The 56,362-nt window shown below is 42.9% G+C and overlaps 3 protein-coding genes and 1 long non-coding RNA gene across 11 annotated transcripts; 2 read left to right on the plus strand and 2 right to left on the minus strand.

The window, feature by feature from the left end:
• Positions 1 to 8,454: 8,454 nt before the first annotated feature.
• On the plus strand, positions 8,455 to 19,341 carry LOC113029706 (uncharacterized). Of its 8 annotated transcripts, none has more exons than XR_013911515.1 (4): positions 8,493 to 8,924; positions 9,150 to 9,334; positions 10,945 to 16,991; positions 17,273 to 19,341. XR_013911515.1 is itself a non-coding variant. In XM_026180702.2 (4 exons), the coding sequence occupies exon 4, from the start codon at positions 10,980 to 10,982 to the stop codon at positions 12,012 to 12,014; it is 1,035 nt and encodes a 344-aa protein (XP_026036487.2). In that variant the 5' UTR covers positions 8,524 to 8,924; positions 9,150 to 9,334; positions 10,812 to 10,871; positions 10,945 to 10,979; the 3' UTR covers positions 12,015 to 12,343. The 8 variants fall into 8 exon arrangements, 6 of the variants coding, with proteins under 6 accessions (XP_080162874.1, XP_026036487.2, XP_080162872.1 ...); XR_013911516.1 differs by having other exon boundaries at positions 8,493 to 8,862; XM_026180702.2 differs by lacking the exon at positions 17,273 to 19,341 and adding an exon at positions 10,812 to 10,871 and having other exon boundaries at positions 8,524 to 8,924; positions 10,945 to 12,343.
• A 2,968-nt stretch (positions 19,342 to 22,309) lies between these two features.
• On the minus strand, positions 22,310 to 22,938 carry LOC145431179 (uncharacterized). Its single transcript, XR_013911523.1, has 3 exons — positions 22,800 to 22,938; positions 22,596 to 22,713; positions 22,310 to 22,464 (listed from the first exon to the last, which is right to left on the minus strand). It is a non-coding gene; the product is annotated as an uncharacterized LOC145431179 (long non-coding RNA).
• A 389-nt stretch (positions 22,939 to 23,327) lies between these two features.
• Positions 23,328 to 30,175, plus strand: LOC113029701 (uncharacterized). The gene is made up of 4 exons (XM_026180697.2): positions 23,328 to 23,438; positions 26,557 to 26,662; positions 28,000 to 28,848; positions 29,212 to 30,175. The coding sequence occupies exons 2-4, from the start codon at positions 26,645 to 26,647 to the stop codon at positions 29,788 to 29,790; spliced, it is 1,446 nt and encodes a 481-aa protein (XP_026036482.2). The 5' UTR covers positions 23,328 to 23,438; positions 26,557 to 26,644; the 3' UTR covers positions 29,791 to 30,175.
• Positions 30,176 to 41,463: 11,288 nt separating this feature from the next.
• Positions 41,464 to 49,305, minus strand: LOC113029708 (uncharacterized; the record flags this gene model as incomplete). Its single annotated transcript, XM_026180705.2, has 3 exons — positions 41,464 to 43,152; positions 44,569 to 45,667; positions 49,237 to 49,305. Coding segments are annotated over 2 exons (1,167 nt in total), but the record flags the coding sequence as incomplete, so codon positions are not given.
• Between the last annotated feature and the right edge of the window lie 7,057 nt (positions 49,306 to 56,362).

Consider the following 56,362-nt stretch of genomic DNA (forward strand, 5'->3'; position numbering starts at 1 on the left):
AAACACAGGGATTGGAAGGTGAAGATGGAATGACAGACTGCAGGGAGGAAATCTTGTTTACAAAGAACTTTAGAAAGTCATTACAGAGGGTGGCAGAAGGTGTGAGGAGTCTGAGGTTTATGGACACTACTGTGTGTAAGGATTTACAATGGAATTTAAAACACGAAACAGAGTCTGAGGTTTATGGACACTACTGCTAACCAGGTTTGATATGTAGGAGGACTTGGCCTCTTTAACGGCTTTCTGATAGGTTGAAAGAGAGTCTCTGAGGATATTAAAAGAAATGTGCAGCTTGTCCTTTTTCCATTTTCTCTCAGCACACCTACAGGTGCGCCTGAGAGCACGAACAGAGTCTGTAATCCAGGGTTCAGCGTGAGCTTTGGGACGGAGTGTTTTTAGGGGAGCGATGAGGTCCAAAATAGAAGTACATGTTGAGTTGAAAAGAGCAGTTAAATCTTCTGCACACAAGGAATCAATCCAGTCCACCGTGGAGAGCTCAGAGTTGCTAAAAGCAGCAGAAAACTGAGATGGTACATGGGTATTGATGATCCGGTGACGGCGTGAAGGAGGTTTAACTGCAGCATCAGAACAATGTGCAGTGGCAGAAAATAGAACAGGAAAATGATCGGAGATACACGCACTCTCACAAATTTCAGAGATGTGGATACCCAAGCCGTGAGACATGACAAGGTCCAAAGTGTGACCCTTCTCATGTGTGGAGCCAGACACACACTGAGTAAGGTTGAAGGAATCCAACAGTGAAACAAAGTCTCTAACCAGGGGCTTAGATGGACAGCACACATGAATATTCAGGTCCCCCCCCCCCCCCCCCGAACCTCGAGAAGCTGGGGAGGGGGACTAATGAATTCCTTTCATCACAGAGTTAAAACAATGTAAAGATGGTAAGCATAAAAATTACAACATTTAACAATTCACTTCAACAGTGGCATACTTGGAAAACTACACCAGATGGCAGAATATACGCATTGTGAGGATACCAGAGAATGCGGAGGGCCCACGACCAACGGAATTCATCACCAAACTACTCTTTGATGTGCTTGATGAGAACAACTTTGAGAGACCGCCATCGGTGGATAGAGCCCACAGGAGTTTGGCTTCTAAACCAGTAGATGGCGACAACAGATCACGTCCGTTCATTGTCAGACTCCACCACTTCCAAACCAGAGAGCTTATCCTACGCCTTGTCAGACAGAAGGGCCCACTCCTATTCAACGGATCGAGATTCCACATATTTCCTGACTACAGCCCAGAAGTCAACAAACGACGCGCGGCCTTCTCCGAGTCCAAAAGGAAGCTCCACGCTGCGAAGGTCAGGTTCGGTCTCTTCTACCCAGCCACTCTGCAGTTCACACACAACGGGAAACACTTGAGGTTTACCGACCCTGTAGAGGCGCTGACCTACATTAATAATAATATCACTATTGATAACGGACGCCCGGCCTCGCACCCTGCAGAGACTGGTGACCGAGGTAATGGTAACGATTGGGTTGATTACATTGAAGATCACTTCACAGAAGGTGGCATCATTAGACATGGCTACTCTGTCAAACTTTGAATATTTCTTTACTCTTAATGTGTGCTGTTATCATTGGTCATAGTGGCAATGAACATTTTATATTTGATGGTGAACATCTTCTTAAATGTTCAACTTTTTTTTTCTTTTCTTCTTTACTGATGTTATTGCCCTTTTTTTCTTTTTCAAATTATGAAAGGATGTTACAGTTTGTACCCTGTTGAAGGTTTTTTTTTTTTTTTGGGGGGGGGGGGGGGGGTAGCCTTTTTAAGGCCCGTTTATGTGTTATGTGTTGTTTTGGTGTGGCATTTGCTTTGTATTCACCGTGTGCACCTACTGTGCTTTTTATCGCTTAAATTGGGCAAACATCTATATTTTTGAATTACATGGTTCTGACAAAGAGTAAATTGGACCCTGTCACAGATAATGCTGACATAAAAATTATAAGTTGGAATGTGAAGGGTATGAACATGTTGGCCCCCCTGTGAGAGGGGCCAACATGTGAGGTTGTGGAATGTTCTTTGTCTGTGTGTCTGTATATAAGATGTAAGGACGGTGGCCACAATCCGGAGATGGTCCTGGTGTTTCACTGGGATGCTCTCTCCACATCGCAATGTGTTTATTAAACCCACTTCAAATCAAGCTCGCTGGGTGTGTTGCAGGTTATTGTTAAATTTTCCACGACAGTGCCCAGCTGTCTGACGAAGAGTGAGATATGGCTCTTACCAGGGTCCATTCGTCTTCTATATGTTCAAGACACTCCCTAATACAATTCAAAGTGTTACACAGGTTACATTTTTCAAAAGTTAAACTAGCAAAAATATTTCCGAACATAGACATAGACCCATCGTGTGATAGATGCAAACAGACTCCAGCTACTTCCCTTCATATGTATTGGTCCTGTTCGAAAATTGCTCCTTTCTGGTCATCATTTTTTGAAGTCATCTCTAAAGCCTATGCCTATAACATCTCGCCTCCCCCTTGGTGACAATTTTTGGTTGTTTCTCTGGTATTGTGACTTCTGTTCCCCCTGCCCATTTACAGAGGGTCATTGCGTTTTTGTCATTATTAGCGAGACGCCTGATTTTATTTAAATGGAAGTCTACTACTGCTCCATCACACCACCGCTGGATAACGGATGTTATGCAAAATGTCAAACTGGAAAAAATCAGATGTACTCTGAACGGATCCATCGGCAAATTCCACACAACGTGGAACCCTCTGTTAACATACGTCAACAATTTATCCGGTCTGGAACTGGAATCTTCAGTGTTTTTGTTTGCCCTAGAACAGTCCTGTAAAAACAATAGAGAGGTGCACCCCCCTCCCCCCTTTCTTTTTTTTTTTGCTGTTGTTGCTGTGCTTTTTGTTTGTTTGTTTTTTTGTTTGTTTGTTTAGTGTTTTTGTTCCCTTGTCCTGTCTTGGTATTATCTGTCTTTATGATCTGTGCACTGTAAAAACTGTGATTGGGGTTAATTAGAATCTAATAGGAGATTAATGGTAATTATTACTCAGTAAAAACGTGTATGAGTAGTTTTAATCAAATCTAAGCAAAATTCAACAATTTTGAGATGTTCAGTTATTTAAATTTACACAGTTTTGTTTGGGGTAAATTCAGCAATGGTTTGTTGAGTAGATTTTAAAAAAATGTTTGAGTACTAAAAAAATTTAAGAAATCTAATAGATTTAACTGATGAAAGCATTTTCATTTTAATCATTGTACACTTCCGCCCATAATCCTTTGTGCCACGTGCAGGACACACGCACTTCATGAGTGGACATCTCCATTTTGTCAGAGGTAAGACTTCTTAATTTGTTCAAATATAAGACACGGTTTAAACAATAACGTATATCGGTTTTGAGTAAAGGTTTTAAAGAGTATGATACGTCGAAATTTTATTAATAATCATCCCTGTAATGATAGTATCGTATTTTTACACAAATGGCAGTTAGTGGACTGCTAGCACAAGGTCACTTTCCAAGCCTTCACGACTGTGTTACTGAACAGCTTTAACTAACCACATGTTTTACCGTATTAAAAAATATCAACGGTATATTCCGATGAGTTTTAACGTCTTTCATCCACGTTTAAAAGTTCATGAAAAGGTTTTGCGGTCAGTTGTGAGTGATTTTGTCAGCCACGGTCAGTTTTTCGAACTCCAGTTTCCAATAATGTCGGCCGCTACTAAGTTTTAAAATTACTCTTAGTAATCTTTCTGGGTCACAAAATAAACTTTTAACATATTTTCAGGCGCGAAAGTAGCTGTGTAAACATCAAATATCTGCTCTGTTTATCAAGATATCGCATGTTTGCAAAAGTGCTTCGACGTTTTCGGAGCATCTGCTACCCACCAGCTTGATAGCAAGCCGGGAGCTCGAGGGTCACTGAAGCCGCTGAGAACAGCACAACTCCCGGCACATCATTTTCAGATCACCGCGGGGTTTCGCTACTCAGTTTAAACGTAATGTATAAGTCACTTAGACAACCTAAAAATGTTATTGTTTGGTTTTTTTCAGTGTTTTATTTGTTCGTGAGTAAATCGGTTTGGCTGAGATTAATGATAATGTTGCTTTCCTTTCAGGTAATGGAAGATCCCTCAACTTAAATTCACCTGATCAGCATGTAGACTGTGCATTATAAAGTAAGTTGTGATAACATGTTATATTAAATTAAACTAATGGTTTTGAAATTGAAGCGGCATGAAATTACCAAGTTGACCCCACTTAATCTAACTTATTTGTTTTTGTAAAAACAATAAGTAGAAAATAATTGCTTATTATTTGTAGGATTTTTTTCTTCTTCTCTATAATCTCAACATCAAATGTGTATAGATACCCATGCTCTTACATTTGTCATGAAAAACTATTTAGATTCTTAGATATATATTTTTCCATCACTTTAGGACCTGGCAAATGGGATGGCAGTGTAAGATATGCAAATCTTTTTCTACTACAAAGGGGAATCTTCTACGTCATTACAGATTACAACACGCAACATTTGGTCGTGGACAGCACCAGCCATGTCTGTATGGCAGTTGTCCTTGCACATTTAAAACACAAGGAGCCCTTCGCACACATTTGTCCAGATACCATACCGCTGAAGAGAGTCCAAGGCCTGGAGTGATCACTGCATTTAAGTGTTTGGCTTGCACTGCTTTTTGCTCTACTCAGAAGGACTATTTTCAGCATATAGGAAATCACTTGAAGAGACACGAAACTGTATTTTGCGTTTTTAATGGATGTGACTTTCACACAAATATATACAATACATTTCTAAAGCACAAAGGCAGGAGACATACATGTTGTTCCTTAACTGATTTTAAGAAAGAAGTCTTGGAAAGTCATCCTAGTCAGAACACTGACCATTCTGATGTCCCTGAACTCAACAGTGATGAATGCTCTAGTGATGTTGATCCAGAAAGTGCATCTCGTACTGTTCTTCAAGGACTTGGCTTACTTCTACTCAAGTTAGAAAGCACTTACAATGTTTCAGTGAGGTGCATTAATGCTTTGGTTGAAGATCTCTTCTATATTTCTTCTTCAGCATCTGTGGAGGCGGTTAAAAATATAATTGATTCAGCACTGAAATCTAACAAATGCACAGTTGACCACACTATCATAAAGGACTTGGCTGAACAGTTGTGCAGCTCTCATCCCATTAGCAGAGCTCTTGGAGCAGGCGGGCCACTTGGTTCAGCTTTCAAGAGAAATAAGTATTTTAAGGAGCATTTCCAGTTTGTGGATCCTATTGAATATATTCTTGATGCTGAACAAAAAAAGAGCTTTCAATATGTACCAGTTCTAAAGACTTTGCAAGAAGTACTGAAGAACAAAGATATTGCAGTGGAAGCCTTTTCGAGGTGCTCAAGTAGCACTGGGCATTTTGAGTCCATTTTTGATGGTACGTGTTTTAAGGACAATGACTTTTATGCTGTAGAAGAAACAAGACTCTCTATAATAATTTATGTTGATGAATTTGAGGTGTGTAACCCATTAGGAACCTCTCGAAAAAAACATAAAATAACTGCAGTTTATTGGGTTTTGGCCAATTTGCCATTGAGATTACAGTCTGCCTTAACATCAATACAACTAGCTTTACTTTGCAAATCTGTTGATGTGAAACAGTTTGAATACAAAGTAGTATTGGATCCACTTTTGAAAGATCTTGTCACTTTTGAACAGGAGGGGTTTTTTATTTCATGTTTAGGGAGAAATATTAAAGGCGCCCTACACTGTGTTGTAGCTGATAACCTTGGTGCTCATGCAATTAGTGGACTTGTTGAAAGTTTTAACGGGCCATATGTTTGTAGATTTTGCCTTGGACATTCTTCAGAGTACCAGACATATGAAGTACGGTCTGGGGTCTTCCCACTTCGAAAAAACGATGACTATGATTTACACGTACAAGCTGTCAAAGAAAATCCAAATTTAGTGCCTCATTTTGGCTTAAAGCGGTCATGTCCATTAACTGATCAACTTAATAATTTTCACTTTGTGTCTGGATACCCACCAGATGTCCTTCATGACCTTTTTGAGGGAATAGTGCCAAGAGAGTTAGCATTGTGTTTTCAAGTTTTTTTGAAGAAGCACTACTTCAGTTTGACTGAACTGAATAATATAATCACATGTTTTCCATATAAGGGCTCAGACAAATTGAACAGTCCACAAGCAATCCCTTCAAATTTTGCTGGTCGCAAAACTGTAGGAGGAAATGCTCATGAAAACTGGGCCCTAATACGTTTGTTGCCTCTCCTTGTTGGTTTACGTGTACCTGAAGATGATCCTGTTTGGCAACTTCTTCTGACTTTGAAGGACATTGTTGAGTTAGTGGTTGCCCCTGTTCACACAACACAAAGTATTGCCTACCTTGAATTTAAAATATCTGAACATCGTGTCAGATATTTGGAAGTTTTTCCTGATCAAAGGCTCACACCAAAACACCATTTTTTGGAGCACTACCCTGCTGTAATAGAAAAATATGGGCCATTGGTTGGAGTATGGACAATGCGCTTTGAGGCGAGACACAGATTTTTCAAGCAAGTTGTGAGACACACTAACAATTTCAAAAATGTGTTGCTGACCCTTTCTACAAGGCATCAAATGATGATGGCATACCACATGCAATCAAAAGAGGTGAAACCTGCCCTGCTTGTCACAAAAATATCCAGAATGCCTGTAGATGTGCTGCATCCAGACATACAGGCAGATTTAAGAGCAAGATCACCATCTCTGACTTGTGTGCAGTTTGCCACCACTGTCACCTACAGTGGAACAAGATACACTGCTGGGATGATCCTGTCTAATGGTTCAACATGTGGACTACCAGACTTTGCTGAGATAATACAGATAGTCGTTTTGGACAATTGTGTATATTTCATTGTGAAGTTACTTGCTGCATGGTATGTAGAGCATCTGAGATCTTTTCAACTGGAGGACACTGGCAAGATCAGTCTTTTGGAGCAGCAGAAACTTGGTGACATGTGGCCCTTGGCTTCTTACAATGTGGGAAGAAAACGCTTGGTAACCCTGAAACGTTACATCTGCTGTGAATAATAGGTAAAAAAAAAACAAAACGACAACAACAAAAACTTGATAACATGTACATCTCCCAAGTATTTGTTATTTGCAACATTTGGTGTGTTGAAGTGTGCTTTTTGTTTTATAGTTTTATATCTCAACTATTGTATAAATGAAAAGTAATAACTAATTTTATTTAATTGAAGGGAAATTTAACTCTGCCCATTTACATTTTATTCTAGGTTGAACAAGATGGAGGCAAAGCTTCGTGTAATTATTGATGACCAAATCGAGAAGTTGGTTCTTCCATCAGGGATCCCACCAACATTGGAGGAGCTGCAGAGTGTTGTGAAGGATACTTTTGGGATTTCAAATGACTTCAGTCTTCAGTATTTTGACCCAGAATTCCAGGACTACTTCACTCTTCACAGAGCTGACCAGATAAAAGACAAAGACACTGTGAAGGTTGTTGGCATCACCCCGGTCATGATAAACTTGACTCCGGTTGATGACAGTTTTGGCAGCCCCTCTGGCCAACTGTCTGACTATGACTCCTCATATGCTGAGTCAGTTGTATCCAATGCAGACTCTGCTGCAACTACTTCTTCTCAGGACACCATTATTCTCAAAAGGCAGAAGACCACAGAACGTTGTGAGCCCTGGCCGAAACAGTTTCCCATTCCACAGTTTGCATATGAAACTGAGATGTACCTGGAAAGAGCCACTGAGGAGTATAAAAAGAATGGAAGAATTACTTTTCAACTTTATTTGAAAAAATAGGACACACTACTTTTTTTTCTTTTTTTTAAAACAGTTCTTATGAACTCCTGTGTCAATGGAGGACTTAATGTGTTCGATTTTAACACTCTAAATAACACATTCAAAATAAATTGGTTAAAAATATAATTACAAATCCTACATCCATTTGGATACTATACCTATGTACATGTTTTCTAAGGAAGGTGTCCTTACTTATAATTTTAATATTGATAAAATCCCTATATAAATCTCTGCATTTCATCGCCAAGCTTTTTTAGCATGGACTCTTATTTACAAACATGGTCTACACAAACACCAAAACCACAACAGATGTGTGATTAACTTGTTAATCTTAATGGTTAAATTTCATATTCACAAATCCAAATGTTTAGGAAGACATCCCTCTTTTTATGTTTTTTTTCCCACGAGCTTGTGCAATACCTTTAATATAGTGCTGTTTAATTCTACTTTGTATAATGATGTTTAAATAAAGGTTTGTAAAAAAAAAAAAAAGAAAGAAGACGAAGAAGGAGGAGTGTGCGTACTGTGCTCTTTGCTGTGTCTTGCCGCCGTTTTAAAAATGGGCACTTTTTGAAGAACCCGCATCAAAGTATTGTGGAGAAGCGTCGTGTTAAATCTAATTGATGAACGGCTTTTTGTGAAGTATTGTAACAGCCACTATGGTGTGGTGTCCCTTTAAGACGCCCAAGTCGAGGGTTGATGGTGTCATCAGTTTGTGCCACTGCTCTCTCGCTCCGGGATTATGAGGTCACGTGCCTTCACGCTTGTGCTTAACGAAGGACGGATTTATGTTTTCTTCTCCAGACATTTTTTTTGTTGTTGTTTTATTTGCAACGCTTGGGTTGTATGAACGCTGGGCGTTATGTTGTTGAGCCGCAGCCGTTCAACCGGGCTTTTATATGGTTGTTGAAGAAGGCGTATTAAAGAACCACCGTGGATTACCGATACCAGCGTGGGTGTGTGTTCTTCCGACTAGCCTGCTAGGTGTTTTGCCGCCTCCTCTCAACCACGCAACACAACCCGACGTTACAGTATGTATTGCAGCTGCGAAGACGAACGTACGTTCTCCTGCTAGGTTACAGCTGGTAGGAAGGTGCGTTCAGTGTGTCTTTGTAATTTTAAGTTTCCATGTCAAACGAGATGAAACAGTTATTTCTGGATGCGCACTTATTTGCTGAGATTAACAATGTGTTTTTGTAAACCACGTGATGATTTAAGTCATTTAATCTTTACAGAACATGTGAGCGAGGCTAAAAGAGCAATATTTTTATGTTTAGTAAACTGACGTTTCTAAATGTAACTGCTTTTATTTTATCAGTTCTGACGAGGACAGCTGAGTGATGTTGTTGGTGAGCTTGGATTAAATCCTCTCTAAACAAAGAGCTTGTCCTCGTGGTGACTGACTTGGGGAGTGGAGGTCAGTGAGCTCATTGTCTCTGCTGGTCCGACTCCAACTACAAAGCCGGCCGCTCGCCCCCTCCTGAGTCTGAGAGGAGATCCAGAGTAAGTCAGTTATAACTACACTGGTTGCTTAACTTTATCATTTTCTACAGGGTCTCTCTCTCTTAGCCAGTGTTGGGGAGTAACGGAACACATGTACCGCCGTTACGTATTTAAAATACAAAATATGAGTAACTGTATTCCGTTACAGTTACCGTTTTAAAAGGTGGTATTCAGAATACAGTTACTTTGTTGAAATAAATGGATTACACTGCGGTACTTTCCTGTTTCATATTGTCGCGGGTCAGGACTGTTTGGGTTTTGTTTGACAGCTACGTTCTGTTGTTCCAGGAGGCAGCGTTACGGTTGCCATGGTTACAGGGCGACGCTCTCTCTCTGCGACTGTGTGTTTCCTGGGTGAGAGAGCGCCTTTTCGTTGTTGTTGTGCTAAGCTAACAGGCAGAATGCTACAAGCATAGCTCTAAAGAATGTAGCATCATGGGCAGTGTAGTCCGTGCTGCAGGGAGAATGGACTGCCATACACGTTATGGGTCTGTGAGCGCGAGGAGGGAGAAAAAGGGGAGTGGAAAGGTACGAGCTGTCATCGAGGAAAAATGGGAGCTGGAAGCATGTAAATATAATAATAACCACTTCAGCCAAGAAGAGTGCCTGACGAGCCCAGTTGTAAGTACGCTATTAAGACTCGACTGTACGCTGTGTTCGTGTTTTCCTCCGAAAACAATAAGTTCCGTTGGAGCAGTCTTTCAACGCCTCTCTCTGTCTCTCGCAAGCAAAGTTGACCCAGACAACAAAGTAAAGCTATTTTTCGGCTATGAGCCGACAGGGACCCCGCCGTTTTAGTCAGAGGTCCCTTTACTACGGTTCGGCGTCGCGGACCTTCAGTAACAGTAATAAATCACACAGCAATAGTACATTAACGTTGTTGTAAAAAGCATGATAATATATTAAGTAATCCAAAGTATTCAGAATACGTTACTGTCATTGAGTAACGTAACGGAACACGTTACAGAATACATTTTGGGGCATGTATTCTGTATTCTGTAATGGAATACATTTTAAAAGTAACCTTCCCAACACTGAGTGTAGTATTAAGTGGACATGGCCCTGAAAAATAAAGGCATTAGACTACGTGTCCTTGGGGGGTAGAAAGCTGTAGACTCTCGCCCACGCTTGCCTGTGAAAAACTAGATAACAGGGGACCATCTTCTAGTGGAGATGCATTATAACTCACCTGTGCATTATAATAAAAGGTGTTGATTGCAGCTGACAGTGTCTGCAGACTTTGATAACTGTGACACCCTCGTGGTTAATCAGAGGGAAATCTGAGTCAGTGTGGATTTGGTTGTACAGCTCTCACACATACAACCTGAACTGCACATTGTAAGTGTGATGTTCTTCAAATTTGAACAAAGTAAAAACTAAAAAACTTTGAAGTCATACGAGCCAATATTTTATTCACAATGTTGAACTTTTACTACTTTTATCCCCAAAATGAACTCACTTCAAATATTTACCACAGCATAGCGTCCCCAGGCACCTGAGACGTTTGGCAGATGGTGAAACTGTTTATCTTTGTGAGGTAAGAGGGGGCACTTGTGGATGAGCTGAAGATATAGACCTGATGTCACTGTTTGGGTTCTTTGTCATTACAGGAGAAAGAAGTGAAAGCAGGCCCAAACCTCAGCACATGGATGACATCAACCAAAAACATCCAGCACCAGCAAGTAAAGATGAGCCAGCGGCGATCCCTGTGGAAAAGACTTTTCCTGCTATGAAGCAGATCAGAAGACGCAAGCGCGCCAACAGGGAGGAGAGAAGCTTGAGCTGTGATCAGTGTGGAAAGACCTTTACTCTGATTGGTAGCTTAAAATCACATCAGCTGATCCACACCGGTGTGAAACCATTCAGCTGTGATCAGTGTGGAAAGACCTTTACTCTAAGATGCAACTTAAAATCACATCAGCTCGTCCACACGAAATTTAAAGCTTTCAACTGTGATCTGTGTGGGATGTCTTTTACTCACAGTAGCAACATAAAAAGACATCAGCTGATCCACACCGGTGTGAAACCATTCAGCTGTGATCAGTGTGGAAAGACCTTTACTCAGATTTTTCACTTCAAATCACATCAGCTGATCCACACCGGTGTGAAACCATTCAGCTGTGATCAGTGTGGGAAGTCTTTTACTCAGAAAGCTCACTTAAAAACACATCAGCTGATCCACACCGGTGTGAAACCATTCAGCTGTGATCAGTGTGAAAAGCGCTATACTCTGAAAGGTGACTTAAAGAAACATTATATGATCCATGTTGGAGTTAAATCATTTGTCTGTGATCAGTGTGGAAAGTCTTTTACTCAGAAGAGCAACTTAAACTCACATCAGCGCACCCACTCTGGAGTTAAATCATTTGTATGTGGTCCCTGTGGAAAGGCTTTTACTCGTATGACTGGCTTAAAATTACATCAGCGCACCCACTCTCGAGTTAAATCATTTGTATGTGGTGACTGTGGAAAGGCTTTCATCCATTACAAAAGTCTATTGAGGCATCAAAAGACCCACAAAGTGTCCTCCTGTGAGAAAAGTGGCAGACCAATGGGACATTACCCTGACAGGGTTCATTTGAACACAGTGGGAGAAACGGGGGTTCTGAACAAAAGTTCTTCTGGATGCTGCGTCAAACTTAAAAAGCTTGAGATCAGGCTTCACAGAATTCAGCTTTAATTTCCTGAGAAAGTCAGAGCTTCACTGTCTTTGTAGATCTAGTGAAAACATGAAAGGGTGCAAAAAGAGGCACTGTGGTACTGCATGATGAAGTCAGAAGTGACAGAGAAGTATGTGAGCGTGGTTCAGGACATGTTTGTGTGGTAGCAGTGACTACCACACATACTTGGGTTGAAGGTGGGGGGAGGATTACATCAATTCTGAGCCCCAGATGGAAATTAGCCCTTGGCTATAATCTGGTATGTTTACATTCATGTAATTTTTTTTTTTACATTTGTATTCATTAACATGCACTGTCCTAAATAAATAAATTCAAATTCAAATTCAAACCACTGTAGTTATGGCTAGACAGGTTACCCTGAATCTTCCCTTAGGTATGCTGCAATAGGTGGAGGCTGCTGGGAATTTCCCATGATGCATTGAGTATTTCTTCCTCAGTCACCTTTCTCTCTCACTACTTGTTAATAGCAGAGATGGATAGTAATGCATGCGTTACTGTAATCCGATTACTTTTTTCAAGTAACCAGTAAAGTAAGGGATTACTATTGCAAAAAAGGTAATTAGATTACTGTTACTTTCCCGTAGGAACGCTGCGTTACTGCGTTACTAAAACCGTCTTATTTTTTTTTTCAAGAATGTCTCATGACAGTGATGTAAGCGAGTGCGACGTTCGTGGCAACAGCTGTGTAACTCCCAAAATGACAACACAGGCACAGCTTCTTCAAGACGGGCGCTTCGCTGCATTTATTGAACACCGTGAAAACTATAAACATAAAACTCAAAGGCTTTAAGTGCTTCAGTCTATCAGAAATAACACTTGTGCTTTAACAACAAAAACTTACCTCGTGGCCGCCTGCCACTTCGGAGGTCCTAGAAGAATACCTTTACAGTCTTGCGGATTCTAAATTAAAACATAAAATAATTAGAACACCGTACATTACAAATTTTCACAATATTACAATAGAGTTATAGCAAATGACAAATACCTTGTACAGCTGGTAGACTAAACAGGGCTTTGCCAATAGCTCGCTGAACTCCTTAGTGTGATTATTAAACGTGGGCTCACAGCCTATATTATCACGCCCAAACCTCGCAATAATAGCGGTGTAACAAAACTTGTTCTTTGTGACAAGATAAACACACCTTTACAATATTGACCACAGAAATGTACAAGCAAGAACATTTTAACTGCTGGAACAATCTATTAAACTTCTGTATACATAAGCCATTTCTGTGACACTTACAAGCTGTGTGCAGATCAACAATGGATAATATATCGAGTGCAAGAGAGAGTATGAGCATCCAGCGTTTAAAGAGTGGTAGTGCTGACCTTACTTTGAGTTTGATTCCATGAAAAGTGACAAAAACATTAGCGTTCATTGTTCGTGGGAAGAAAACTTATTTTTACAGCGAAAAAAACCCTAAACTTCCAAGCAAGCACCAAGTGCGCTACCATGCAATGGGAAAAATCACAGAGAAATTTGCAGATTATTCCATTGACCGCTGCTTTACAGGTGAAAAGGGAGCAACAGGACCGCTAGTCTTTGATTTAATTTATTTTCTGCTGTGTTTTACTTGCATCTATTTGAAAGACTGGGCGTAAACACAAATTTTTTTTTATTTTATATGCTGGAATGTGCAGAAAATAGGTTTAAATGTTAAACAAATTTCTTCCAGTCAGAGAATGTTGCATATAATTTAATTTTTGTTTGATGCAAAAGTTAAAAGATTAAAACTAATAAAACAAGTTTTAAAAAGAGACTTTTCCATTTGATTACATTTTTGTATGATAGATTATGCAGAAATAGTAGAATTGGGCTGAAAAATCTATCGCTTTATCACCCGTTCAGGTTGTAAATTGTGTTTTTAAAAAGTAACTAAGTAATTAATTACTTTTGAAAATAAGTAATCAGATCCATCATTACAATATTGAGGGCTTTGTATAATAGTCTAACTGCAAAAATAAAGACCAACGGTGAACTTTCAGTTGCTTTTAAGCTTGAAAGGTCCGCAAGACAGGGATGCCCCCTGAGTCCACTCTCATTTGCCATTTCTATAGAGCTGCTGGCTCAAAGGATTAGGCAGAATGATAAAATAAAAGGGATTAATATTGTTGGAAGTGAGCAGAAATTGGCCTTGTTCGCAGATGATGTTTTGGTTCACTTATCAAAACCTACAGAAAGTTCTTAGTAACTTTTGAAAGCCACCCCCCCCCCCCCCCCCCCCCCGCAAAAAAATTGCTCAACAAATACAAACTAGGCTGGGACAAAAAAAAAAAAAAAAGAAATATTTGGGCATTAACTTATCAATGGATATTACCAGTTTGGAAGAAATCAACTACTCCCCATTTAAAAAATATATTATGGTAGATATTAACAGATGGTCATTAACCCCTTATCTAAGCATCTCTTCTAGAGTAGACACCATAAAATTGAGAATGCTTCCAAAGATATTATACTTATTCCAGTCTATTTCTGTTTTTTTTCTTTCTTCCCCCCCCCTTCTCACCGTCTCTTCTCCCCTTTGGTTTTCTTTCTCTCCCTCTCTTTCTTTCATTCTTTCTCCCTGTCCTATCCCCCAGTCATGTCTGTCCCGTTTGTAGCAACTGAAAATAAAATAAATTCATAATTATAATAAAGGTCAATCAAATGGACCTTAAGACAACAATTCTGATGGCTGAAGATCCAAACGGGATGAAAAAAAAAAAAAAAAAGGAGTGCAGTGTGGCAGGCAGGAGTAGGACCCAAAATGCAGGCGCTCAGACTCAAGGTGTTAACTCAAAGTCACAGCTTTATTGGCTGGCAGGGGGAAAAAAACATACAAACTAAAACTGGGAAACAACAAACTAAAACTCACAGGGAGCTCCACACAGCAAGAGCGACAACGCGACACTGACTCAGAGAAACACAGGGTTTAAATACACTGGGAAGTAACAAGGGGAATGAGACACAGAAGGAGGGCACAGCTGGGAGAAATCAGGACTGACGAGACAAGAAAAGCAGGACGCATTCACATAAGACACGGACCTTCAAAGTAAAACAGGAAGTATGATATAGAGACACGGTGGAGACAGCAACTAAGAAACACAGAGACAAACCATAAGGTAGAGGACTCTAAGAACCGAAAGACACAGAGGGAAACTCACACATGCAGACACAGACTTACACAGAACAGAGGGTACACAGAGAAACATGAAGGGCAAGGGATCGAAACTAGAAACCATAGAATAACTCACACAAGTACAATAATACAAAAATCACAAAGAACTAAACATGCTGGGTCATGGGACCCAGGACCCTGACAATTTCTATAGAAAACCCTGATAGATACTTTGCAGAATGGGATTGGATCCTCTCTAGATTTATATGGGCGAGTAAAAAGCCAAGAGTTAAGTTTAAAACACTTCAGCTTTCAAAGGATAAAGGAGGACTAGGCCTCCCTTGCCTACATGACTATTATAGGGCAACCCAAATAAGAAATCTGGTGGGCTGGTGTAAACCTGGATACTGTTCAAGATGGAAGGAAGTGGAACTTTCCTTGGGAGGTAACTTCCTTGTTGGGGTACTGATACAAGATCCCTCAGAGTTACGACACCTGGAAGACCCGGGTAACCCTTGGATAGTAAGCTCAATAAAAACATGGAAAAGAGTACTTAAAAAGTATCAATTAATCCAAAGGGCCGGATTCCTTAGGTGGTTTGCATATAGACCAGATTTTTTGCCTAGTAAGACCGACTCGACATTTAAAACATGGGCTAATAAAGGCCTCACCACATACAGTATCTTGTTGAAAGATGGAAAAGTGATGAGTTTCCAGGATCTCAAGAAAAAGTTTGGGTTGCAAAATCAAGATTATTTTTATAGATATTTGCAACTGAGGGACTTCCTGAATAAAAAAACTAAAACATCCCCAGTTATCAACTGGGAATGAAGAAATTATTTATATATTTGAGAATGCATATAGAGATGCACCCTATTGAAAGATTATTTCCAAATGATATTGTTCACTGACCAATCTAAGAGGTCATGATACAAGATATGTTAAAGCAAGATGGGAAACAGAGTAATCTATCCCTAACAGGAGAGGAATGGGATGGGATCTGTAGGCAGCAGTGGTCGGTAACAACCTCCCCCTCGTGGAGGGAATTCAGCTGGAAGAATGTAATTCATCATTTTAATACCCCGGCTCAAAAATCCAATTATTCTCATAAAATAACATGCTGGAGGCAGTGTGGACATGCAGCAGCAAATCATTTCCACATTTTTTGGGAATTTCCTCGTGTGGCTCAATCTTTGAAGGAAATACATAAGGTCCTGGAAACAATCTTTCAAAAGAAAATACAATTTCATTTTGCAGTATTGTACCTAGGTAACTTAGAGAGTCTTAATCTATGCAAACCGGATAAATATTTGTTGAGTGTGCTGTTGGTAGCTGCTAAAAAGGCCATTGGCTTAAAGAGGACACTCCTACTATAAATGAGTGGATTGATGTGATACTATTTTTGTTATGGAAAGAACAATTTTTAGGCTAAAGTGGCAGGCGGACTCATTTGAAGATTAGTGGTTGAAATGGTTGAAATATGTACAAAATGGGAGGCCCGATTCTGTATAATCTCATTGTATTTTCTGTTTTTTGTTTTGTTTTGTCCCCCCCCCCCCCCCCCCCACTGTGTTTATTTGATGTTGTATTGTAGAAAACAAATAAAACAATTTGAAGAAAAGAAAAGAAGTAATCAGTAACGTAACGTGATTGCTTTTTTGGTGAAGTAATCAGTAATTAGTTACTGATTACTTTTTTCATGTACTTTGACCAACACTGGTTTATAGACCTCTCTGCATTGAATCATACTTGTTATTAATCTCTGGCTCTCTTCCACAGCATGTCTTTTATCCTGTTTTCTTCTCTGAAGAAGTCACTCGGAACACTGAAAACGCCACGTCCAGATGAACAGAATCAACTTTTCGGGACAACATTTAGGTACAAACAATTCACCACAAAAAGACTAAATATCCAGGAAAATTGACAGGTGCTTTCAACTGTGCAGTAAACATGTTTGACAAACTTAACACAATGTAACTTAAATCATACTGCAAGACAGAGCTGGCTTTCATTTCAGTGGGAGATAGTTTCATGGACATTTGCAGCTAGAAGTTTAAACTTTGGGTGAAATGGGGTCAATGCAACTCTTAAGCATCCATGCAAATGTTCATTAGTCAGCTGTGAGTGATTTTTTTTTCCCATTCATCTTTAAATTGCAGATTTTCACTTCAGGAAGCACACAGCCCCACTCCACTGATGACTTGCTGTTGGCCAACACCCTCAATGACTTTTACAGCTGGTTTGATGAGCCATCAAGCAGCCTTGACATCCCCACCTCCCCACTCCCACCAGCACAAAGCCATCACCACCATCAAAGACCTCACCCACAGGAGCTCCCTCCTCACTCCACACCTGAGAGCATTTCACACCACCTTCTCCCACTACAACCCTTCATATTCATGAAGCAGATGTGAGGAAGCAGTTTAAGAGCCCGAATGCTCAGAAAGCTCCTGGCCCAGACGGTGTGTCTCCTGCCTCACTGTGCAAATGAGCTGGCCCCAGTGTTTTCTGGCATTTTCAATTCCTCCTGCCTGCTACAAGTCCTCCACCTTAGTCATCCACCAAATGTCCTCTGCTCTTGTCCCCGTACTCCAGGGTGGGCAACTCCAGGCCTCGAGGGCAGATGTCCTGCAGGTTTTACATATAACCCTGGGTCAACACACCTGAATCAAAGAATTAGTTTATTACCAGGCCTCTGGAGAACTACAAAAAATGTTGAGGAGGTCATTTAGCCATTTGAATCAGCTGTGTTGGATCAAGGACACATCTAAAATCTTCAGGACACTGGCCCTCGAGGCCTGGAGTTGTCCACCCCTGCTGTACACCAACTGCTGCACCTCCAACCACCAGTCGGTCAAGCTAATTAACTTTGAAGATGACACCACCATTATCGACTCATCTCGGACAGGGATGAGTCTGCCTACAGGATGGAGATTGAACGTCTGGTGTCCTGGTGCAGCTGCAACAACCTGGTGCTGAACAACCAGAAGACAGTGGAGATTATTGTGGACTTAAGGAAGCACACAGCCCCACTACCCCCATCATCCTGACTGACACCCTCATCGCCACTGTGGACTCATTCCGCTTCCTGACCTCACCCTGGAGTGAGTGGGTGCCCACCATCACCTTAATTATAAAGAAGGCCCAGCAGAGGATGTACTTCCTGAGGCAGCTGAAGAAATTCAACCTGCCAATACGGACGATGATGCAATTCTACACTGCAATCATCGAGTCCATCCTCACCTCCTCCATCACCGTGTGGTACGCTGGAGTCGCCACCACTTACAAACTTATAAACAGAGACTGCAGTGTGTTGTACGCTCTGCTGAGAAGGTGATTGGCTGCAGACTCCCATCTCTGCACCTCCAGGACACTGGGGCGTGCAGCTCGGATCTCAGCTGACCCTTCTCACCCTGGATACAGTCTGTTTGACCCGCTCCCCTCAGGCAGGAGGCTCCGGTCCATTCGCACCAGAACCTCTCGCCATAAGAACAGTTTCTTCCCCTCTGCTGTCGGACACATGAACAATAAACATAAGACTGTTCCAACCACAAACACATGACCTATACTGTGTTCTCTGCATCTGTCCCATTTTTGCACTTATCATCGCCTGCATTCATGTACATCCCAATCTGCTTCGCACTATTTAAAATGTTTATTTTTATTTATTTATTTTACAGGCTGCATCATGCCTGTTCAAGAGTTGCCCACAGCAGATGGCAGGAATAAAATCTCCAACTACATACTAAATGAAAAATTGTTTGGCTGTTCAGACAAAACCCTCTTGGGGTCCGGATTTGGACCGAAGTCATGGGATTGGGGATCCTGTTGTAGGGTCTACCTTACCATATAAAGTGATTTGAGGAGACTGTTGTTATGATTAAAGTAAAATCCAATTGAAAAAGAACACACTAACACTTTTATTTGTCACAGATTTAGCAGAGAGGAGTCGATCGCTGTGCACACAGAGCCGAGAAAAAAGACGCTCATGTCTGTTCATTTCTGCTCTGTTTGATGAAAAAAGTGTTACTGAGGAACAACAAGAGGGCTTGCCTCTGAACACTCAGCTTGAGGAGTTTTAAAACAGAGCCAAAGCTTGACAGTCACACATCAACATTCAGAAGATTGTTTCAGAGTCTGGTTTAGTGAAATTTGAGGTTAATGGTGTGCCACAGACTTTGTAATTCCCATGTGTATGACTTATTTAAACATTCTCCAAAATGCAAAACTCTTAAAAACAACTTTTACCTTTTAAGAGTAATTAAATCTGAAAGCTGTTCCATCCTAAAGGATTACAACACTGCGTAGTTTATCATTTTATAAAAGTTTCAGCAGCTTTTTGAATTTGTCACATGTGTGGAAAGTTAAGAGTGAGCCTTTGTATCTTACTGTGAGTGATGCTCGTCAGCACACAAACCCAGAGTTTCTCTACAGGAACACAGACAGAGTTATTCCCTGTACTGTAAGGACACATTCAGCATTGTGCAGTAAACCCAGATCATCCCAGTTAAATGATTACATGGATGTGAGTGTGATCGTCAGAGCAGCACTGATCAGAGTCAGGTTATAATGTCCAAGGTGTACACAAACACTAAGTTTGATATTAAAATGTGTGAAGCGAAAATTCAGCCAAAGCCTTTAACTGGGATGTGAAAAAATATAAAATCACAGTATTTAATATTGAGGTCGTGTCAGCTGTATAATATAATTCTGCATATTTCCTAGTAAGAAGGAAATGTGTTTGTTCTTCACAGGCCGTTAACTGAGCACGAAGTCATTTGGATGAGTTTTTCTTGTATTTGTTCATCTCACATCTCTTATTTTCTTCCATATGAGGCGTTCGTTCAGGAAATGTCTGTGAAGTGCAGCTGCATGTAACATGAGTAATACAGTCACTACAAGTGGATGAAATGCTAATTAAAGAAGGAGTGTAACAGCTGATATTTCTGTGGAGATTATACAAGCACTACATGGCGTAAGTTTTTGGACAGCTGGAAAAATACCCGGAGAACAACCCGGAAATATCGTGATGCATGCTCAATCATCCAGGTAAGTAAAACTCAAAAAGTTGATTCTGTTTACCTGGACGTACCGTTCCATATGAACAGAATCAACTTTTGGAGAACCTGGAAATACGGGAACATGCAAACTGCTCACAGGAAGAGACTGAGGTTGCACAAGCTCCTCCAGTCCTCCTGTCAGGCCTGAGCCACTATGCTGCCTATTTTTCAACACTGCAAACAAACGAGCTGAAAGCTGAACTCTGCAGCTTGTTGTGGTCTCCTGTGGCTTTAGGTGATGACAAGCCTTCCATCTGTTCTCCAGCATTTTCATTTACAGCCATAAAATATTTCCACATGATGCTCCTCTTTCTCTCTGCTTGGGATGTGTCGTTCGTGAACGAAACGGCTCTTAGAGCCGACTCTTTGAAGTGAACGACGCGAGCCGTGAGGTTTTTCTTTCTTTCTCTCACCCTCTCTCTCTCACCCTTTTTTCCGCTAAACTCCACACGCGCGGCCTGTACTTTGCGCTCAGAAGAGGGGGGGGGGGGGGGGCGTTAGTTACACTCGCAGTAGCACAGGAACAGAGCCAGAGAGAAAGAGAGCGAGGGACAACAACGTCACATTAGAAAGGTATAGTAATCATCCACTATTTTCAGTTGCAGATGATAAAGGATTCAGAAATCATGCAGGCCCATATGAGAGAGAATGTGCATCTTCTTTTTGTTTTAATATTTTAATTTATATTTAATTGTGTTGTGGTTTGCAGTGTTTTGTGTTGTTTCATGTTAAATTTGTTTAAAAAGAAAAAGCTGAAAATTTAAATAGTTAAAAGTTTACAATGTAAATAATTGTTTTTTGTATTATATGCTTTATTTATTACATTTTATGTGGAATGAATAAATAAAGTATATTTATGGTGGCCCTTAGAGAAAAAGCACGTACAAACTCCAAAACACATACAAACTCCTAAGCATGTACAAACCCTGAAGCACGTAAAAACTCCAAAACGCGTAAAAACTCCAAAACACGTAAAAACTCCAAAGCACGGAAAAACTCCAAAACGCGTAAAAACTCAGACGCACTTACAAACCCCGAAGCACGTACAAACTCCAAAACACGTAAAAACTCAGAAGCATGTGCAAACTCAGAATCACCTACAAAAGACAACAGAAGTGCTCCAGGATGCTAGGCGCAGTGTTGAGCTTTTGTTACCTAGTGGCTACACAAGCCAGGAAGTATCAACAACCAGATTTGGTGTGTGGTAGTAACAGGTAAATGAACTTTTTTTTTTATTATTTGAATAAATATGAGTGCTTGTTTATAAATACACAAACAATACACACATGCTTTCAATTGTGTAATTTAAGTGATCTGGGTAGCTCTGTTTTGGAAGTTCAGTTAACGCTAGAAATGTGTTTTGGAGTTTGTATATGCTTTAGAGTTTGTACGTGCTTTGTCTCTAGGGGCCATATATAAACATATATAAATAAAACCACTTTTTTTACATTAGTAATTCAAATTGCATAATTTTATATTATTGTTAAAGATAAATTAATTAAAGCAACAAAACAACCTGAAGAGCCGGTTCGGAGCCGAAAGAGCCGGCTCTCTAGAAAGAGCCGGAAATCCCATCACTACTCTCTGCAGCTCAAATGCGGTTTTTTGTGCGTAGCTGAGTCACGTGCCAGCACAGTAACAAATCCCAGCAGGGCAGAAAGAAGGGGGTGGAGCAAAGTGAGTCTGCAGCATAAGAAGCGGTGTTTGCACAGACAGAGCTAGTGATGGGCAGATGAAGCCCCATGAAGCACTGAAGCTTTTCATCCAATTGGTTCACCCCAACGCGAAGCTTCATGAAGCTTCATTTGCTCTAGCAGGACACCTACTGGACGTAAAAATAATAGCTGGCATGAATTTGAAGAGTGTGGCATTTTGCACACAGCCTGTAAATGTCAACAACAAAAGGAGTGTGTAAAACATGTATATTGTAGTGATGGCAGTATACTGTGTATATTTATAGTGGCAGTATGGGAAATGATTATTTGGAAATGCTTGAAATGGAAATGATCATTTACTGTGAGGTGAGGTGTGGTTGGGGTGTGGACAGTAGTTGTGCTTTTGTAACGTTGAGGTATGGACAGCTACACACTGAGGCCTCAGTCCTGCCTGTTCACATTTTATTCTGTAAAAACTACATTTTCACTGCTTTTACGACCTTTTTAGTGGGGAGAACATAGCTAGGATTTAATGATTTAACAAATCTTTTGAATCCTTTGTCCTCCACAATGCTAAATGGCTGTGAGTCCTCAATCACCATGCTGACCAGGTCTTCATCTATTTGAGATTGTTCTCTGAGGAAAGACAATAAAGACAAAGCACAAATATAAATATCACACACGTAACTTAGAACAGTTGTATAATATTGTTATATTATTTAGTAACATTACTGCATGCTATATTATCATTGCATTTGATGGCTCACCTGGTCTTGCTCCACAATCGGTGTTCCTCTTATTCTCATGCAAAGCTCTGTAGTGCCTAAGCATGGATGAGGTGTTGTTGTTATATCCCAGCTCCCTGGCACATAGCAAACACTTCACCTTGTACAAAAGTCAAGACAGCTCAACATAAATTGTATTGCACCATCAGTATCATGACAATACGTCTTCTGTAGAAATTTACATACCTTGTTGGGAGGAATAAAATCAAAATGTTCCCACACAGGGGAGGACATCCTCCTCTTCTTAGCTGGCTCCATTCTCTCCTGACTTTCTCTCCTCACTCTCATAAACCTCCAAACGGTCTCCAAACTCTCTCTAACCGCAACTCTCCATCAAACACCCACATTTTGAATGAAGTCTGAGGGGTTTATATCGCTGTCATATCTCGCGGCAAAGTTCGAACCACTTCATGAACCAGTCACGTGGTACAGCCGGGCAGCGAGGCTTCGGACGTCATCATTTTCAGCTCCTCCCATAAATGAAGCAAGCCTCGATACGCGCTTCGCGGAAACGCCCCCTCCATTACTCGACACACGCTCCGAAGCCTCGATACAGAACGTCCCATCACTAGACAGAGCTGCTTTTTCATCCAAAGAGAGTAAAGTTCTAAACTTAGACGAGTGAGACGAACGTAAAGTATCGATCATAAACCACTACCAACGTCCTGATCGATATCTGCATCGATCTGCCCACCCTTGTCTCCTGGATCGTAGCTGAGATCAGCGTGAACCACGTGGGTCTCTGCTCCCTGATCTGTTTCCTGTGTTTGGAAAGAGTTCCAGCTTCATCGCGGAGTTTCTCTCGGTTTGTGGGCTCATCTAAAGGTAAGCACCGAGCTAACTTTACTGTGAGTTCAGTTCATGTTGAGTTTAGCTCCTGAATGAGGTCTTCTGCTGCTCTCCTCGGTGTCTGTTCACAGTTTATTGTGAACACGTTGAGAGAAGAGTGAGAGAGTGTTTGGAGAAAAACACCAACTAACCATTAGCTCAGCATGCTGGGAGAAGTTGGAGCAGAAAAGTCTTTTCATTGTCCCTGCAGCTGTTTTTCTGCCTGCACCAAACCTCTACAGCCTCATTTCTATTTGAAGTGATAACAGGAAATGGATGAGAGCGATCTGCTGCAGTATCAGGGTCACAATAAACTTTATTGTCCAGCTGCTGTGGATGAACACATGAGAGGAAGTGAACTCCTACAAAGTCTCATTTTAATGAGTGTGGCTGCTGTAAAGTGATGCACAGGAAGATGTTAACAAAAACTAATGAAACAGAGATGAAAGTACCGTAAATGTCGGGCTATAAGCCGCTACTTTTTGCACAAGCTTTGAACCCTGCGGCTTTTAGTCAGGTGCGGCTTTTCTATGGATTGTCCGTGATTTTTGTCATATCGTAAGACGATTTGTTTTGTGTGTTCCGCTGTTGTACGGTGTTGTGCCAAAAAGTGATTGTCTGCCAAAAACTGATTTCCAGTGTTTCTGTGTATTTTTTATGTGTAATATCTTTACGTATGTTCGTAAATAGACTTCGGTGAACAGGGGATACAAAGGGGTTACATAAAGAATTAAAAAATTATCTGTTTTTTAAGTATCTTTACAACTTGTACTTACATTATAACCAATCCGGTCCTTTATCCCCACTTAAAATATTTTTACAGAACTATTGTAATATTTGCTGACATTTCTGCTGTCCTGTTGGGCAACTTACTCTTACAAAATACATTTTTAATGTTAATGAGATTTTTTTTACTGCATAAATAAAGGTTATATAAAAGTCGCTGCCAAAAACTGATTGCGGCTTGTATCTTGCTACACGAATGTTGTTTGTGGCTCAAGATGACTTTATGTCATCCATAAGGGATGCATTTGACATATGTTTAACATATTATAGCCCAACAAGTTACTTATAGCACTTTAAATATGAGCAATCGCTTTTTGGCAAATACCGGAAATCAGTTTTTGGCAGACAATCACTTTTTGGCACAACAACGGCACTACATTGCCTGGCGGAAGGATCGGGGTTCAAGAGTGGTATGTTAGTCACATGTCCGTCCGCCAGGCAACGTAGTGCCGTACGAAGTAGCGCGAAAAACAAACTTCAAAGTAGCGCTACGCGTTCAGCGGGAGGCGTGGATGACGAGCGGCGATAAACTTGCAAGTTATGCCCAAAAAGCAAGTTATGCCCAACTCCACCGGTGGATTCTGACAGCGTGGAAAAGTGTGAAAACATCCACGATCACCAACGGATTTTGAAGGGCTGGACTGCTGCATGATGGAGAGGAAGACACCGCCACGGCCCTTCTGAGGGTGTTCGACTCTGACACTGACAATGAGGATTTCTTTGGTTTTGAAAGTGACAACGAAGGAGAGAAGAAGAGTGGATGACGAAGCCATCATGAGCCTGTTTGTATCCGACACTGGAGAAGAGGACTTTGGTGGTTTTAGTGCATAGGAAGAAGAGAAAGATGTTGGTGAATGACTGACTTTTCTTCTTGTTAAAGCTGTGTCACTGCACCTGAGCCTAAAAGGTAGTCCGAATCTATTGTTCTGGTGTGCTGTAGGTTATTGTTATGTACTACATGTGCAAATATGTACCCATAACTTGTTTTTCAAAATATTAATAAAAGTGATGTCTCCAAACAGCCATCTCTTTCCTGACAATTCCCTTTGTGCATATTCTCTTACATATGATAAGTCAACATTGAAACACCTGCGGCTTTTGGTCAGGTGCGGCTAATGTATGTACAAAACAGGATTTTCCCCTGATTTTAGCTTGTGCGGCTAATATTTAGGTGCGCTTTGTAGTCCGGGAAATACGGTAAACAGTGTTCATATTTGGAAGCACAGAGAATAAAAATATATTGTGGTGGTTAATGTGCAGCTCTTGGTGATTTGGGAGAATCATGTTTTTAATCATGTTGTGGATTGAATGTTGGGTTTGATTTCATTTTATCTATACATATTTTGTCCACTTGTGATCCTTCTGATTGATTTTTTTTTTTTTGGTTGACTTGAACCATGTGAAGGTTTAAAGCTGCACTTCCCCCAAAAAGAATAAACTATAATATTGAAGAATGTAAAAATGTCTTCCTGTGTCAAACACAGCTGCAGTCAAAGGAGGAAGGAAAACTGGTTAAAACTGTTGAATGTGTAAGTTTAAAGGCCCCATCATTAAAGCACAGGTAGATCTGAGTATAATTACAATTCTTCTTTCTATGAAATGAATGTTCAGCATCGAGTGAATTCAGATGTTCTGTTCAGTTTTCTTTCCGTAGTGAAAGTTCACAGCAACAATCGTCTTAAACTGCTTCATATTGTGATCCACTGTATGGTTTATGATGGAGACCCTGAGTCTGGTTCAGCTGCTTTGTTGGGGTCTGTATGTTAAAGAGTCTGTTTGCATGGTGGAGGTGGTAGGACTGGGGGCCTGAAGGAGTTGAAAGTGTGGGGTGGGGGAGTAACAGGTCTGTCCCTGTTTGTGGAAACCACAGGAGGAGCTGTTCAGGCTGTTGCTGGGTGTGAATTGTTGATGGAGTCTTTAAACTTGTAGTTGCTGTTTTCCAGACTGAAGCAGAGTCGTTAGCTGAAAACTGGTTTTAGAGGTTCATTCAGGACACCTTCTCAGGCTCTTACAGCCTTACCTGTATCATAACAAAGTGTATAAACCCCAATCCACCTTTAACATGGTCCTTCTCCCAAACCTTCAAATAGGACTTTCTGGCCCTGTCATAGTAAAGGGCTGCTTAGAATATTAGAGCCAATGTCACAAAGTTCCTCCTGAAGTATAAGTGAGTGAGAGAGTTTCCTCACTTTGCAGCACAACACGTCTCACAAGATTTCTACAAGCAATCAGAGTGAAATTTGTACTTTGTGTTGTCAGATGAACATATGAGACACTTTGACTCTTCAGTGCAGTGTGGAGCCTAACAAAGATCTGTTTTGTGTCCCAGCTGATCAGCAGGAGGAGAAGAGTCTGACGGAGCAGCAGAGGAACATTTTCAGCCATCTGGACTCAGCTGAGTCACTACAGAGGAAACAATGAGCTCAACACAGGAGGTGAGGAAAATATCACAGTTTCACCAAATAATCAGTCACGTCTAAAACTCTCATCCTCCCAACCTGTTATATGACTGTGTTGTATTTTATTATGTACTATGTTTTTATTTTATATCTATTATGTTTACAAACATCAAGAAGTCACAAGCAAAGAGAAACCACACCACAGCACATGTTTAAATAAGGATATTCATCAAAATTATTTATTAATGAAATTTCAAAACCTTTTCAATCACACAGAAAATACATGTGCAAAGCAACACAACAGTAGCCTGATATCAGACAGAACTGTCACATGATACTAAACATAATGAAGCGCTTCATTATAATTTGTAGATTCAAGCTGCTCTTCATATTTTGACCAGCAGATGTCACCAAAGAGGACTGTTGAAAAGCTTCAAGTAATGACAGTTTGTTCCACGACTGCATTTCACTGGGTTTTGATTATCGATTAAAATTGATTGTAGCTTGGATAACATGATATCAATTCATTAAAATCCTGACTTGATTTTTAAATATAAATTAATTTTGCCCAAAACGCCAGAATCTCAGGTTAAACCTCAGAAAATTTCAACAACCACCAAACGGCTAAAACAGTAAATGAGAGCATGTGCACGGATTCTGCACAAAGACGTCCGTGCCGTCGGGGCTGAAAGCCGGCTGCTCACTGATTCTGATGCGTTCTCAGTTCCTTTATGTTTACATCTTTCTTGGCGCTAGGTTCTGAAGCTGCAGGTTTTGTCACTCTCCAAACAAAACTGACTGAACCAGCAGCAAAAGAAGACTGTTGTTTACAGCGCTGCCGGGTGCTGTTTCTTTTTTGTTATTGTTTTGCTTTTTGTTTCTCTTTTTTTTTTCACTCCCAGCAACAAAGCCTAATTTCTGCTGTTCAATACAGAACAAATGTAAAGTTTTTGAAATTATGCAAAATTTCAAAATGCTTAGCTGAGCTGTGTCTGTAATAAAACGTCTGTAACTTTGCTCTGCTTCACTTCAGCAGCATCAGGTAATGTTCATATGTTGATTAATGGTTTTCTTTCGTGTTTGATCCACTGCAGAATATTTTTAAACCCAGGCCAGAAAATTCTCCTTCATGTTTTTCTGTTTTATCCTCAGTTACTTTGACACAAAGGCATCTGCTGTGATGCTTACACCTCTGATGAAGTCTCACACATGTCAGCTTTCATTTTAGAAATATAAAATATGGATAAGTACATAGTGATCAGAATTCTAATATTTCTGATTGTCTGAGGCAAAATTTCCCCGAATCGAAATCAGTGATGATGCTCAACCCTACATTTCACTCACTGCCTGTGTTTGTATCTCTGTCACTGCAGGACCAACATGGAGCGAGAAGTCAGCGCTCTCAGGAGGCCGACAAACCTCACAGAAGAAAGGGGGAGAAGAAATACAGCTGTGACGAGTGTGGGAAAGATTTTACTAAGAAGGATTCACTAAAAACCCACCAACTCATCCACACTGGAGAGAGACCGTTCAGCTGTGACAAGTGTGGAAAGTCTTTTACCCACTCTGGAAGCTTAAAAACACACCAATTCCTCCACAGTGGCGTTAAACCATACAGCTGTGATGAGTGTGGAAAGGATTTTAGCCAACATGGACACCTAAAAACACACCAGCTCATCCATAGTGGAGTTAAAGTGTACATCTGTGATCAGTGTGGGAAGTGTTTTTCTCGGAAGGATAGCTTGGAATATCATAAACGCATCCACAGTGGAGTTAAACCATACAGCTGTGACGAGTGTGGAAAGAGTTTTTCCTGGAAGGGTAGTCTAAAAAAACACCAAGTCATCCACAGTGGAGTTAAAGCATACAGCTGTGATCAGTGTGGCAGAGCTTTTACTCAGCGTAGCAGCTTACAGAGTCATCTAGTTTCCCACTCTGGAATTAAGGCATACAGCTGTGACATTTGTGGAAAAACTTTCAGCCGGCTAGGGACCCGAAACAGACACCTACGCATTCACACCAGACATGATGTGTACTGTTGTGGTCAGTGTGGCAAAGAGTTTGCTACAAACACAAACTTACAAAACCATATTATTACCCACTCCGAGGAGAGACCTTATAAATGTGACCTGTGTGAGAAGACTTTTAAAACTCCATATTACCTGAAAGATCACCAACAGATCCACACCAGAAAGACACTCTCCAAGTGCAGTTACTGTGAGGTATGTATTTTTATTTTTATGTTGTGCTTTTAGTCAGACTCTCTGAAACATCTGTTAGCAACGTGTTAGCATTTCTGCTGCATTGAAAAGCAGCTCTGAGTGATTATTCAGATTTGAATTACAGTATTTTAGTGGTAGCAGTTGAGAATTATATTAGTGTTATTGTAGTATTGTTTCTATTATAGTTTTTGCAACACATTAAGCTGAGTATTATAATGCAAAAAGTAAATGGATGTTATTTTATGTCTTGTCTTAGTCCTGGATGTTGACACAGATGATGTTTTGTTTTTTGTCATTTTCAGGTGACGTTAGCAATAAAAATATTGAAGGACTGACTTACACTGTCTTTGTGTCTTTGTTTAGAAGCAGAGCGACACAGATGGATCCAGTTCTCAACCCTGTCATCGCTGTGGTGGTGGGAAAGACTTTCGTTGTGACCTTTGTGGGAAAAGTTTCAGACATCAAATCACCCTAAAAAGACATCAACGTAGACACACTGGAGACAAAATGAACTACTGTAAAGAATGTGGGAGAGGCTTCCCCACAACAAGTGAGTTAAAACAACACGAACTCTATCACAATGGGGTTAGAAAGCACGTCTGTGATCAGTGTGGGTCATCCTTCACCACTGCAACTCACCTTAAAAAACACAAATTAGTCCACACAGGAGAGAAACCATACAAGTGCAGACACTGTGACAAAAGCTTCTCACAATCAACTAATCGTAACTATCATGAACGTACACACATGGAAGTAAACTACAGCTGTGACCAGTGTGACAAGAGCTTCAGGAATTTCAGTTCATACTCCGAACACAAACGATCCCACGTTACTAATAAACTGTTTCACTGTTACCAATGTGCCAAAATATTCACCACATTGTCTGCTCTGTGCAAACATCAGCGTGATCATGCAGGACTGAAATCACTCCCATCTCTGTGAATCTGCAGAGACAGAAAGATCCTCGTCTGGTTTCAGGGTCAGACTTAAAACCCTTGAAATCAGGCTCCACAGAGTTCACAGTGAATCTCCTGTAAAGATCTGATGAGGCAGCTATGAATGAAAATGTGCCTCTCGTTACATTTTAAGCTTTCTAAACTGTTCTACTGTAGTGTTGGTGTTGAGTGGTTAGCTTTGTTCCAGCAGTTGAATCAAAAAATCTGTTTCCTCTTATGTTTTTATTGAATGTATTTTGATCCATGTGTTTTTGTTGGGTGTTTTTTTTTTTTTTTTTTTTTTGTGTGTGTTCAGGTTGTTTGTGTTATGAAATCCTTCAACAGTTAAAACAAATTTGAAATGTTAAATAAAGAAATGGTTTAATGACAAAGAGTTTGACCCATGATGTCATTTCCTGTATATCAAACCAAAAACTGACGTGACAAATGTTCTCAGTGACACAGATGGAGGTTTATCAGAGGAGACTTGGCTGTTCTGACACTAAACAGGGTTCCTGCAGCTTACTGAAAATCCTGACCTGAAATTTATGAAAAAATAAGATCATCTTTAAAATCTTTTAATTTTTTAACAAAGTTGCTGTTGGTATTAAACATTCTGATTTGTGTTTGTGTGTATAAAAAAGATTAATTTTGGAAAATAATCTGTTAGGGGTTCCGAAAGAGACTCAGGCGCAGGCCAGGGTTTCCCTTTAAGCGAAGAACAGTGCGTTTATTCACAGTGAACACAATCACCAAGTGGCTATGTACAATGTGCAGGGGAAACGGGTCCGGGTCGCCAGGGTCCGTGGGAAACAGGGTTAGGGGAAAAGGTGCTCCACACTTTCTGTACAAAAGCTCCTCCTCAGTCACTCCTCTCAGAATCCGGTTCCAAAAACGATCTAAACACAAAAGGTCGGGTTAGCGGGATAATAACAAAGGGCTTTCAAGATACAGGTTGGCAGATACACAAGTTTGACTGACGCTGATAGTTCAACGATCCAGCGAAGACTAGTGCAGACTCGCCATCTAAGTAGTGCAGTAATCAGCTGGGATCAGCGGCCGGTGTGGTGATGAGCAGGTGTGTGGGCCAGCAGCGGGAGCCCGCAGTGAGCATCGCCGTGGCGAGAGAGAGAGAGTGAGAGAGAGAGAGGGCGAGAGAGCAAACAAACCACAAACATATTGCCCAATAGAGGATTGACCAGCAGGGCACAGGGACCATGACAGTACCCCCCCCTCAACGGGAGCCCCCCGGCGACCCACCAGGCTTACCAGGATGAGACAGATGGAAGGCCCGCAGCATACGCTCGTCCAGGACAGCGGCCCGCGGAACCCAGGATCGCTCCTCAATGCCATAGCCCTCCCAGTCCACAAGGTACTGGAAGCCACGCCCGCGGCGGCGAGAGTCCATAATCCGCGTGATGGAATAGGCGGGCAAGCCGTCCACAAGCCGGGCGGGCGGAGGGGGCCCGGAAGGAGGGCACAGGGGGCTATTCTGTACAGGTTTGATTTGGGAGACGTGGAACACATTGTGAATCCTCATGTTGCGGGGCAGCCGGAGTTTCAGAGAGACGGGGTTGATCAGCGCCGAAACCTCAAAAGGACCAATGAAGTTTGGGTTGAGCTTCTTGGACTCAGTCCTGAGAGGAACAAAGCGCGTGGACAGCCATACCTTTTGTCCCACGCTGTATGCTGGAGCTGGTGTGCGGCGGCGATCTGCGGTCTGTTTGGTTCGGTCCTTCATGCGCAGCAACGCCGTCCGTGCGGCCCGCCAAGCTCGTCGGCACCTCCGTAGATGGGCCTGGACAGATGGCACAGAATGCTCACCCTCGACAGAGGGGAAGAGAGGCGGCTGGAAACCCAGTGAGACCTCGAAGGGAGACAGACCAGTGGCGGAGGAAGTCAGACTGTTGTGGGCGTACTCAATCCAGGGTAGTTCATCACTCCAGATGGACTGGTTGGAGGACGCTGTGCACCGCAACATTGCCTCGAGCTCCTGGTTAGCTCGCTCACACTGACCGTTGCTTTGGGGATGGTAACCGGAGGTCAGACTGACCTTTGCTCCTAATGAGGAGCAGAATTCCTTCCAGACGCCAGACGTGAACTGGGGGCCTCTGTCAGACACAATGTCTTCCGGGATCCCATGCAAACGAAACACATGACGGGTAAGCAGTCGTGCGGTCTCCATGGCCGTGGGAAGCTTGGGTAGAGCTATGAAGTGGGCAGCTTTAGAAAAACGGTCCACGATGGTAAGTATGACAGTGTTGCCTGCTGATTGCGGCAGTCCGGTTACAAAGTCCAAAGCTATATGGGACCACGGCCTGGACGGAGTCGGCAGGGGATTGAGCTGTCCAGCGGGCGGCTGATGAGATGGTTTATTCCGGGCACAGGTCGCGCAGGCGGAGACGTACTCCCGAGCGTCTTTAGTCAGAGAGGGCCACCAGAAGTAGCGCTGGAGGAAGTTGATAGTGCGGTGGACCCCTGGGTGGCACGTAAAGCGGGCAGTGTGGGCCCATTGAAGCACTTGAGAACGTACTGATTGAGGGACGTAGAGCCGTTGGGCTGGCCCGCCTCCCGGATCCGGTTCCAACACCTGAGCCTCCCGAATGGCTGCTTCGATCCCCCAGGAGATGGCGCCCACGACACAGGTGGCGGGGAGAACGGGAGCGGGCTCAGTGGTGTCCTCCGAGACTGAGAACTGACGGGACAGGGCATCTGGTTTGACATTCCGGGAACCGGGTCTGTAAGAGATGGAGAAGTGGAAACGGGTGAAAAACAGGGCCCACCTGGCCTGTCGAGCGTTGAGCCTCTTAGCTGATTGTAGGTATGCCAGGTTCTTGTGGTCTGTCCAGACGAGGAAAGGCTGAGCCGTGCCCTCCAACCAGTGCCGCCACTCCTCCAGGGCTAGTTTTATCGCCAGCAGTTCCCGATCCCCGACGTCATAGTTTCTCTCTGCAGGGGACAGACGGCGGGAGAAGAAGGCACAAGGGTGGAGCTTACCGTCCTTCCGTTGCGACAGAACCGCTCCAACCCCTGAGTCGGACGCGTCGACCTCGACCACAAATGGCTGCGTGAGGTCGGGTTGGATCAGGATGGGGGCTGAGGCGAATCGTTTCTTCAGTTCTTGGAAAGCTGCCTGAGCTTCTTTGTTCAACTGAAAAGGAAGCTTGGGAGAGGTTAGCTGGGTCAGCGGCAAGGCAACTCGGCTGAAGTCCCGAATGAACCGCCGGTAGAAGTTGGCAAATCCAAGGAAACATTGCAGTTGGTGCCTATTAGGAGGTTCCGGCCACTCAACAACGGCTTTTACCTTCACAGGGTCCGGGCGGAGGTTTCCTTGGTCGATTATGTACCCCAGGAATGCAACGGTGGAGACGTGGAACTCACACTTTTCTCCTTTGACGAACAATCGGTTTTCGAGGAGTCGTTGCAGGACCTGTCTGACATGGGTCTCGTGCTCGGATTGGTTTCTGGAAAAGATCAGGATGTCATCTAGATAGACAAAAACAAAACGGTTAATGAAGTCTCTGAGCACGTCGTTCACCAGGGCTTGGAACACCGCAGGGGCGTTAGTGAGACCAAAGGGCATGACAAGGTACTCGAAGTGGCCGAGGTGGGTGTTGAAGGTGGTCTTCCACTCATCGCCCTCACGGATGCGAACCAGATGGTATGCGTTTCGCAAATCCAGTTTGGTGAAAACAGTAACCCCCTGGAGGAGCTCGAAGGCAGAACTGAGGAGCGGCAGAGGGTATTTATTTTTTACTGTGATGTTGTTTAATCCGCGATAGTCAATGCATGGCCGGAGGGTTTTATCCTTCTTTTCGACAAAGAAGAAGCCTGCCGCGACTGGAGAGGTGGAGGCCCGAATGAGGCCGGCAGCCAGGGATTCCGTGATGTACTTGTCCATAGCGTCTCGTTCTGGAAGTGAGATGCTATATAGCCGACTGGTGGGTAAAGGAGCTCCCGGGAGCAGTTCGATAGCACAGTCATAGGGTCTATGCGGAGGGAGTGACTGGGCGCGGGCCTTTTGAAACACCTCAGCTAGGTCGTGATAAACAGAGGGCACATTAGTTAAATCAGCTGATTCCAATACCCCAGAAGAGGGCGTTTCAACGCTTGGAGGCGAGGCTGCTTTAAGGCAGGTCATGTGGCAGTCCTCCCCCCACCCAGTGACACGCCCCTTCAGCCAATCTATGTGAGGGTTGTGCTGTTGTAGCCAAGGATGGCCGAGAACTAGTGGAGTGCGAGTTGCTTTAAACACCAAAAAACAGATTTCTTCAGAATGATTGCCAGAGAGGGTGAGCTCGACAGGCTCCGTCACCAGAGTGATGTCTGGAAGGCGTTGACCTGACAATGCCGTAACACGTAATGCATGAGGCAGGGGCTCCAATAGTAACCCAAGTTGCCGGGCTAACTGACAGTCAATAAAGTTTTGTTCCGCCCCAGAGTCGATTAACACCGATAGGGAGCGGCTCTTAGAGTGAATGGAAAGCGTGGCCGGTAGTGTTAAATGGGGAGGAGCTTCTTCCTGGCTCAGCTCGCCCACCAGTACTCCTACCATCACTGGCGGGCGCGCCCTTTTGCCCGCGAAGGGCAGGTAGCCACAACATGTCCCCTGTGACCACAATAGAGGCACTCACCGGCGGTAATCCGGCGCTGACGCTCCGCCGCGGTGAGATGGGAGCCGCCCAGCTGCATGGGTTCCTCTCCGTCCCCGCTCTCGTGAGTCCGGGAGGGGCCGGCATCCGCCATGGCGCCGGTGCCAGAGATTCCCGCAGCCTCATGGAAGTTGTAGTTCCGCTGCGACCGGCGAGCCCGTAACCGCTCATCCACCTTAATGCACAGGGACATTAGCTCATTAAAGGAGGCAGGGAGATCACGCATGATTAGCTCGTCCCTTAATTCTTCTCTGACATTGTTCAGCAACGTGCTCCGTAGCGCCTCCTGATTCCACCCTGCCTCTTCTGCCAGAATCCAGAAGTCGATAGCGTAATCAGACATGCTTCTCCTACCTTGTTTGAAGTTGAGGAGACGGAGAGCAGCGGCCTCTGCCCCATTGCCTGGGTTAAACACATTCTTAAACTTGGAGAGAAAGTCAGCGTAGGTGATGACAGGATCAGAGTTTAACACAACCTGGGCCCACTTTAGTGCACGGCCCCTCAGAAGTTGAACGAAATAAGTGATCTTCGCCCCATCGTTGCCATGAAAACGCTGCAGCTCGCGAAACGTCAGAGACACCTGAGCCAAAAAGCCGGCGCATTTGTCAGACTCACCCGAGAATGGTTCCGGTGTGGGTAAAGGTCCGTCAGACGGCGTACCGACCCGCGGTGAGCTACCTGACGCTACGGCGGGCGGTGCCGCCTGGGGAGCCGGGCTGGGCGGCTGGGGATTCCCTGGTTGCGCATTTCCCTCCAGCGGTATTAACTGCGCCACTGCCAGGGTCAATGCGGCGACATCCTGCCGTAGCTGCCCGAGCATTTGTTCATGGCGGGCCAGCGCGGCTTCCTGGGCGGCCAGAGCCCGGCCCACGGGGTCCTGTCCTGCTGAGTCCATAATGGCTGGATCGTTCTGTTAGGGGTTCCGAAAGAGACTCAGGCGCAGGCCAGGGTTTCCCTTTAAGCGAAGAACAGTGCGTTTATTCACAGTGAACACAATCACCAAGTGGCTATGTACAGGGGAAACGGGTCCGGGTCGCCAGGGTCCGTGGGAAACAGGGTTAGGGGAAAAGGTGCTCCACACTTTCTGTACAAAAGCTCCTCCTCAGTCACTCCTCTCAGAATCCGGTTCCAAAAACGATCTAAACACAAAAGGTCGGGTTAGCGGGATAATAACAAAGGGCTTTCAAGATACAGGTTGGCAGATACACAAGTTTGACTGACGCTGATAGTTCAACGATCCAGCGAAGACTAGTGCAGACTCGCCATCTAAGTAGTGCAGTAATCAGCTGGGATCAGCGGCCGGTGTGGTGATGAGCAGGTGTGTGGGCCAGCAGCGGGAGCCCGCAGTGAGCATCGCCGTGGCGAGAGAGAGAGAGTGAGAGAGAGAGAGGGCGAGAGAGCAAACAAACCACAAACATATTGCCCAATAGAGGATTGACCAGCAGGGCACAGGGACCATGACATAATCTTTTAAAGTTGTGGTTTGAGTTGCTCAGTTTCAGAGTTTCCTTTGTTGGCACTGCCTCTCTTCAGAAGTTGTTGGTCTATATTGACATGACAGCTGATTTTTCGGCTGGACGTCATGATGTGAATCTTAGGGACCGAGTTTCAGAGGTGATCTCCCCCAGCCTCACTTGGTCGTTGAGACTGGAATGGGGAGGGTGAGGGTGAAGGGGGGAGAGATGGAAGGTGTGTTGGGGGTCAGTGTCTGAAGTAGTGTCCCTGGGGAGGGGAGGGTGAGGCGTGGGAGTCGGTCCGTCTCAAACCTGCAGTAGAATGTGTTTAACTCGTTGGCGAGGTCTTTGTTTTCTTCAACAGTGGGTGGGGGGCGTCTGTAGCTGGTGATTTCCTGCAGGCCCCTCCACACTGACGCTGGGTTGTTGGCTGAGAGCTGTTCTTCCATCTTCTGGGAGTATCCTGTGAAAGTGACACTCAAAAACTACTCCATGCATTTATTATTTCTAGACTGGACTACTGTAATTTGCTACTATCAGGATGTCCGAAAAACTCGCTGAGACACCTTCAGTTAATCTAAAATTGCTGCAGCAAGAATACTGACAGCGCTTACTTCTTGTTCCTTTAGTATTTAAAAGTAGAATGGGAGGTAGAGACGTCAGTTTTTTGGCCCCTCTGTCTCCCAGTTGGGATTGAGGCGGCAGACACTGTGTCTACTTTTAAGTTTAGGGTTAACTTTCCCTTTTACTAAAACATATAGTTATGGCTAGACAGGCTACCCTGAATCTTCCCTTAGGTATGCTGCAATAGGTGGTTGCTGCTGGGGGTTTCCCATGATGCATTGAATATTTCTTCCTCAGTCACCTTTCTCTCTCACTGAGGTTGTATCACAATTCAGGGTCTGCAGCCTTAAAGGCCGCATTTTAAGGCCGATTACATCACAGCGACGCGATGAAGGCTGTCCCAATTCAAAGGCTGCTCGAAATGCGGCCCTCAAATGCGTCCTTCACTTCCCTGAAATTTAAGGCTGTGGCGGTGTAGACTTCGTGGCCCAATATATCCCACAATTCATAGCATGGCAGTCGGTGTGGATAATTTTGCCGCAGACGGCAGAAGCGGAGCGGCCAAGGAGTAAACTGATAAAAGTAAGTACTGAATAATATATCACTTATTTATGTGCAAATGTTTAATAATGAAGAACATTAAAACATTACTGTTGGCCACATGTCGGCAAAGTTATGTGGCATTAGTCATGTTTGTACTTTCAGCATTTACTTGGTTTTAAAGCCTTTACTTTAAAATATACGCCGTTCAATAGCTGACCTTAATCTTACAGAGAATCTGATGATTTTGTGGATAATTAAAGTCAGTCATATATCCACAAACACAACAAGCTGAAAGTCAGTGATGCTGCTCGGTTTGCAGTCATGAATATCACGGCACAAGCAGGATTCACTGCACTGTTAATGTTAGCTATGTTATATTGCTGCCTCTGTTCGGTGGTGTCGAGCCAAACGGACTTTAACGTGTGTTTGAACGAGCTGACGGTTCACTCGTTAAGCTGAAAGAAAGATGCTTTAATCACAGGAGTCACACATGTGTCCACTGTACCATCTGGGAACTCTTCTTGTTTACACTCGTAATAACACAAACACTAAATCCTCCTGTTTTGTAGTAGTGTGTACACCTGAGACTGTCACCTGTCTGTCTGTCCTGCACTCTCTCTCCGTTTCTCTCTGATTGTGGAATAAAAGTATGAACATGTGTTTATAAGTTACACTTGTGTTTGAATCCTGCAGCTTATCACACATTTGATTTCCATGTGTGACGACTGCAAGTGTCCAAAGTGAGGACAGACTGAGGGACCCACTGCTGCACATCATCTGTGAGGCTTTGCACCCCTGATGATCCACCAGGACAAACTCAGCAGTGTGTGAGGAAGAGGAGGAGGAAGAGCCAGCAGCAGCTGACAGATGGAGAGAATAGACAGACTGTTCCCTGTTTGTGAAGGACTGCTAGGAAAGTTTAACATAACTGTCTGTCCTGAATCAGTCTTATTAGGTAATGTTCAAATAATTTTATCATTCCAGTGTTTTCAGTGTGGGAGAAAGTACTCAGGGCCTTCAAGTTACACACTATGAAAGGCAGCAACAAGTTTAATGTTCAGAAACCTAAAGTCTGTATCAGCAGCAGAATGGAGCTAAAAATAAATGTTTGTTTCAGTTCTATGAAGCTTTGAGTATTTTGGATCAGTAGCACTGCTGTGTTTGTTGCATCATATTGCTGTAATTGTTTATATGTGATCTATAGTGTAACATCATATTCTATAAGGATGTTATGTGTTTGTATACTTTCTTCTCCCTCTCTCGCTCTCTCGCTCCCCCTCTCTCTCCCCAACAGTGAGATGATTTCAGTCTCATGAACAACGTGATCTAATTGTTATTACTAACTAATCTTAAATGACAGTTCAGCACAGAAATGAAGCCCAACAATCATGTTTTACAGTCCCGTGGTCTCAGCCTCAGATACTCAACTAATCAGAGTGATGTCATGACTAAAACGAATGACTAACAAAACATTTTTCTCCTTCATTTCTGTCAAACAAAGCTGTATGTAACGTTTCTCGTGGTTAGTATCATGGTTGCTAGCGCGATGAAGGCTAGAACGTCCCATTTCACAAGCCTCTCACTTCCGCACTTCTCGTACTTATAGTACGCACCGTACGTAGTGCGCGTACTTCAAGCGAGCGGTCTCTTGATTGGGACACAGCTGAAGTTTTCCAGAGGCCTGGTAATGAGCTAATCATGTGATACAGGTGTGTTGACCCAGGGTGCGATCTAAAACCTGCAGGGACACTGGACTGAGATTGGGGACCCCTGCAGTAGATGCTATGCAGATGACACTGAGCTTTGTCTATCCATAAAACCAGGTAACACACACCAATTAATTAAATTGCTGAAATGTTTTAAAGATATAAAGACCTGGGTGATGTCTAACTTTCTGCTGCTGATTGTACGTGGCCCTGGAATTCCTAGAAATATAATATCTAACCAGATACTTGCTCTGGATGGAATTACCGTGGCCTCCAGTAGCACTGTCAGAATCTTGGAGTAATATTTGACCAGGACATTATACAAATGTGTAGAGCTGCTTTATTTCATATGCGCAATATCTCTAAACATCTCAAAATATCCCGTCTCAGAGTGATGCTGTTCATTAATTTATTACTTCTAGACTGGATTACTATTACTACTACTACTACTAGTGTGCATAACACAGGATAAATGGACTCAAATATGGAAACAACAATGGAAATGCACTACCTCACAAAGATGGAGGGAATTTGGATGGAAAATTTTGATTAGGTTCTTTATCACCTCTTACCAAAAGACTCATTATGATGGGAATCCCCCGTATGCTGGAGAAAATATGGACACAGACGAGTACACCTCTGACATTTGCAGGCAGAATTTTAAACCTTGGGTGTAGGGATGGGTATCGTTTAGGTTTTATCCGATACCGGTGCCAAACCGGTACTTTTGAAACGGTGCCGGTGCTTGAACGGTGCTCAAACCGGTGCTTAAAGAATGGAGAAGACAAAATTGGTCCAAAAACCTCTCATGTTCAGCTGTTTTTTTGAAAAAAAAATTCTGCCTTTTCTGCAGCTAGAGGGCATATATGGTATCATTCTTGGCTGGAAGCAGTGCTTAAACAATGGGAGAAACACCAATTTTGTCCAAAAACCTCTCATGTTTGACTGTTTTCCATTTTTTTCTTTGGTCATTTTAGTCTTTTTGGCCAGGGTGAAGGGAGTATCTGCCATCAAACAAGAAGACAGCTGCATGTAACAACAACGGTGTTTGCTAGTTCACCTTACATGCATTAATTTAATAACGTGGCTAGAGTACTCAACGTAAATTATACACGAACAACATTAAGCTACTCACGCAGAGAAGAACGGCTGCTGCTGCCATCGTCATCCTCTTTTAAAAAAAATGCTATGTGTCGCCAGGTGTTTCATCGGATTTGAGGTGTTACCTCCTTTGACAGTATCACAGTATCAGCTTAAAGCACTTGTTGCAGGCTGCTGAATTTGCATACTTTGCTGTGAAGTACAGCCAGACTTTAGACTGCTTTGCCTTGGGCATTTTTAATCTGTAGCTCTGCTCTAAAAGAACGTACGTACCTGGACCCGCCTACTGTCCTCTGAAACATAAAATGATTGGCTAGAATTCAAAGTATATGACATCTCAGGGGAAAAAAAGCACCGAAATGTGCGCTGCTTTTCGGTCTGGTTACTACCGTTTATGACAGAACTGGTGCCATCATGGCACCGGATACCGGTACCCATCCCTACTTGGGTGAAATGAGGTCAATGCAGTTCTTAAGCATGCATGCAAATGTTCATTAGTCAGCTGTGAGCGAGTTTTTCCTATTTATGTTTAAATGCCAGATTTTCACTTCAGGAAGCACACAGCCCCACTCCACTGACGACTTGCTGTTGGCCAACACCCTCAACGACTTTTACTGTCGGTTTGATGATCCATCAAGCGGCTTTCACACCTCAATAGAGACTTCCCCAACAATAGATACACTTTGGTCCATCATCCTCCCACCTTCCCTGCTCCCCCCACAACAGAGCCATCTACACTATCAAAGACTTCACCCACAGGAGCCCCCTCCTCACTTCACACCTATGAGGATTTCAAACCACCTTCTCCCACTACAGCCCTTCATATTCATGAAGCAGATGTGAGGACGCAGTTTAACCCCTCTAGACCTACTAAGGAACCAAGTCAATTCAATTTTTATCTATATAGCGCCAAATCACAACAAAAGTTGCCTCAAGGTGCTTTATATTGTACAGTAGATACAGAGAAAAGCCCAACAATCATATGAACCCCTATGAGCAAGCACTTTGGCGACAGTGGGAAGGAAAAACTCCCTTTTAACAGGAAGAACCCTCCGGCAGAACCAGGCTCAGGGAGGGGCGGGGCCATCTGCTGCGACCGGTTGGGGTGAGAGAAGGAAGACAGGATAAAGACAAACCAGACTGTACTGCCATGTTTGTTGTTTACAATTGTGTTTTGTTTAGTTACTCCTCGTGTGTCATAGTGGTCTGATCAGACTTTATATATACCCTTCTGTGTCAGTTCATGTTTAGGTCAGTTATATTTCTTTGTGCAGTCATTTGGTTTGTTAAGTTTGCAGTTCTTTGCCTGAGTTCAGTTTTGTTTCTTTGACCTTTTTTATGAGCTCAACATTAATTACTTTTGTAAATATAATTTTTGGGTTAAATGAATGAAAACCCTGTTTTTATAATAATTCCTGTTACTCCTGCTTTTTCCAACTCGGCCGATCACACAGCCCTAAATGCCTCAGCTTCTCCTTTATACCCCCCCCCCCCCCCACACACACACACACACACAACTCTCTGCATCAGGAAGGTCCTGGCACTGGTCATTAGCAGATAACATAGTGAAGCAGCGCCAAGCAGTTTTCACAAGGTCATGCTGACACATAATTTGACTATGACTTTAAATATTGGTAACTTCAGGTGTTGCTCTGATATACAGGAAATGACATCACGGCTCAAACTCTTTGTCAGTAAACCATTTCTTTATTTAACATATAAAATTTTGGTTTAACTGTTGCAGGATTTCATAACAAACAAGCTGAAAAAAAACTGCAGAAAACATGGATCGATGCATTCATTAAAAACATGATAACAGGAAACAGATTTTTTGATTCAACTGCTGGAACAAAGCTAACCACTCAACATGAACACTACAGTAGAACAGTTTAGAAAGCTTAAAATGTAACGAGGCACATTTTCATTCATAGCTGCCTCATCAGATCAGGAGACTCTACCTGAACTCTGGAGCCTGATCTCAAGGGTTTAAGTCTGACCCTGAAACCAGAAGAGGATCTTTCTGTCTCTTCAGATTCACTGTGATCCAGAGATGGCAATGATTTCAGTCCTGCATGATTAGGCTGATGTTTGCACAGAGGAGATAATTTAGTAAATGTTTTTGAACATTGTAACAGTAAAACAAGTTCCTTCATAATCATTATGCAAATTTTTACTCTGTGAATGGTACTCATGGCCATTGACCAATGGTCATAAGAATTTGCTTATTAACGATCAAGAAATTGACCTCACAGCCCATTGTTCATTCATTGGACTGGTTTCAGTCGTTATGCAAATGTACTGTTTACAAGATTTACTTAAAAGCAGGAATCAAGACTGTCAACATTTGTTCAAACACAAGTAAGAGAAATGAGACAACTGCAGACCGACTCAGAGTGTAATTAGAAAACGTGCGCACGGGTGAATGTCTCTGAGAAGACACCCACACGGGTGAATGTCTCTGAGAAGACAAAACACACCGAGCACAGGCTTGCTTGCTTTATTTATAAGGCAAAAATGGGTTACATAGTACTTCCTCTTTTAACTGTCAGGGAAGAGGTTAAACATTAAATCAGCTTATCTGATCTTTCACACACTGGGATAAGAATACAGAAGTATATCATGCTTTATCTGACATCACAGACACTGAAGTGAAGAATGCATCATTATATCATGCTGTCAAACATCTCAGACACTGAGGTAAGGAATGCATCAGTTTTCCTTTAACAATAGACTTGGTTAGGTGATTCTTCAACAATAGGCTTGGTTATGTGAAAATATATGAACACACAAAATATAAGGCATACTTGGTTAAAATATAAGGCTTACTTGATTATATTGTTTTATAGAGATTTGGTTATAATGTATAATGTAGAAAATCTCTAACAAAGACGTAACAGGTTATTCGTAACATGGAATCGCTTGTGAGTGGAGTATGAACTGAGATTACTCAAACTCTCTTACAGATGAAGTTCTTTCATGCGTCTGCGTTCATGCTTAGTGTGATCACATGATTGTGAAAGGGTTTTGTCACAGTGTCTGCACTTGTATGGTTTTTCTCATGTGTGGACTCGCTTTTGAAGCTGATGTGCACTGATGAAGGATGACCCACACTGATCGTAGACGTGCTTTTTAACTCCACTGTGAAGGAGTTCATATTGTTTGAAGTCCGTTGAAGTGGTGAAGCCTCTCCCACATTCTTTACAGTAGTTCATTTTGTCTCCAGTGTGTCTACGTTGATGTATTTTTAGGGTCTTTTGATGACTGAAAGTTTTTCCACAAAGGTCACAAAAAACTCTTTCCCACAGTGATGACAGGGTTGAGAACTGGATCCATCTGTGTCGCTCTGCTTCTAAACAAAGACACAAACACAGTGTAAGTCAGTCCTTCAACATTTTCATCCTGAACATTGCCTGAAATAATGAGCATCTCTGCCAAGTCCAATTGCATTTTACTGTTTACATTATCACACTCAGCTCAATTTAATGTGCTATAAAAACGATAAGAGTAAAAACATTAAATTAATACTAGTTTAATTCTACAATAACTAGGGATGGGTACCGGTGTCCGGTGCCATGATGGCACCGGTTCTGACATAAACGGTAGTAACCAGACCGAAAAGCAGCGCACATTTCGGTGCTTTATTTCGGTGCTTTTTTTTCCTGAGCTGTGATACACTTCTAGCCAATCATTTTACGTTTCCGAGGATAGTAGGCGGGGCCAGGTACGTACGTTCTTTTATGCAGAGCTACTGATTAAAAATGCCCAAGGCGAAGCGGTCAAAAGTCTGGCTGTACTTCACAGCAAAAGATGCAAACTCAGCAGCCTGCAACAAGTGCTTTAAGCTGATACTGTGATACTGTCAAAGGAGATAACACCTCGAATCCGATGAAACACCTGGCGACGCATAGCGTTGTTTTTTTTTTTCAAAAACCAAGAAATGCGCTGTATTTGATAGCTTGCTGCGAGACCTCACACCGAGCGCATCTACTGCGGTGGTGCCTTTTATCAGACCCGGAGTTAGCAACATACCCAAAAACACAAAGAGGAGAGTCCTGGCCCCTAGCCCTGTCAGTGTAGCAGAAATGATGATGATGGCAGCAGCAGCCGTTCTTCTCTGCGTGAGTAGCTTAATGTTGTTCGTGTAATTTACGTTGAGTAGGCTAACCACGTTATTACATTAATGCATGTAAGGTGAACTAGCAAACATCATCATAGCTACATGCGGCTGTCTTCTTGTTTGATGGCAGATACTCCCTTCACCCTGGACAAAAAGGCTAAAATAACCAAAGAAAAAGAGGGAAACAGCTGAACATGAGAGGTTTTTGGACAAAGTTTGTGTTTTTTCCATTGTTTAAGTACTGCTTCCAGCCAAGAGTGATACCATATATGCCCCATAGCTGCATAAAAGGCTAACATTGTTATCTTTTTACAAAAAAAAACAGCTGAACATGAGAGGTTTTTGGACCAATTTTGTGTTCTCCATTCTTTAAGCACCGGTTTGAGCACCGTTTAAGCACCGGCACCGTTTCAAAAGTACCGATTTGGCACCGGTATCGGATAAAACCTAAACGATACCCATCCCTAACAATAACAGTGATACAATCCTCAAACACGATCACTAAAAACCTGTGATTAGAGTCTGAATAATCATTCAGAGGTGTTTTTCCATGCAGTAAAATTGCTAACATGCTAACACAATTTGATGAGCAGAGTTGTTTCAAACAGTCGGCTGACAAGATAAAAATATAAACATATATAAGCATACCTCACAGTAACTGCACTTGTAGAGACTTTCTTGTGTGGATCTTTTGGTGTGCTTTCAGGTAATGTGGAGATTTAAAAGTCTTCGCACACAAGTCACATTTATAAGGTTGTTCCTCAGAGTGGGTAAACATGTGACGTTGTAACTCTGTGTTTGTAGCAAACTGTTTACCACACTGTTCACAGCTGTACACATCATGTCTGGTGTGAATGCGTAGGTGTTTATTTCGGTTCTGTTTCAGGCTGAAAGTTTTTCCACAAATGTCACAGCTGTATGCCTTAATTCCAGAGTGGGTAACTAGATGACTCTGTAAGCTGCTACTGAGAGTAAAACCTTTCCCACAATCATCACAGCTGTACGCTTTAACTCCACTGTGGATGAGCTGGTGTGTTTTTAAGTATGAAGCTGAGGGAAAAGACCTTCCACAAATATCACACTTGAATGGTCTCTCTCCAGTGTGGATGAGTTGGTGTCGTTTTAAGTGTGAAACCTGCATAAAAGACTTTCCACACTCATCACAGCTGAATGGTCTCTCTCCAGTGTGGATGAGTTTGTGTGTTTTTAAGTGGCCAGACTCTGTAAAAGACTTTTCACAGTCTCCACAGCTGAACGGTCTCTCTCCACTGTGGATGAGTTGGTGTCGTTTTAAGTGTGAAGCCCGCATAAAAGACTTTCCACACTCGTCACAGCTGAATGGTCTCTCTCCAGTGTGGATGAGTTTGTGTGTTTTTAAGTGTCCAGACTCGGTAAAAGACTTTCCACAGTCTCCACAGCTGAACGGTCTCTCTCCACTGTGGATGAGTTGGTGTCGTTTTAAGTGTGAAGCCTGCATAAAAGACTTTCCACACTCGTCACAGCTGAATGGTCTCTCTCCAGTGTGGATTACCTGATGCCTTTTTAGGGAAGCTTTTACGGTAAAATCCTTCCCACACTCGTCACAGCTGAATGGTCTCTCTCCAGTGTGGATTACCTGATGCATTTTTAGGGAAGCTTTTACGGTAAAATCCTTCCCACACTCGTCACAGCTGTGTTTTTTCTCTCTCTTTCTTCTGTGAGGTTTGTCGGCCTCCTGAGAGCGCTGACTTCTCGCTCCACGTTGGTCCTGCAGTGACAGAGATACAAACAGAGGCAGTGAGTTGTGGGAAACACATTCTTCTAACCGGGCTTTTATTAGTGGTACTTTGTGCAAAGCTTGTGTTAAATAAGTAGTTATACATGTACTCATTTTCATACACACATTGCAAATGTGCTCATGAGAGATGGCATTGAGTCTTTTGAGGGTCAAACACGCTTCCAGACAAAGATAAATATTCGACTTGTTTCTAGGGCAAAGATTAGAGACATTTGGCCTGCAAAGTGCCCGTACACCTGTTCAGTGAGATGAGTACAGGATGTTTCAGAGACATGTATGAGGAGAAAATAACGGCAGGAAACACACAGAGTGTGAGACGGTGAAGAGGGTTTTTAATTGTTATAGAAGTCAAGAGAGTTAAAAAAGGAAATGTGTCTAACTGTAACTGGTGTATATTACGATATCTGCTAACGTATTGTGAGGCTGGACCTTAATATACAAAAATAGTGTGATGTCTGCTTCCTTGTTGAGATCTCTGTAAGTGAGTGGCACTGCAGATCTCTCCCGCGTACGTGTAATCAATAAATCATTGTTTGACTGGACTTCTAACAATGATTTGAGAGAGACGTAAAGCTAGTGTATAAGTTCATCTTTGATGGTTTGTAAAGCATTCCCACGTTAAGCTTAATAACCGATATATGGAGCGACTGCCTCTCTCTCTCCCTCTGCTGTTGCTACTTCAATCATGAAACTGCTTAATGATCAGCTTTTCTGTCGCGAGTCCGTCTCTCTTCTTTATGTTTGGCCCACTTTGCGCCAGAAAGAGGAAACCAGCGGCTGAACAACTTCGCACTCTCCCTGTAATAGATGCTCCCGTGTGTTTCAATCAATCAGTCTTTATTTATAAAGCACTTTTCATACAAAAAAAAAAAAAAAAAGGTAGCACAAAGTGCTTTACATAGTTAAAAGCAGCCCACCCCACCCTCCAACTCACTCCCCACACTCTCATTAACATAAATGATGTGAATACCCCCCCCCCCCCCCCCACACACACACACACCCGTGCACACTTAAAGAGTAAAATTGGGCTGGGCACACATGAGCCCGGTGAGGAAACACTATCACAGGGAGCCGTCTGCACCGGGAGCCGGTCACAGACCGCAGCCTCCAGGCTGGGCACACAGCAGGAGGGAGGCAAAGAAGCCCCCCAGCCAGGCTGAGAGGACCCCCAGAGCCCCAGCAGCCACGGTTGATCACAGCCCCAGTGCAGAGAGCGCCCTCCGAGGAAACACTGGAGATATGACACAATAGGATATATACAGGGTAAAATGATAAAATAAATAAGAACGGGATACAATATAAATATAAATATAAATAGAGTAAGAAGATTAAAAATGAATAAGAATAAAATCAATAAATATTAGGTAAAGCCTAAATTAATAATAGAATAACAGGATAGAATAAATAAGCATAAAATAAATAAACGTTAGGTAAAAGCTAAATTAACCCTTTAAGACCTACCATAGAACCAAGTTCGCCAGAGCTTATATTATATTTTTACATGCTGTGGAGCCATTTTTGGGAGCATTTCAAGTTGCTATACATCAATACAACCATTATAGCCCAAACTTTAATAATATGTCTGCATTAGGTGCATAGTAATTACATAAATTGCAAAAAAAGTGCAATAAACTACAAAAAAATTGAAAATCGTTTTAGTTTTTTTAACATATATTTCTAGTTAGAGAAATTTAAGAGGCTTATCCCTCAAAACTGTAAATACAAAAAAGTTACACAAACTAGTTTCCCACCACAGGAAATTTATTTTGAGTGTCTTCATAGTTTTATTTTTGAAATACACCAATTTTTATATACTGCAGGAAAAACGAAAATAAATATTATAGTGCAAATTTGCAAAATAACAGCATATGCATCAAAATAAACTATTTCCAGCAGTGCAATATGAGTCTTAAGCATCCCAGAAACGACACAGAAAGTCATAAAGTCAAACATAACTTTTTAAAACACATAACAAGTAAAACACAAGCTCATAAGGCCCCGATCGTAAAAAACTACATTTCCGCAAAATGACGTCACTTCCGGTTTCGGGCAGGTCATGTGGTCATGTGATAGTTCGTGCTGATGGACGTAGGAAGTGTTACAAACAGCTGATGGATCGGCGAAGCGTGTTTCTGGAATATCATGTTTTTGTTGCTGCAAGTGATTTTTATGCAGTTTTTGCAAAGCTATATGTGGAAGGAAACTGTGACCTAGGACAAGCTGATGGCATAAGATGTAAGTACAACTCCTCCAGTTTCATATGCAAAAAAAATTATTGCGCTAGCTTACTTGGTTGCAGAGCTACCGGGATTTAAAAATAGTTACGCAAAACAGAGCGTGCCCGCTCCGATCGGCTGTAAAGGGTTAAAAAGGTGGTCTTGAGCCTGTTCTTAAAAACATGTACGTTCTCTGCGGCCCTGAGCTCCTCCGGCAGGCTGTTCCACAGACGAGGACCATACCACTGAAAAGCTGCCTCTCCGTGAGTATGTGTCCTGACTTTAGGAACGATCAAAAGGCCAGCACCAGAGGACCTCAGGGTCCGCGAGGGCTCATATGGTAAAAGCAGATCTGAGAGATAAGAAGGCCCAAGACCATTAAGACATTTAAAAACCAGTAAAAGAACTTTAAAATCGATCCTGAAACACACGGGGAGCCAGTGCAGCGATTCTAAAACCGGTGTAATGTGGGCCCTCCCTCTGGTCTTCGTCAGCACACGAGCTGCAGAGTTTTGCAAAAGTTGTAAAGTTGAAATATTCTTTTTGGGGAGACCAGAGAGCAGGGCATTACAGTAATCAATGCGACTGGTAATAAAAGCATGCGTCAGCATCTCCGTGTTGGCCCGAGAGAGAATAGGGCGGACTCTGGCTATATTTTTTAGATGATAAAATCCAATTTTGGTTACATGTTTAATATGTGGGATAAAACCAAGCTCAGAGTCAAAAATAACACCCAGGTTTTTCACTTGTAGTGAAGGACATAGTGAAAATGCCTCTAATTTAGACAAGAGTTTCTCTCTCTGAGCCTCGGGACCGACGATTAAAACTTCAGTTTTGTCCTGGTTAAGCTGTAAAAAGTTTTCTGCCATCCAAGATCTTATATCTAAAATACAGTTAAAAAGGGCATCCTTTGGTCTGGTGTCATCAGGAGACACGGAGATGTACAGCTTACAGTTTGCGTACTAGTGTGCTCTCAACTAATGTGTGGTAGAGGTAGCACTTTTATTTTTCATATTCTAAATAAATGAGTACTTTTGGAAAGTCAGAAACTGTTGCTCATTCGCTATCCACCCGCACACCTCCGCGGCTGGCTTCATCTCCACCGCACGTTGAAAGCAAATGTGCCAGGCCTCAAAGACAATGGGTGGTTTGCGCAACAAAAGCAGGAGAATCGAGCATATGACTTGTAAAAATCTCAGCAGGGGTGATTAACACCTCGGGACTTGCACCAGAAAATAAACGCAGTGATTTTAGTAGGTGTTGGGTTCAAGGGATTTTGAGAAGGGTTAGTAAATCTAGTGTTGAGGTTAGCTCGGTGCTTACCTTTAGATGAGCCCACAAACCGAGAGAAACTCCGCGATGAAGCTGGAACTCTTTCCAAACACAGGAAACAGATCAGGGAGCAGAGACCCACGTGGTTCACGCTGATCTCAGCTACGATCCAGGAGACAAGGGTGGGCAGATCGATGCAGATATCGATCCAAACGTTGGTAGTGGTTTACGATCGATGCTCCTCCGAGTTCACTATTTTACTCGCTGCGGATGAAGAAGCAGCTGTCTGTGCGAACACCTCTTCTTATGCGGGAGACTCACTTTGCTCCGCCCCCTTCTTCTGCCCTGCTGGGATTTGATACTGTGCCGTCACGTGACTCGGCTACACACAGAAAACCCATTTGGACTGCAAAGAGAGAGAAACAGGAGCAACATGTGGAGATATTTTACGGCTGTAAATGAAAATGCTGGAGAACAGCTGGAAGGCTTGTCAGCACCTAAAGCCACAGGAGACCACACAAGCTGTAGAGTTCAGCTTATTTTTTCACACTCCAGTTAAATACTTTGACTGAATTCTCACTGCACACACTCAAACTGGCCCAGCGTTCATATCAGGCCCGCGAGATCATTTCATATAGATTTTTTTAAATTACTGTTATGCATGGCCCGACGATATGAGGTGCTATTAACACACAAACAACAGATCCTGTAACGCAGCGCTGCGGCCTCTTTCCCAGACGTTAGGCTACCTGGCAACATTCCCGCGTCAATCAAGTCAAACTTCTGTTATTGCGAAGCTAGTCCCTCACAATGGCAAAGAAAAAAGTTATTTCTGAAAATGGAGCCTTTCAGCACCAGTGGGAGACTGAATGTATGTTTACAGACATTGCTGGTAAACCAGCAGTTTACATTGGTAGTAAACTGGTAAATCACATGGTGAAGCTGTTGTGAAAGCAAATTTTATTGTAGCAGAGGAGACAGTCAAATCAGCCCGGTACCACTCTGATGAAGCTGTGCGATGCTATCCAGACAAAACGCAGATTTTGGCAAATGTGAGCCTGAGGAGAAATATGATTGCTGATCGGGTTTGTGAGATGGCCACTGATTTAGGAACACAGTTTTGTGAAAGAAGCAAACACGTTATTGCATACTGTGTATGAAAGTATAGACATGATGGACATTGCACAGCTGGCCATCTTCATCAGTGGAGAGGAAATATTGAACATTAAATCGATGCAAGGGACAACGACAGGAAAAGACATTTTTAAAAACGTATGTCAAAGTATAACCGACATGAAACTGCCCTGGGACAAACTTGTTGGACTTACAACAGATGGAGCGCCATGTCATGTAAATCGTATAGTATACATGTATAGTCATGTAAATGAGAATTACAAAGTTGGTGGCTGCAGTATAAACAAATTGGTGTATCTCAAAAATAAAACTATGAAGACACTCAAAATTAATTTCGTCTGGTTGGAAACTGTTTTATGCAACTTTTTTACATTTACAATTTTGAGGGATGAACCTCTGAAATTTCTTTAACTAGAAATGTGTGTAAAAATACCACTTTTGCAATTTATGTAGTTACTGTTGACTTAATGCATACATATGATTAAAATGTGGGATATAAGGGTTGTATTGATGTATAGCAACTTGAAATGCTCCCAGAAATGGAAGTACAACATGTAAAAATATAAAGATAAGCTCAGGCAGACTTGGTTCTGTGGTAGGTCTAACACTAGCATCCCCAGGCTTCTACCTTTCTACCTATAAAACCCGAGAGCAGTCAAATGGTGGAAGTGGAAGCTAAATTGGCTAGTCATTCATCTGTATATTAGGTCGTTACCTAGGAATTCTGGAGGGAGGGGAGTGGGGGTGAGTGATTGAGGGGGTGGGGGAGTGGAGTGTTTCAGTTTGCCATCTTAGGGAGAAATCAACACATGTCCTTTGTATGTCCTTTGTTGCTGACATTTATTGATGAAAACAGTACAAAAAACCAACCATTTGTACACATATTTACAAATAATGATAAAAAGTGAGTGAGTACATTTCAACATTTTCAGCAATCACTCACAATCCTGGCACTGCCACGGTATCTGTCGTCTGCATTTACCACATGTGTACCTGTAGCAGTGAACACATCGCACAGTGGCCTGATTTTTTTTGCATCTGTGTACTTGGATTTTAGGTCGCAAGCCACCCAAAACTTGCTCCATGCACCACTCAGCAGGCCATTTGTAAATATGTGTACAAATGGTTGGTTTTTTGTACTGTTTTTATCAAATGTCAGCAACAAAGGACATACAAAGGACATGTGTTGATTTCTCCCTAAGATGGCAAACTGAAACACTGAAACACTCCACTCCCCCACCCCCTCAATCACTCAGTGAGTGATTGAGGGGGTGGGGGAGCTGCTAAAAGCGGTGAGCTTCCTTTTGTGTTTCATCTTGATGCATTCTCAATCATCCAGGGAAACAAATCTCCAAAAGTCACCAACTTGGAGTGTTTCAGTTTGCCATCTTAGGGAGAAATCAACACACATGGGTGTATGTCCTTTGTTGCTGACATTTATTGATAAAAACAGTACAAAAAACCAACCATTTGTACACATATTTACAAATGGCCTGCTGAGTGGTGCATGGAGCAAGTTTTGGGTGGCTTGCGACCTAAAATCCAAGTACACAGATGCAAAAAAAATCAGGCCACTGTGCGATGTGTTCACTGCTACAGGTACACATGTGGTAAATGCAGACGACAGATACCGTGGCAGTGCCAGGATTGTGAGTGATTGCTGAAAATGTTGAAATGTACTCACTCACTTTTTATCATTATTTGTAAATATGTGTACAAATGGTTGGTTTTTTGTACTGTTTTCATCAATAAATGTCAGCAACAAAGGACATACAAAGGACATGTGTTGATTTCTCCCTAAGATGGCAAACTGAAACACTCCACTCCCCCACCCCCTCAATCACTCACCCCCACTCCCCTCCCTCCAGAATTCCTAGGTAACGACCTAATATACATATGAATGACTCCAGCATTTGACTGACTGCTCTCCGGCTTTTAAAGGTAGAAACGCAAAATGATGACTCCGCAGGGGTCTAAGGTAGAAAACCAAAATGACTGCTCTCCGGGGGTCTAAGCTAAAGGGTTAAACTGCTTCCTCACATCTGCTTCATGAATATGAAGGGTTGTAGTGGGAGATGGTGGTGTGAAATCCTCATAGCTGTGGAGTGAGGAGGGGGCTCCTGTGGGTGAAGTCTTTGATGGTGGTGATGGCTCTGTGCTGGTGGGAGTGGGGAGGTGGGGGGATGATGTCTCTATTGTTGGGGAAGGTGGAGATGTCAAGGCTGCTTGATGTCTCATCAAACCGGCAGTAAAAGTCGTTGAGGGCTTTGGCCAACAGCAAGTCGTCAGTGGAGTGGGGCTGTGTGCTTATATCCTTACTCTCATTTCCCTTAGCGTATCTGTAACATGCAACTTCTGTCGGTGCTGTGCTACTGGAAACTGAATTTCCCGGAGGAACCAAACCCGAGGGATTAATAAAGTTCCATCCATCCATCGGACATTTGCACATATGCTTAAGAATTGCATTGACCCCATTTCCTCCAAAGTAAAATTCTAGCTGCACATGCCCATGAAAATTTCTCCCACTGAAATAAGAGCCAGCACTGTTTTGCAGTATGTTTTAGATTACAATGTTTTGAGTTTGTCATACATATTTACTGCCCAGTTTAAAGCATTTCTGAATATTGAGTCTTTTTTGTGGTGAATTGTTTGTACCAAAATAATTGATTCTGTTCATCTGGACATGGCGTTTTCAGTGTTGCAAGTGACTTCTTCAATCTCAGCTGACTGCAGGTTTCCCAAACCTAGTAAACAGTACATTTGCATAATGATGAAAACAGCCCACTGAATGAACAATGAGCTGTAAGATAAGTTTCTTCATCATTAATATGCAAATCATGACCATTGATCAACAGCCACAGATCAAATTCCATGAGTACCATTCACAGAGAGTTGGGGAATGGCTGCAACCCCAGCTTTGTAAGATGGTGAAAGATGTACCCTCAGGGTTAGTGGCTCCAGATTGGATCATGGAGGTAGTGGACCCCCTGCCCTGCAATAACACATACAAAACGCTTGAGCTCTCAGCGAAGGCGGTCGCACTTTCTCCTCTCCTCCTCACCCTTATCTTCCCTGCTTCGCCTCTATGTCCTTGTCTTGTCTTGTGTGAATTTACTTTCCCTGGAACAGTCTCTCACTGTCGTTCTCTAAACCTAAAAGAGAATTATGGATTTGATCAACTGGTCTCTGAGTGCTATTGACACCCTTTTCTCAACGAGAAGTCGGGGCTCGGGAGAGCCTGAGTGCCCTGGAGGGACTTTCCCTGCCGGTTACACGATGGACGGGTGGCAGAACTGGAGGACCGTGTGCCTGGCGGGACTGTCGATCAAGGACGCTGAAGATATCTACCTATTCGGAACCATGATAACAGGGTTCATGCTGATCGGCGTTGGCTTAGCCCTGGTTTATCAGAGAAATAAGAAGCGGAACCGGCTGTTCAAACCCCCACAAGGCTGCCCGCTGGATTCGAAGCGACGGGACGAGGTGCGACCTCTCACAACGAACGTAATATGGTCAACACCTTGGAGACGCTTACAGCTGCTGTGAAGGCTCAAAACAACACCATTGAGCGTATGAGGGGAAACATCAGAGAGAGGCCTGCTCAAAATGAGACCCTTGAGCGACAGTTGGAAAACATCGCGGAACGGATCACTGCAGTTGTGAGGTCTCAGAATCAAAAGACTGACAACACCACGGAACAGAAGTTTGATACCATCATGGGGAGGCTCGCAGCTCTTCAACGGGAGATCGAGAGACCAGCCTCGGAGTGCTAGAATTCGAGCTGCTCACAAAGGAGAAATCAACAATATTCAACATTTGGACACCACGGCTCCAGCTGCAGGCCCAAGGCTGGAGCCCACCAAAACAACTCCCTGATAACAACTGTGTGATGACTATTCTTCCCGCCCCATGAAGGACACCTGGATTGGCTGGAGGACTGTTTACTTAGCCTGATAGGCTGAAGGACACTGTCTCAGCTAAACTATGGACACGCACACACACACTTACACTGATAAGCACTCACTCATCCCCCTCCCTTTCCAACGCCTTCGATGCTTGTGCCCTACCGGGGATGATAGCAGTCAACTGGACCAGCACAGATGCTGCAGGACCGGATGCGCTGTCTACGCCGGCTCTCTCTTACCCTTTACCCGCCCTGTTGCTTGTCTCGTGTTTCTATGGTGTATTGATAGTCATGTGCTTTTGTGCTGAGGTGTTTTTTCTGTTATCAAACTGTTCTCCCACTAGGAGCTCAGTCTGAGTGGAGTTTTTTTTCTCCTCCTCTTACCTCATGTAGTGTATTTTCGTTGTTTTTTTCCTATCAGCCTACCTTCTGACATGTCTGCCCAATGTGATGTTTGTGTAAAGTTGGTCAGAAGGTTCCTTTGTGAGTGCGCATGCGCCATTAGCGTGCTGCCTGCTGTAACCCCTAATTTCCCTCGGGATGAATAAAGTATTCTGATTCTGATTCTGAAAACCCAACAATCCCTTTGGTGACAGTGGGAAGGAAAATCTCCCTTTTAATAGGAAGAAACCTCCGGCAGAACCAGGCTCAGGGAGGGGCGGCCATCTGCCACAGGCGGTTGGGGTGAGAGAAGGAAAACAGGAGAAAAGACATGCTGTGGAAGACAGAGATTAATAACCACTAGCATCCCCAGGCTTCTACCTTTCTACCTATAAAACCCGAGAGCAGTCAAATGGTGGAAGTGGAAGCTAAATTGGCTAGTCATCCATATGTATATTAGGTCGTTACCTAGGAATTCTGGAGGGAGGGGAGTGGGGGTGAGTGATTGAGGGGGTGGGGGAGTGGAGTGTTTCAGTTTGCCATCTTAGGGAGAAATCAACACATGTCCTTTGTATGTCCTTTGTTGCTGACATTTATTGATGTAAACAGTACAAAAAACCAACCATTTGTACACATATTTACAAATAATGATAAAAAGTGAGTGAGTACATTTCAACATTTTCAGCAATCACTCACAATCCTGGCACTGCCACGGTATCTGTCGTCTGCATTTACCACATGTGTACCTGTAGCAGTGAACACATCGCACAGTGGCCTGATTTTTTTTGCATCTGTGTACTTGGATTTTAGGTCGCAAGCCACCCAAAACTTGCTCCATGCACCACTCAGCAGGCCATTTGTAAATATGTGTACAAATGGTTGGTTTTTTGTACTGTTTTTATCAATAAATGTCAGCAACAAAGGACACACATGGAGAAAGGGAGAAATCAACACACATGGGTGTATGTCCTTTGTTGCTATAACTATATATTTTAGTAAAAGGGAAAGTTTGAAGCCTAATCTTAAAAGTAGAGATCGTGTCTGCCTCACCAATCCCAACTGGAAGCTGGTTCCACAGAAGAGGGACCTGAAAACTCACAGCTCTGCCTCTCACTCTACTTTTAAATATTCTAGGAACAACAACTAATCCCTGTCAGTACTCTTGCTGCAGCATTTTGGATTACCTGCAGGCTTCTCTGGGAGTTTTTAGGACATCCCGATAATAGCAAATTACAGTAGTCCAGTCTAGAAATAATAAATGCATGGAGTAGTTTTTGAGTGTCACTCTGACAGGATATACTCTCCCCTCCTCCCAAACATCTCCCAGTGTCACAGTGGATCAGGTCAGGAGACAACTGAGGAAGCTTTGCCCCAGAAAGGCAGCAGGCCCAGACAAGGTGTGTCCTAGGATGCTAAAGGCGTGTGCTGCTGAACTTGGGGAGCCGCTACAACGAGTCTTCAACCTCAGTCTGCGACTGGGGAGAGTGCCCGCCCTATGGAAGACATCCTGCATCGTCCCGGTCCCCAAAAAGAACCGGCCCAATGAGCTGAATGACTTCCGACCGGTGGCACTGACGTCACATCTTATGAAGACTCTAGAGCGGCTCTTCCTCAACCTCCTCCGACCACAGGTACAACATGCCCAGGACCCACTACAGTTTGCATACAAGGCGGGTGTCGGAGTGGAGGATGCCATCCTGTACCTCCTACACAGAGCCCACTCACACCTGGATGGGGGAAAAGGCACGGTCAGGATCC

This window comes from Astatotilapia calliptera, chromosome 9 (genome assembly GCF_964374335.1).
Source record: "Astatotilapia calliptera chromosome 9, fAstCal68.1, whole genome shotgun sequence".
NCBI lineage: Eukaryota > Metazoa > Chordata > Actinopteri > Cichliformes > Cichlidae > Astatotilapia > Astatotilapia calliptera.

What these genes read in the sequence shown, in the direction of transcription:
- LOC113029706 (XM_080306748.1), top strand. Translation starts at nt 10,980, where the DNA reads ATGGATGACATCAACCAAAAACATCCAGCACCAGCAAGTAAAGATGAG.
- LOC113029701 (XM_026180697.2), top strand. An exon ending in CCAAGTGCAGTTACTGTGAG is followed by an intron (nt 28,849 to 29,211) that starts GTATGTATTTTT and finishes GTCTTTGTTTAG; the next exon opens with AAGCAGAGCGACACAGATGG.